Raw genomic sequence first — 72,089 nt, 5'->3', positions numbered from 1 at the left:
GTAACCACAAGTCAAAACCTTAAAAACGTAGCTTGACTTGACTTAACCAAGTTGTTTTAACGTCAATGCTGCATTGAGGTACCAAAAGGGTTCAAATTAGTACCTCAGAGGTGCATATTGGTACCAAATTTATACAAATCTGTACCTAAATGGCCAATCCAGTATCACAAAATTACGTACCTATAGTCACATAAATTTGTGAGTATTTTCCGTGACACTGACACGTTTTTCCGCCTTTTTGCGTGAACATGGCACACATTTCTGTTTACGTGTTACTGTCAAGTATTTGTTACTCAACTGTTTTGTCCTATTTTCTTACCATACACTGTAAAAAAATTCCGTAGAAATTGCAGCTGGGTTGCCGGTAATTTGCCGTAGATTTTAATGCATGTTGTTTACGGGCAAGGGTTTGTTCAATGTTAAATAAGTTTTGAATATTGACAGGTCTTTGTCTTTAAAGAAAATAACTATACAATGACAGCCTCATGCAAAGCATTCTGGGAACCAGAAATCATCATCAACCTTTTTCTGTTTTTTGCTTCAGATTTTGTTTCCCAGAATGTTTTGCTTGATGCTATCTTTTAGTTTTACTCTGTAAAGACAAAGACCTGCAAATGTTTAATGTTCATTTAACTTTGAACAAAATGTTGCCAGTAAATAACATAAATTTAAATCTATTATAAGTTACCGGCAACCCAGCTGCAATAACACTGTAATTTCTACGGAAGTTTTTTACAGTGTAGTCGCTTCGGTTTAGGGTTAGATTTACATAAAAATGACATCCTTACCCCAACCCAACTCAAACCCTAATGCCAGGCGACAATGGTTTAAAAATCAAAAAATATAAAAAATAAATCATAAACCGTGAAAAAAAGGTATAAACCAATACTTAAAGTGACTTCCTAATGCATACACCATATCTAACCCTAAACCGAAGCATCAATGGTTTAAAAATACGACAAACATTTGAGTAAAAAATATGTCACAGTGACACGTAAACAGAAAAGCGCGACATGTTCACGAAAAAAGGCGGAAAAACATGTCCGTGTCACGGAAAAGACTCACAAATTTACGTGACTATAGGTACATTATTTTGTGAAACAGGGTTGAAATGGCACATATCAGGACCTTTTTAAAGGTTATTATTACCCCAGGGACAGCTGAGGTACATATTTTGAAAAAAATTTTGACAGTGTATTGGAACCACTTTCCGACCATTTTTTTTTTCTGGGGATGTATCATTGTGCCACCACATTGTTTGTGCCAACAAAAATATTTATGCCAAATACACAAAGTCTACTCCCAACCTAAACAGACTAAACTGAATTTTACCACATTATCTCCCCAAACAAGGAAAATATTTACAACCGGCCCGTAAAAAGCTCTGTAAGCTATACTGTAAATGTTTTCAGGCTGATGTCTACACAACAAAACCGCAAAGTCATCAACATTATCAGACTCAGGAAAGACTGATAGATCCCCTCCTGGAGCTTTTCCCTGACCGCTCAAAACAACATGACACAGAAAACAGCCTCCGGATGCTTTGATCTCGACGCTCTGTCAGAGGATCGCAGTGTGTGGGGTTAAAACCTGTTCCAGATGTCACTCGGGCTTGTTTACGATGTGAAAACGTGATCTAAAACCACAACAAAAGCATTCTTTCATCGCTACCGACTGTCAGTCAATGTCTACAACACATAAGATAGAAAAATCACAGATCAGATCTCTTTAATATCTCAATTTTTTATCCAAGTTTTCTCTGTCTTTAACAAAACATAAATAAATTAGAGACAGACTTAGCTATATGTATCGTATTATAAACATATACAGCAAACTTCCCTTCTGGAAACAGTCAACTTTTATATTATAATCATAAAATATTTCTTAAAGTCTTTGCCTGTTTAACTAGCATACGAAAAAATTTAAACAAAGTATCTTTAAAGCCTTTGATGGTAAGATCGTGTATTGTCTAGACGTCAAAGTCAATTCTCTATGTAATGCCGCACATAACAGTGCCATAAACCGGCCCATTTCTTACCGTGCTCCTAAGGGAAAATAAACGTTTGGACATATAAAACACAAAGCGTCTAAGAATGTGGTTTTACAAAGCATCTCACACACGTACAGACCATTTTTATATCTCACACATGTCTAGCATCTCAAAATGTGTTTGTGAAACGCTATAATGAGGGTAAGAAAGGGTTTACTGGCTCGCGTCATTCAGAACGAGCAGCGGGAAATCTGTTACTGTAAACCGCAGGAGACTTACGCACCACCAGTGTCCACCATATGTGAGTTATTGTTAATTAAACATCATAACAGATCCACATTGTACTCATTTTATCTAACCACGCTTGTCCATAAATATTAAATAGTGCTTATATAACTTAAGATGTTAAGTGTCATCTCAATGTCAAAAATGTCCCTGTATTTACTATTTAGTTAGGACACATTCCCAGTTTTCCCTTGTGAGAGTGTCGTCCTCCAACAGAAGTTAAAGTGTCAGTGTTTTAATCAAATCAAGGTCTGTTTCTAAACAGTAATTACAGTCATTATGAAAGTTAACTGTTTGAGAGGAATAGGAAGAGGTTTGCTTCACCGCTTTTGCACTTGACTGATTATAAGCCACTTAGAGAGCCAACTGGCAGCCAAATGTTACACAGCGACTCCTGCGCTGTAATTTACCCACTGTCAGTTGTAAACCCACTGTTTCAACCTGAAATACTGTGGGAATTTGTTTAAAGGTGAAGATAATGACTCCTAATAGTGAGACTAATAATAATGTATAATAACAGATTGACATGTTGGTGTCAATGGTTCAGGGTTTAGACCGTTAGAGTTGTTGTAATGATTGATTTTTTTAAAAAAGTTGCACTGATATTTAAATTAGATTTGTAATTGATTTTTACTTTTAAAATATTGTATAAATCCTTTTTACTGTTTTTATTAAGAATTTTTCAAATATTGTACAATTGCCAGACCCTCCAGAAAAATGGGATTATGCGATCACATGATTCAATGCATAACCAGCCAAGGTCTGCATATTTATGCGAGGGCCGCATTTTTTAAATACGCCGCACTTTCGTCACATAAATTGCAGATTTCGGCTCACAAAATATCCGGGCTTGCATGATTTCATAATTTTCGTAGCAAAAATCATATATATCTTTGCAGAAAGTTGAAAAATGTTGCATTTACTTCACACATGCACAGCCATGTCCCCTGTTGTCATGGGAATGTTAGGAAGTGATGTAACTACGCGACGTGAACATTAATGAAAAGCTGCAAAAGCCACAAACAGTTTTTGCAAGTTCCCGCAATTTTGTTGCATAAAATTGCATAAATATCCTGCATATTGCATCCCATTTTTTAAGAAAACGTGCTGCAAGATCAAGGATTTTTGCCCGCAACAATCACAAAAAAGGTCTGAATTGCTGATATTAGCATGTAACCATGTTGCTATTGAGAAGAATATACTTCACAAGTAATATTTAGAGACTGTCCTCCAAAAAAAAACGACCTCATAGTTTGTGCACCACCTTATTTCGAATTATACCACGGGCTATAGAATGCTTTATTCTGATTGGTTGAGAATTGTCATGGGTGTTGATAAATTTTTGTAAACTGCACACCTGACATGTGAAATGTCTTAAAAATAGACACCAGAGCAATGTTTGTGGTAACCGTGGTCAAAGCGGAATAATTGAATCCGGTCCATTGAATTATTCGAAAATAATGCACACCCACGACACAACCAAGTATTTCTTACATAAAGTACCATTTAGCGCCAGTAGCTTATCCAACCTGTGGTTACGTTTTAAGGTTTTTCATTATAAGATTAGATGCATTGATTTTTTTCCGTTTTAAATTTGTAAATGTAGAAACCGTTTCGTAAACATTTATGGTTTTAAAAATATTTTGGAGCATCTAACCCTACCCTTACTCTAAACCCACCATTTCTCAACCATATAAAACGCAACACAAGTAATACAGTCACAGGTATTTATTGCATAATCAACAAAAAACCAACAGCAAAAAAGTATTACAAACAATTTGCATTGCAAACCTTGCGAAATGAAGCCATACAAACACTTAGAAATCCAACAAACACAATCAAGATCTCATTCAAACACAAACCAGAACATTACATTAGAGCATGATGCAATCTGCCACGAGAGCCAATAGGGCTTTACATTCTTAGCTAACATAATAATGCAGACGGTCACAAGACACACAAGAGGCAATAGTATTTCACAATCAACCAAAGATGAACAAGTACACAGGATCTGATATTTACAGTAGATTTTCATCAGTTTTGACTCTTTTCTTTATAGAAATCGAAATGTCTGAATAGTGTAATAAAATACAATTAATTGAAAAGTTTAAATAGTAAATCATATCCCAGTACATGTCATCATTGCAAAATTACACCCCAATATATACACTCCCTGACAAAAGTCTTGTCGCTTCTGTACAAATTGACCTGAAGTGCCGCTAAAATATATTTCTAATCAAGATTTGTTTTCAAGAAATGGCTCATTTTAATCCCAACAGCTTTTGTAATAATGTTTCAGTGCAAAATGCAACTGTCAAAAAGTATTCTAATATTCACAGCTTGGTAAAGCCCATTGAGTCCATTTTTGCAAAGACATAAGTGTTGTCGTCGTTTCATAAGAGCTTCATCTGTGACTTATAGTGGATCAATTGGGTCTCATGTGTGTATAAAAGAACCCCAGTACACTACACCTTAACATCAACTGCAACTAGACCTCTGCAAACATGCCTGAGATTCACCCTGAGACTAAAGTTTTGATTATCAAGAGGCTGAAGACCAGATCCACTGCTGATGTGGCAGACACCTTCAATGTGTCTCAGCATCAAGTACAGAGGATAAAAAAAGATTTGAAGAGACTGGAGATGTTTTTGACAAGGCCAGGTCAGACAGACACTGCAAGACAACTGCTCGAGAGGACCGATTGTTGGCTCGAAAATCCAATGCCAGCCCATTTTCCACTGCAGCAGAGCTCCACGAGACCTGGTCACCTAAAATCCCTGTGTCAACCAGAACAGTTTGTCGGATTTTGTCTCGAAATGACCTCCATGGTCGAATCAGTGCCCAGAAGCCAGCATTAAACAATTAACAATTGAAAAACTGTGTGGCATTTGCCAAGGCCCACAGCCTGCTAAAAGGATGGACGCTGGAAAAGCAGAAGGTGGATTTTTCAGATGAATCTTCTGTTGAACTACACCACAGTCACCTCAAATATTGCAGGAGACCTACTGGTGCCCGAATGGATCCGAGATTCACCCAAAAAACAATGAAGTTTTGTGGCGGAAAAATCTTGGTCTGATTACATCCAGTATGGGGTTGTGCAAGAGATTTGCAGGGTGGAAGGCAACATCAATTGTCTAAAAAAACCAAGAAATCTTAGTTACCTATTATATTCCCAACCATAAAAGAGGCCAAATTCTGCAGCAGGACGCAAACTTCCATCTCCACATCAAAGTTCCTCAAGGCGAAGAAGATCAAGATGCTCCAGGATTGGCCAGCTTAGTCACCAGACATGAACATCATTGAGCATATGTGGGGTAGGATGAAAGAGGAAGCATGGAAGACAAAACCAAAGAATATTGATGAACTCTGGGAGGCATGCAAGACTGCTTTCTTTGCTATTCCTAATGACTTCATCAATAGATTATATGAATCCTTGCCAAACCGCATGGATGCAGTCCTTCAAGCTCATGGAAGTCATACAAGATATTAAATTTGATTCTCACAGCACCACTACTTAATTTGCTGAGATATTTTTGAATTTGCAGTCAATTTGTTTAATTACTGTATAGGCGACAAAACTTTTGTCTTGAGAACATAGCATGAAACATAGCATGAAACAAAATACAAACATGGCAATGACTGATATCAAAATAAAAGACATGAATCTGAAACTTCAAAAGAAAAGACATGAACATAACAATATGGGAACACATGACAAAAACCCTGACAGTCTTATTTGGAAGAAAGGACAAATGACAAAAAAAAATGTATGGGTTGGAGGATAGGTTGAATATTTTACTGATGAAAACAGGCTAAATAAAAGTGAATAAGTTCCTGGAGTATCTAATTTGTCAATGAGATAACATTTGTTCTTGGCTGTGCTATACTTCTGTGTATGGATGCACCGATATGGAAATTTTGGCCGATACCGATATATATATATATATATATATATAGGCCGATAAATATTAATATTATTTTCACAATGAAAAACTCCCAAACCGCGGACATCTTGTCTTTGCGCTAGACTAGCATACTCTTCTAAAGCCCGCAACACGTGTCATCTTCGTGCTATGTCACAGAAAGCACCAATCAAAACTCCACATGGCCAGCAATGAGCAAGTGAAGTGGTTCAACAAAGCAAAATAATCCATCATATATCGGCTTTCATTTATCGGCCTAATTTTGCTATCAGACCGATAACCGACAATATTAAAAATAAGCAGTTATCGGCTGATAACGATATGTCGGCTGATATATCGTGCATCCCTACTTCTGTACATTCAATCTTGCTAGTTTTATTACAAGTCTTTAATTATTTTTCTCTAAAATCCTACAAGCATATAGATAAAGTACTATTATATTACTTATCTGAAAACATATTAACAAAAAATCACTATTACAAAGTACCTTCACCATTGCACTGCTACTTACAATCAACACATTCTCACTTCCCAAGGTGTCAAAATCTGAAGCATGTTCAAACGCCCTCAGCGTCAGCACGAAGACGCGAAGGGTGCCCCTATGCGTCACTATATCGACGAAATGGGAACTCCGTTGCTTTCATGCTAATTCCTCAGCGTCGGATATAGACGAAAGGGAATCCCGGAAGGTGATGCCGTCACGTTATGCAATGATCGGCAGGATCATGCCGCTTCTGGACGGTAACTACTCAATTTTTTTCCAATGTTTAAACCATTGTCGCTTGGGGTTAGACTTGGGGTTTGGATGTCAGTTTGTTTATACTTTTTGTCTTCTGATTTTTAAGCCACTGTTGCTTGGGGTTAGAGTTGGGTTTGGGTTAGGATGTAATTCTATGTAACAGAAAGTAGTTCTAACCCCAACCCCAAGCGACAATGGTAAAAAATTTGGAACAAAAATTGAGTAGTTACCGCGGCATGATCCTGCCGATCGTCGCCTAACGTGACGGCATCACCTTCCGGGATTCCCTTTCGTCTATATCCGACGCTGAGGGATTAGCATGAAAGCAACGGAGTTCCCATTTCGTCGTTATAGTGATGCATAGGGGCACCCTTCGTGTCTTCATACTGACGCTGAAGGTGTTTGAACATGCTTCAGATTTTGATGCCTTGGGGAGTGAGAATACACAAAATAATAAACAAGCAAATTCGGGTTTAAAAAGTGAAGCTATGCTTTCTGCTTTTGTTAGGGTTGTGTGTAGATATGCCACATGTATTATATATAATGATAGAGTAAACATAGGGTTACAATAAGGTAGCAACATAAAAACATAAAACATAGAAAAGCTTCATTTATCAGCTTCATAAGCTTCAGTGTATTTGCATGCTTATCAAGAGCTTATTAGTCTGTTTCTGATGAACCAATGTTTTCTAACACAGTCATATTTTGATCTGGATTGTCCTGTTCTGAATTTCTGCAACAGCATTTATTTTCACATCCACAGTCATGGACACTCACAATAATTACTGATACAGCACAGGAGACAATGAGCAGAATATAACCTCATATCTGGAAGAAAAAAAAAACAATTAACGAATTAATAGCAAATAAGAATTCATATGTGTGACATGATATCCAGAAAGCTATAAGTTTATAAAACCCGTATAATTAATTATAATTGTTTACATAACAATTGTTATTTACCTGAGACAAAACAATGGAAGTTTGAGTGCTATCATGTTTTTGAAGTTCTTCACTTGAGTCTGTGGGTTTACACCATTTAATATGTAGCTTATCATCCAAAACATATGTGCCATTCCAAAATGAAGTAAAACAAGCTAAATGGCTACCATCATGAAGCAAAAGGAAGAACCACACAACAGATGGAATGAAACATTGCGCAAATGGTTTTAGACATTGAGTGTTGTCAGAGCATGCTGTACAACATTTACATTTACAACAACAATGGCACCTAAATGTATATTTACAGGGTCTCAAAATCAGGAACATTAAAAGAAAAGCAAAAAAAGCTGGTGCCATGAAGATTAGACTGGAAAGACCTTGACTCCAATGTTGTATGCATGGACATGGCAATTCCTTATCTATCAATGCATCCAATCCGATTAATAAACAGCTCAGTGGAACAGAGCTAAAAGCTGCAGATGAGGTGAGCACAGTCTTCATGTGCTTCAAAACAACTTGAGCAGAAGTCATTTTCTGATTCACAAATGAAAGAAAGGATGTGGCATTTAACAGGAGAATATTTATAATTCATATCAGCAGATTAATTGATGGCATGATATAAACAACACAAACAGAAAAACAAATAAACAACTTTCAACGTTACCTTTAACTCAGGTGATGCAGTGGAGGCAGCAATTTCCTCTTGTACTGTATTCAGTCTTGTTTGTAGGTCTTCTGTACTTGCTTTTGTCTTGATGATTGTCTGATTGTGATTTTTATACATTTTTACATTCAAATTTTGAATTTGAATTCTCATTTGTGTACACGTTTACAATATTTGATTGCTGGGCATCTTGCATTTTACTTTCAATTCAATTCAATTTTTTATACAGCAATTTCACAATTGTTTAATTGTTTCAAACATCAAAGCTTAACATCAAAAGCAAGAAAAAATACATAACAATCAGGGGACAACGAAAGTATGATAGTACAGCGGCTAAGATTAAACCATACTAGTGAGTAATAATGTAACATATAGAAGAGGTTGCTAAGTTAAAGGATTAGTCCATTTTCTTAAAAGAAAAATCCAGATAATTTACTCACCACCATGTCATCCAAAATGTTGATGTCTTTCTTTGTTTAGTCGAGAAGAAATTATGTTTTTTGAGGTAAACATTGCAGGATTTTTCTCATTTTAATGGACTTTAATAGAGCACAACATTTAATACTTAACTCAACACTTAACAGTTTTTTTCAACGGAGTTTCAAAGGACTATAAACGATCCCAAACGAGGCATAAGGGTCTTATCTAGTAAAACGATTGTCATATTTGACAAGAAAAAAAAAAATACACTTTTAAAGCACAAAGTCTCGTCATGTAGATCCGGTCATGATGCGCCAGCTGACCCCACGCAATACGTCATGACGTCAAGAGGTCACAGAGGACGACCGCGAAACTCCCCCCAGTGTTTACAAGTGTGTTGAAAGAGGACCGTTCTTACGTTGTTGTATGTCAACTAGGGATGTCAAAATATGCAATTTCCCATATTCGATGATCATTTAAATTAACAATCAATCAATCGAATAATCGTTAACAGTAATAGTGCAATAAGCCATTACAGCAGTGACATATAGCCAATGACATAAAAGTGTGCATAAAAATGCCAGCTTCCTCATGCGAATTAAAAGATTTTATTTTGTCTAAATAACATGCTAGTGTGATTGTAAAATGAGTCCATGTAGTTGGTGTTTTGATAAAAATCATCAATTAAATCTCGTAATGAAATATAATGACTAATAGACACAGTAAACTCCGCCTCATAACGGGCACTCCGCACAGTCGGATGAAAGTCCGTGCGTACATGACAAAATAAGTTTTCATTATCATCAAGTGTTATTTTTCTAGTTGTTCACCTTGCTTTCTGAGTCGTTGATACATCGCTTGTTGTAATTATATCCAAGAAGCACACAAAGGGCACTTTTCCCGTCGTCACCTCAGCTTTAGACCTGCGGCGTACTTTCAGCAAAGATGCTTTTATTATGAAGATTTCAACCTTCCATTAGAAAATCCGTTTGGCGTGTAGCACCTCAGCCAGTAATGATGATGATCAATGATGTATGTTGTGGGCGTTCAGAGTGTAACGACAGTCAGTTACAGTTTATATCTAACAGTTTCTTGCTAGAATGTAAGTTTTACATTTTAATCTGTTTATTAAAAACGGCTTCTGGTCTCCTTCCCTGTGTAAAGCAACGTTAGCAGCGTTGCTATGCTAATCTTGCAGGCTTCCCTGAAGAGGGTCTTTGCTTTCAGTATCCTAACTGTGTTTAGATTTTCGGCATCGGAACCTCTCAGATCCACTGGATGCCATTTCGTTGCGTTAGCAGCCAGCCTCGTCTCGAATGAGGTTATAAAGCCCAAGTGAGTGTTTGGCATCAAGCATCGTTGTGATCATGGCCAGTTTAACTTCTTCGCGCTTGTTTAATTTTTTCACTAGCTGTGTATGTGCTTTGCGCAGGCGCCGGACACACGTGCTTGCTTTGTCGACAATCGTTAATTTTTATCGATTTAATTCTTATCGACAATTCATCGAAGATCGATTAATTGTTAACATCCCTAATGTCAACTGATACTAATGAATGTCTTTGTGTCAGTTTATTGTTTAAAATTGTCCGCAAATGTGCGTTTTATATATGTAACACGTGACCTTCCTATGCCACTATGCATTTACGTTAGGTCGCGCTGGACCGATCTAGACGAAAAGTTGTGGTTTAAAAGTGGATATTTTTTATTTTTCTTGTCAAAAATGACAATCGTTTCGCTATAAGACCCTTATGGCTCGTTTGGGATCATTTATAGTCCTTTGAAACTCCGTTGAAAAAAACTGTTAAGTGTTGAGTTAAGTATTAAATGTTGGGCTCTATTAAAGTCCATTAGAATGAGGACTTCCTGCAATGTTTTCCTCAAAAAACATAATTTCTTCTGGACTGAACAAAGAAAGACATCAACATTTTGGATGACATGGTGGTGAGTAAATTATCTGGATTTTTCTTTTAAGAAAATGGAATATACCTTCAAGTCAATGTCAGCTGGCTCGTTAGGGGTTGAAAAAACTCTTGAGAGAGAGAGAGAGAGAGAGAGAGAGAGAGAGAGCAAGCCAGCCAGACCTATCTGATTCTATAGAGAATATACTATATATTAGTTACTATATTTTATGGGAATTAATATATATATAGGCTTTAGGTGATTAGCAATATTTTAAAATATATGCAATATTAAACTGAAAGTCAGTGTAAGGATGCCAAAATTGGGCTTACTTTTGTTTTAAACAAATACACAAATAAACCCAGATTCTCGTTGTGGCCAGGTTTTTTGATAATTTAACAGCCTGTCATCAATTATTCCTTACATATTAAACTATGATGACACACCAATCAACTGAACTAAACTTTGTATTCCTGTGTGATTTATTCCATTGAGCAAAACAACATTAACATATTTGAGTAATTTTTTTTATCTGAACAAAGCAAAGGTTTAGGTTAATGTAAATCTAATAAATAAAAGAGTTACATTCAGATTTTAACACATTGCTCTTAAATTTTTGAACTTTTGACCATGTAGACCTTGTGGAAATATATGGAAATATGTATGAAAAAATATATGGAAAACGTATGGAAATATTTGCTGTTGTATATTTGCTTTCACTTTCAGTTTAACTCTACATTAACGTGCATTAAAAATCAACAAGTGAAGAGTTTCGTTGCAAAACGAGATGACCACCGTTTTTTTAATTGTTCAGAAATCTCGTTTTTTGGTTGTGCATTCCAATTAATTTCAATGCAGCTGCAGTTGGTTTGTTTTGATTTAAACCTTCATAACTTAAAAAATACAGCTAAGTAGCACCATAAAACAAAATAATAACATGATAATAAAATGGATTTATCTCGTTTTGCAACGAAACTCTTCAAGTATTTTATATGTTGACTTTTTCCAGTTAGACGCATTGTATTCAATGCAATTACAAGCCATGTAGGAAGTCAACATACATCGAAATAAAAGAGCACAGCAACAAATCTAGTAACATTAGGATACACCTTAACTTTTATTTAGCAGAGAACTGTTGCCAGCACTGCTCCACGAGGTCCATTTTCCCAGTGCAGATTGCCTTGCTTGATGCCCACATGTATTTAATTTACAGGAAGTGGCAACTAATTTAAATGACCATAAGGCATCTCAATGTCTTACGACCACTTAAAGCCTGGAGTATAGTATTTTTTATGTGTATGTGAGCATATGTGCACGGTCAAACGTGCAAGCCTTGCAAAGCATAGTTAAGTGACAGACAGTTGATGCATGAGCATTGCAACAAATTGCAATGCCTCTCCCGGTCCACATACTACATGCTCCTGTATGTATGACCTACGCATGCAAAGTATGCATAGTCAGTCTTTCGTAAGAACAGGTGCAATGATGTGACTATACTGTACAGTACTTTTAAAAATGAAGGTGCTTAAAAGTTTTTTCACAGCAATGCTATAGAAGAGCCATTTTTGGTTGTTCAAAGAACCATTCAGTTAAAAAGTTCTTTAATAATCTATTTATTTCATACTTTTTTATAATCTGAAGAACCTAAATGTTTGCAAAAAAACTTTTTTGAAACTGAAAGGTTTTTTGGATATTAAAGGGCGACTTTATGGAACTCATGTAGCCAAAAATATTTCTTCTAATCTATGGCATCGATTTGTGAAGCACCTTTATTTTTAAGAGGTTGAGCTGGGTTGATTGTAAAACAGCTACTGTACCTATTTTGCTGTGAATCCTGCCAGTTGATCAGTGTTAAAAAAAAGAAAAAAAGTGAGAGATTACTAATAGAGTGTTTGTCTCCTGCAAAAACACAATTATGTTTCAGAAAAGAAAAAAAACTCTGAAAAAAAACTCTGGCTAACATAACTACTTTTTAATGCTTAACTTTGACAGAAATGTAGTTGAGTATGAAGTACAATAGCTTATTTGCCTTCCAAATGTAAGAACATGTTTCCATAAAAATAATACTCCAGTACATGATTGTATTTAAGAACAGTACTCAAGTAAATGTACTTAGTTTGTCCATCTCTTTTAGTGCATAAAACTATCAAAAATAACATGCTTCACAAGTAATGCTTTGCAAATGAAAACATTCTAAAAAAAACTTAATAAATACAATCTAACTTGTCGATAAGACAAAATTAGTTTGCTGAACTTTTTGCATTGAAGTATTATATTGCTACTTTTTTTCCAAATCTTTTTACTTTTCTGCAAAAAAAAAAAAAAAAACTGATATTGAAGAACATTTCTCCATATTTTTTATTTGAATATTAAAGCTACAAATAAATAGATAAAGCATTAAATACAGTTAGTTCTAAAAGCTTGTTTACAAAATCAGTTCTTATTTTGCCTTCACCACTGCAGTATGTTGAATAAACAAGCAAACTCAAGTTTACAAGTGAATAACAAGTAAATAAAAGAATCCCATTTACGACCACGTACTTAACTATGATAAAATTATTGTGATGCAAAAGACAGCATATCTTCTATTCTAAAATAATCATTTAGCATTATTATTTGTAATGTACTTTGTAATTATTTGTAATAAAAAGCATTTGCAGAGTAACAACACTTGTTTAGTATAGCAATTCACATTGAGCTGCCAATGGAAAAGTAACAAATAAAAAAAATTGTTCCCATACAGTACTTAAACGTATTACTTGTCCTAAGAATCCAAAGTAATCAAAATTATAAACCAAATAAGCAATTTCAACAAGTGGAGCCAAGCATATGACGCAGCCATCCATGTAACAGATGAGCAATGTCAGTGCACGTTAGATGGATTGTTAATTAAACCAATAATGTTAACCATTTTTTTGCACCATCATGCTCCATCAGTGGCTCCATCAGCTCTAGCACATTCATATCTTGATCTGTGGATTTGTTCTTCAGCACATTCATATGTTGATCTGTGGATTTGTTTTCTGGCACATTCGTATCTTGTTCTGTGGATTTGTTCTCTGCCACATTCATATCTTGACCTGTGGATTTGTTTTCTTTATGTGGATCTTCATGTTTGCTTACTTTTCCACATCCCCAGCAGTCATAGAAACCCACCACAATTACTGCTAATCCGCAGAAGACAATGAGCACAATATAACTTATGACCTAAAAATAAAACAATAAATGAATTTATAGCAAAATAACAATTCATGTTATCTTCAGAAATCCAATACTTACAATCATGATATTTTACATGATAATAACAATTATTATTTACCTGAGACACAGCAACAAAATGTTGAGTTTGATCACGCAGATGTTGATCTACACCTGCACTGGGTTTACACCATTTTATTTTTAACTCATCATCGAAAACATATTTGCCGTTCCAATCTGTTTTGTAACAAGCCAAATAGGTACCATCATAAAGTACAAGGAAGAACCACACAAAAGGTGGAACCAGACATTGCACAAACTGTTTTACACAATGATTATTGTCTAAACGTATTCTTTTACACATACACTCAAAGAAGCGATTCTTATAACACCAGTTATGACAGGAAACCTCAGGATAACATAACTCATATTCATATTTAAAGGGCCTTAACAAGAGGAACATTAAAAGAAAAGCAAAACAAGAAGGACCAAAGAGGATTAGCCAGAAAAGAGCTGACTGATAAGTATTATCCTTTCTGCACAGACATGAAAACTCCAAATTAATCAATGCATCCAATCCAATTAACAAACAGCTCAGAGGAACAGAGGTGAAAGCTGCAGATGAGGTGAGCACATTCTTTATGTGCATAAAAAAAACTCTATTAAAAGTCATTTTCTGATTCACGACGCAACTGGTTTGTTCAACAGTGCTTGCAACAGGAAAACTTCTCCAACAGGATGCTCACGAACGGCTTAGTTTAAAAGAAAGAGAGATACCTGCTAATAAACAGGAGAACATGTTTTATTCCAGATATAAACCGCACAACATTAAAACATACAAACACATTTTAGTGCAAAACAATGCATGACATAAATATGATAACTTACATGTCTTATTAAATGAAAATTCATAATCAAATTATTAATATTTTATAATTAATATTAATTTTACAAGAAATTAGGTAGGTAAATTGAGATATACCTACTCAGGCTCAGACGATGCAAAGGCAATCAATTTGTGACTTTCTCTTGTAATTTACTCCCTCTGTACTGTGCTTGCTCTTGTCTTGTTGTGATGGTCTGACTGTGAGTTCTATACATTTTTACATTCAAATTTAGAATTTGAATTCTCATTAGTCCACAATGTTTACATGGGTATCTTGCATTTCACTTTCACTTGTAATCTAATGTTGTGAACACCTAAGGAACATTTTTATATTTTTTAAATATGAAAATATTTAAAATTATACATTTATATTTTTTAAATAATATTACAGTTTTTTACGATTGCTTACACACAAAATCTTTTCGTGTCACACGATTTTTGAAAGCTCTCACTCAAAGTGCAAAACTACATGCCAAATCTTCAAAACCATAAGCTATTTCTCAGTCTTTGACTCAGTTTAAATTGCATAAAACACTTTTTTCAAAACACTACACACAATTCTCTACCTAAAACACAAAGATTTATGAGGAAGTCACTTGCTTTCCTTTTCCAAACACATCCAATCAAAATGCTACACTTATTCACCAGGTCACACAGACACACTCCTCACATGTGCAAACACTAAATGCTTAACTGATCACTAACCAATCACCGCTTTACTTTACAGTAGTATAGATGGGCTTATAAATAGGTCAAAGGTCAGATTACCTGTTTTGGCAATCTGCACCCCCTCCCCCCTACCAATTCCTGGACCGGGTCACCAGACACAATTTACTGTATTTCACTGTAAAGAATATACTTTTGGTTTACATGTTTATAGTTTTGATGTATGCTAATGTATACAACAGTAATGTTTGAAATAATAAATAGTTTCTACATTGCATTGGCGTTTCCAGTGTACTTTTTACCCCTCTCAGCAGATTACTTTCACTGTAGAACATTGTATTGAAATGTGGATATAAGCCTATGAAAGACCACAGAGCTTTAGATTTAGAACAGCAGTGTTTAGATGGTATATTCAAAAATGCATTATTATGAAAGAAGTGTTTGCCATTTGATGCAAATGCTTCATTCTGACATGTGTTTGTGGCATTTTGAATGCAGTGTTGCATTTTGAAGGAGATATGTGCTATTTAGCATTTTGTGTGTGCAGTTTTGAGAATTGTGTGTAGAGTTTTGAAAAAAGGAGACTTAGTTTTGAAAACGTGTGTAAGCAATTGGTAAAAACTGTAAAACAATATAAAAATATTTATATATTTATATATATTTTTTTTTTTGAGTAATACAATTAGTATCAAATACAGCCTGAGAAACAGACGTTTTATTTAAACATTGAAATAAATGCATTTTAGCTCTTATATGCAACTTTTTGGCAAATTAAATTATACTTGATATTAGTTTTGAAGTGAAAACTCTGAGGTAAGCAGGGTGTTACTGTCTCATATGTGCACCTTTAATCATATTTGTCTCTGTAAGGATGACACCAAATACTTTACATTGATTTTAAAGTGTAATGCAACTTAACAAAGTAAAGTTACCTGGTTGCCTTGAAATTTTGAGATAATTCAACTTAAAAATATTAGTTGACACAAAAAATTTCAATTAAGTTGAACCAACAAATTATTTTTTACAGTGTAGTATCAATTAAGCATATCAGATACTTCTGTGCATTCAAGTAATCTTGCTAGTTTTATTACAAATCTTTAATTCTTTTTCTCTAAAATCCTACAAGCATATAGATAAAGTACTATTACATTACTTATCTGAAAACATATCAACAAAAATCACTATTACAAAGTACCTTCACCATTGCACTGCTACTTATAATACGCAAAATAATAAACAAGCAAATTCGACTTTAAAAACATTCGACTTTATGCTTTCTGCTTTTGTTAGGGTTGTGTACACATGTATTATATATAATGATAGAGTAAACACAGAGCCGGCCTTAAGCATCTGGTGGCCCGAAAAGTGTCTGACTGACACTGAACCGAACTTATACATAACGATGGGCTCTGCGTTTTTTCAGCACCGTAGACAGCTCACCTGACGGCAGGCAAAGATTTCATCTGAGCCCTTTTTAGAAATCCACCCTTCTGTGTTTGAGTGCTGAGAATGCCCTGATAAGTTAATCTTTGTCCAGCGATTTTGTCGCCTCGTGCTCAATTAAAATCTGAACGAGAGCTGACGGCATCTCAATAGGCTATTATAAAAACAGTTTACAAACTGTGATGCGGGAGCAAAACAAAAATAGAAGATTTCCAAGCCACAGTAAAAAAAAATAAACTCTCGTTTATCTAAAGTTCTTGGTCATTATGTTTATTTAATGGAACATTGTGTGGATGTTGCGTTAGAGGACAATGCAGTCATGCACAAATATATTAAAGGCAGTCAGTAAATGCACACAGATGTTATACACATACTTTTTAATACAATTAAATACTGCATTAAGGTTAGTATAAAATTCAATCATATTATAAAAAAAAACATTGAAATCATCCCCTAAAAAAAACTGGAATTGCACTTGCACAGCCAAGCCTGAGAGAGAGCATGGTCGAATTCAAAACTGCGTTTTGTGCCCTTGAAGGGGACTTCGGGAAGGGAACGCCGCTTAAACTCACTCCAGATAAAGTGAAAAAGAGGTTGCTTTCATTGCTCTATTCTCCAAGTGTATTTTAGCAGTCACAGTCACGCAATGAGACACAATTATGCAACTCTCTGCACTGTTAGCCCTGAGTTAACTTCTAGTTAAAAAGTTTAATTGCAACATACTTAAATGTTTTAAGATTTAGTGCTGTACTTTAAAAATGTAAGTCTATTCTACTACCCCAGCAGGCATAGTTGAATGTAGTGAAAACTTTAAGTGTAATGTGTTACAAAAAATAAAGATTTCGACTGACCACGCCCCACTTCACCATCGCTGGCGAGTTTGGACGACGCCATTTTGTGGTCGCAGCTACATTAAGTTGTTGGTGAGTATTTTGTCTATTTTGCACAGTTACCAGTGTTTTATAACTCATATGTTAATTATGTTTCGTTTTTATACCCGCGGGTCCTGCTTTAACACCTAAAATGACAGGCTTTTCGCCAGACAGGTGTAGCAGCCGATCCTGTTCCCCTCGGAATGTATGTTCCCTTTCTTGCTTTTTGTACACCCAGCTGTTTTTTCTTAATATTTATTTTATAGTTTAGATTGTTGTGAGCTGTATTAGTCTGTACAAACTCTGTACAAATTTTATAGCATACTAAAACATAAAAATAAATAATAAAAACACGCAGATACGCTTAGGTACCGGCGCATGCGCTGTCCGCAGACACGCTTTTTCGACTGGAGGGGGAACAGAGAAAGAGGCTGCGTTTACATTTTGCATTAACATGCAATCTCGGTGATCCGTTCACGCAGATCCGATCATCCGTATATCAGGACACGGCGCGTTTACATTTGTCACATAAATGTGGCTTCTGTATCTGGATGTGTGATCGGATCCCGTTCAGGGAGACGCGCGCTGGGTGGATAGCTGTCAATCAGATTACAGCTGTCTTTAGCCACATAATTTAGGGTTGTCGCGGTATACGCAATCCAGTATTGTACAGTGTTACTGAGAAGCAAACAGCAGAGAATAACTAGCAAACCCAAAAACAGTGATGTTCACATTTTAAGCTTTATTTTTTTTAGCTTTAAAGGCTTTATCTTTGTTTATCTGCAACGTCCGCGCCAGGATGCACGTTTCAGCCAACGTTACCTGAACTTGACTTTCACCCACATGCTTTTCATCAACAACAAAATCCGTGTGAAACATTAGGGTGACCATCCCGACTTTTAAGTCTGCCTGAAGTTATACGTTTTTGATTTATGATTTAGGAATATGATTTAACTAAAACAGCTAACAATTTCCTAAATTTCCTGTTCATGTCTCCCTCTATAGTGCGTATAGTAATGTAATTTACAAACACATTTACGTAACTTACTTTGTATAAAACCAACATTGAATAAATGTATTTGCGTTTACATTACACTGAGATCCGATCACAAAGCGTCCTCGACTACCTTTGCATCAGGACACACAGATCGGATAACATTCCGAACACAAACGCGTTTACACTTGTCTTTTCAATGTGTATGTGGACAACATCCGGATACAGGTCGCATGTTAATGCCAAGTGTAAACGCAGACATTCCGAGGGGAACGAAATCGGCTGCTACACCTGCATAGCCATGACATCGCCTGCTTATCTGTAATATCCTCTTATCAAACTGGTAATTTAGGGTAAGGCTAGGATATTAATTGATCAAGAACTGTTTTCCGAGCGCACAAAACACGAGTCAGACAGGTGGTATTTTAACGTGCAACTATTTTTAAGCACTTTGGCGAGTAAAGTTACACAGTCTCGTTTAACCCTTGCGAGTTCGACGCGATCTGCGTCTTTCTTGTCTGTGTATTATTGTTGTGACGTCGAAAGGTGTTTTTTGGGTAAAAACATATTTTAACAGATCTCGTATTTTCAGGTGTTACGTTACGTTCGTTGGTTTACTTTTTTTGACTGGCTTGCTACCGACACTGTCCCATTGTACCCATTCGAGTTCGATGTGCATGCTGTGGTCTTGTGGGGCACAGAGCGCGACAGGACATCCATTTTAATCTGGTGAGTTAATTTACGTTAAGTCAATTTATTAAAACTAGTGTCCCAGCTAACAGATAAATGTTCCAAGAATGTTCCCAAAAACGTTCTGCCAGCTTAGAAAGTGTCCAGTTTTCTTGATGTTCCAAGAATGTTTCTGGGTTGTCTGAACGTTAAAGGAATGTTATATTCAAACATTTTTAAACGTTATGTCAATGTCATGTTTTAATGTTCACACATTGTTTAAAACAACTTTTCTATATTGACTTTTTTGCTTGGTATGTAAATGATAGAGACACATTGCATTTTATTATTTTAAAACTGTTAAACATTATTTTTGAATGTTCTCTAAAAAGATTGCTGTAAAAACACAATTCACTTAGTAGGTTTAAATGTTGATGTGTTGTTTCATTTTAAGTCATCATTATGGTGAATTGGGGTCTTTGTTTTATTTGGACTCTTGACACTTGATGTTATGATTGTTTTTTTCCTTGTTGCATTAACTGTGTGTGTGTATAAACACATTTGCTATGTTAATCAAACATTATTGGTGTAATTCTGGTGGTTGGTACATAATGGTTAAGATCATCATCTAATTAATTGATTTACTCACTCATCAAAAGTTTATTTTCTGTCAATAATGTATAAGCTCCAGAACTCACAGCAGTTTGTCATTAATGATTTTTATAAACTGTGGACAAAAATTAATCCCTGTATATTTGGGACACAAAACATCAAGAATCACAGTATGAATCTCAACCATGGTGACAAAGAAAATTGTTAAAAGTTCATTATTTATCCTTATTACACGGCTCTCTGGAATGCTTGATTCTGATTGGTCAGTTGAGACATTTGCAGGTTCGTTCTTTTCGAATAATAACCGCTCCAAAATAATAACGCATAGCCGGTACTACTTTTACGAGTAAAATCGCTCCGCACTAATAAAGATTACTGTTTGTTTGGCGCCATCTTGTGACAAACACTGGACAACCATGACAAGACACAGACAGCTTACTGAGACTGAACTTGACAAAATAGAGCATGACAGCTACGAAGCCAACTGTCAGGGTTTCAGTTCTGTTTAGTTTGTTTTCATTGTTATTCATCATTGCTCTTTGTGTTTGTTACCTTTTATTAGTCTCACCTGTGTTTGTTAATTATCATCATTAGTTACAGCTGTTTGTCATTATCACTCACCCTTTATAGTTTGCCCTCATGTTCCTGTTCTTTGTCTGATCTCGTCTGCATGTACCGTTGTCATCGTGTTTTGCTGTCTATCGTCATTAAAGTCCTGTAAGTTTCTGTAATCCCTGCCTTTGTCATCTTTTAGTTTAGAGAACTGTGACAGAAGATCAGACCAAACGTTTGTGGCGTGTTAGTGTTCCCCTCCGTGTTTCAAGTTAGAGTTTTTTGTTTTCCGAAAAAATCAGTTTCGTTTTTAGCTTTATTTATGGATTTTTCGTTTAAACAATCACTCGGTTTGGAGCAGGGAGACCGTCCGATCACTTCGGACGGTCCAACGGACCATCGCCACCCCCAGAGACCAGACGGATCTTACCCTAACCGGAACTCCTGCCCACCGCAGGTGGAGAACCCGGCAGTGCGACCTGCGAGCCAGAGCTACCCTCGGAGCCCAGCGTCGCCAAAACCCCGGATGTTCCCCCTGACCAGGTTGCGTGACCAGAGTTTCCGGGGTGCCGCCGCGGGAGCTGCTAATGACGTCAGGGAGGACGTCCATCTCCCCGCCGGTGAGGGTGAGCCAATAACGGTCCCTGGGGTTTCTAACATCTGCTCGGATTGTGCTTTGGACATTTCCCACCCCTCATCGTCACCACTGGTTCCGTCCAGCCCGCCCCTCGTAAGTCGCTGTTGGTCAGCGCTGCCGGTCCCGTCCGGTTTCCCTTTTGGATTTCCCACACCAGCCAATCCGAAGCTACGTCAGCGGACACAGCGTCACACCTCTGCTCATCCTCAGCGCGTCACCGGCGCTGGTTCGTCGGAGCCGAGGTGTGCATCTCTGCCCACTGTCTCGGGGGTTTCTCCAGTTCTCCTCCCCCGCTCCCTGAGACCAAGAGGTCGCCTCGGCTCGTCGGACCAGCGGCCTCGCTTCGGGTCTCTCCTCCCTCCTCTCCGTCAGCTCCCGTCCCCACTACGACGTCACCAGGCTTCGGTCACCCCTCTGGTTCCGCCCCTGGTCAGTCGTCGTCCTGCCCTCACCTCCGGGTTTTCCTCGTTTCCCTGTGTGTCTCTCACTCCACCCTTCCGGCTCGTTGGGCTCCTCCTTCCCGAAGACGTCACCACGGGACTCCCTAGCTCTGGCTCCGCCTCATGGCTCCGGAATCCTCCTACATCCCGCCCCGTCCCTCCGGATCCTCGGCTTCCCCCGGGTTCTCCGCTCGCGTGGCCCCGCCCTGGATCCTCCCTTCGTTGTCCACGCTGTCGTCTGTCCCCAGGGTGAGACTAGGACTTCCATCACCCTGGCGCCCTCCGCCAGCGTCTCCACCCTGGGGCTTCGTCTCGTCTGGTCTTTGGGTCCTGCTCTAGACCTTCCCTCACCTTTTCATCACAGTTTTTTGGACACTTTTCTTTTTTGTTGCTCCCTCCCACTCGCCTCTATATGTTGTTCATCTACGGCGCGAGGTCGCGCCTACCGGGAGGGGGCGTACTGTCAGGGTTTCAGTTCTGTTTAGTTTGTTTTCATTGTTATTCATCACTCCTCTTTGTGTTTGTTACCTTTTATTAGTCTCACCTGTGTTTGTTAATTATCATCATTAGTTACAGCTGTTTGTCATTATCACTCACCCTTTATAGTTTGCCCTCATGTTCCTGTTCTTTGTCTGATCTCGTCTGCATGTACCGTTGTCATCGTGTTTTGCTGTCTATCATCATTAAAGTCCTGTAAGTTTCTGTAATCCCTGCCTTTGTCATCTTTTAGTTTAGAGAACTGCACCAACACACAAAAAAATACAGAATGGGCATTAAAACTTCTCAAAGAATGGCTAAAAGAGAAAAAAATGGAGACAGACAAGTATGAAGCAGAGGATCTTAATAAGGTATTACGATCATTTTATGCATCTGTGCAAAGTTTCGCGGAAGGATAAAAATGTTAATTTAAAACAAATATGCCAATAAAATGTTTCAAATTCATATTCATGTCCAGTTTTTTTCTTATGTGACAAGTAGCCGTGTAATAAGCGGGATAATGTAGAGGCAGCCGGTAGTTATCGGGAAATAAGCCCCGACAGTGTGATCAGGACACATAACGCAGTGGATGCTGGCAGTCCTTCATTAGATTTGTACTTTGATACCCAGCAAGTTTATCATTTAATTGTCACTATGGTTGAGATTCATACTCTGATTCATGATGTTTGTATGTCCCAAATATACCGCAGTTCATTTTTGTCCTTAGTTTCTAATACTCCTTAATGACAAACTGTTGTGAAAGTGCTGGATCTCATAAACATTATTGACAGAAATTTTGATCAGTAAAACAATTAATTAGATGATGATTTTTACCATTATGTAGAAACCACTACAGAATTGCACTAACTTTACATTACTTTAACAAACATACAGACATAGTTAATGCAACAAGGGGAAAACTAGCAATTGTAACATCAACGGTCAATAGTCCAACTAAAACAAACACTTATAAGAATAATGGTGACTTAAAATGAAACAAAACATCAACATCTAATTGTGTTTCTACAACAATATTTTAGAGAACATTCAAAAATAATGTTTATGCCAGTTTTAAAAGAATAAAATGCAATGTGTCTCTATCATTTACATAACAAGCAAAACAACTCAATATAGAAAACAGTTGTTTTAAAACATGGTGTACATAAAACATGAGATTGTCGTTTAAAAATGGTAAAATATAACAACCCTTTAACGTTCAGACCACCCAGAAACGTTCTTATATTGGCAGAACGTTTTTGGGGACATTGGGAACTGTCAAGGAATATTTTTTGAGAATGTTCTTTGAGAGAACAAACTTTTCTCTGTTAGCTGGGGAAGACATAAGTGAACATTCTATAACAATACTTCTTTTGTGTTTCAGGTGGCAAGAACAGATGCATTGGAGGTGTAAATACTGTTCTTTTAACTGTGAAAAAAGATCACAGCTATTTAAACATTATAGACTAAAACACGGTAGTTATGCTAGAAATGAGCCATTTCCATGTTTACATCAGGAATGTCAATGCACATTTAAATCATTTAATGCCTTAAAAGTGCACTTATCCGAAATTCACACCAAACTGTCTTGTCAGCTCCCAAGTGATGCACCAGTTAAATTTAGCTGTCTTTCCTGTGGGTTTGCAGAGTATTGTTCTGAGTCTGATTACTTAATTCACCTGTCCACTGCACATTTAAAAGTAAATCATAAAGTCAAGTGCCCTTACAAAGACTGCAATTTTGAAAGCAGTGTGTACTCCACTTTCAGAGCACACAGGAGTAAGTTACACAAGAAACAGAGCTGGAAGAGATTCAAATCAGAAATCATTGGTCATGATTTCACAAGCTCTGACATTGATCTTGCCGAAGAGCAAATGACACATGCTGATGATCTGGAAGAGTTAGAAGAGCTGGGTCAAGAAACTAGTTATGATAACCTTCCTGATTTAGAACATCAGCTTGAGCACAACTTGGCATCTCTTCTGTTAAAGATGCAAAGTGTTTTACACATACCAGAAAGTTCTGTGCAAGAAGTTGTAGAACAGCTTTGTCAAATTCATAAGCTGTCACAGCCACTTTTGCACAACAAAGTCAGGGTTGTGTTAAGTAAATATGCTGACATGGATGAAAAGTTTGTAAAAGAGGTTACAAGTGCTGTGTCAGAAAGTAGCATTATGAATTTCTTGGACAAAGATGGTCCCCTAAGTACTGCTAAAAGAAGAGCAGCCTATGTACGCAGAGAATTTCCACTGGTAAATCCCATTGAATATGTTGTGGAGAAAGGGCAAAAACCACTTGCATATGTTCCTATCCTTTCCATGCTACAGAACTTGCTTAACAAATCTGGGCTGCGTTCCCCGAAACCTTCTTAGCTCTACGTCGTTCTTAAGTTGTACCTTAAGCTGTACCTTATCGTTAATACGTGTTTCCCGAAACGTTCTTAGTTACGTATCACTTCTGTAAGTCGTTCGTTCGGAAGGTTGGTCTGAAGCACTCTTAGCTATACCTTATCCCACTTGACTCCGCTAGGGGCCATCACTGTGATAAAAGCTTGTGTAGATTGCAGTCTAAATAACTAAATATCTGTAAAAAAAATTTGAATTACACTCCGTGTTAAATTAGACATTTTTTTATTTAAAGATTAAAATATTCACATAATTAGACATTATTACACTGATGGTTGTTAGATTTTTTTATATTTTTTCCAAAGGAACATCAGATTCGAACTATTACAGGCTTAAGAAACTATTTAAAAAGAGTTTGGGTGGAGGAGTTGGTGAAACTATGGCAGGGCGAATCTATTTTAGCTGCAATAAAACAAATAAAGTAAAATCGCAGACCCCGGGAGCACATTCATCACGAAATCATAATTGTTGATTTTCCTAAATATTATTATTGATGTTAAGTCGACTTTGCATCGAAGTTTTTTAATGTTTTCTAACTTTGAGGCAGCTGCATGCCAAATTCTTTATAAACACTCAAAAGAAAATGCTCCACTTGATTATTGCTTGTATAAGGTCAACACATTTTCCACATTAAAACTAATCAAAGCTAAAACCTAAAACAATCATATACAACAATTATATATCATATAATATATATTTTATGTTATATTTAAGGTAAACAGACAGGCGCGGCTCCAGAAACGCGTCCATTAAGCGTTATCCGCATTTTAAACGCGCTGCTTGCGCAGTGTCCAAGCACATAAACGCGTGAACTAATGAACAACAATTTGGTTTTTATATATTTTTAGAGTAATGCCTAGCCAGGTGACTTGCACGACCCACCTTATTCCCCTGTGCAACGCATTTATTAACCCCTAATATAAATTATCATTTAAAGTGAAGGAATAATGGATGCATTGGAGCAGTTTATGCATTATACTTTTGGATATGAAGTTGCGAGTTTTGCACGGGTTTGATATAAAATAAAATATACAAGGTTTATATTTAGTTGTTTGCAATTTGAAATATTTTTACCAGATATTCCTAATAAATGTAACTTGAACTATTTCTGAAATGTTTCTTTAATAAATAACACCGCTCTCTGATAACGCAGCGAAGTACCTTTTACATAAAGTGAACAATTGATTGTCGAGCAATCGACATCAACCTATTCAGCACCATCGCCATGGACAGCACCTGGTAACGTCGTACGTAAGAAAGTATACCTTAAGAAACCCGCTAAGGTACAGTTCGGGAAACACGCCTAGAAAAGGTAAACCTGTAGTTAAGGTTTAACTTAAGAGTCTTCGTAGCGCGCTAAGGGAGAACGTTATCGGGAAACGCAGCCCTGATGTGTTAAACAAAGCAATGTCAGAAAGGGTCCATGTGAAGCAGGAATACAGATCATATGTAGATGGGCAGTACTTTAGAGAAAACTCTTTTCTTGCGAGAGATTAATTCACGATTGCTTTGGGCCTTTACATAGATGACTTTGAAATTGCCAATCCACTTGGTACATCAAAGCTCAAACACAAAATGTGTGCTGTGTGCTGTGTCATTGCCAACATACCTGTAAAGTATAGGTCAACCCTCAATTCAATTCAGCTTGCTTTACTATGCAATACATCAACAGTCAAAAAGTGTGGTTATGCAAAAGTTCTGCAACCTCTTCTTTATGATCTAAAGATGTTGGAGCAAAATGGTGTTTACCTGGATAAACTTGGTAAAACTGTGCAAGGAACTGCATTATTTGTTGCTGCTGATTATCTTGGTGCCCACTCGCTTGCAGGATTTCTGGAGAGCTTTTCTGTTGAAAAATTCTGCAGATTCTGTTTGGCAAGCAGTGGTGACGCTCAGCAGAAAGAGGTTAGTTCTGGTTTCTTTAAACTCAGAGACAAAGAGACCCATGATAGGCAGGTGCAGGAAGTGATAGAGCACCCAGAATTGAGTCTAACTTATGGTGTGAAAGGTGCCTGTCCACTAACTGAGAGTCTTGATCACTTTCATGTGGTCAGTGGGTACCCTCCTGACATCATGCATGATGTGTTAGAAGGCATTGTTCCAATTGAGTTGTCCCTCTGTCTTAAAGACCTGATAGGCAAGAAATATTTTACTCTGGATGTATTAAATCATGCCATCAAGTACTTTAATTACACATTTGCTGACAAAACAGACAGACCACAAGGGATTGGAAAGGGTTTTTCCACCAAAGGGACCATTGGTGGAAATGCCCATGAGAACATGTGTCTCATACGACTTCTTCCTTTTCTCATTGGTAGTTATGTACCTGAGGGTGACAACACTTGGGAAATTCTCATGCTTCTGAAAGATATCACTGATCTGGTTTTAGCACCAGAGCATACCGAAGAGACACTGCATTTCCTGAAATGTAAAATAGCAGAGCACAGACAGCTGCTGCAGTTAACATTTCCTACATTTCGTTTAAAGCCCAAACACCATTATTTAGAACATTACCCTGAGCTAATGAGGAAATTTGGGCCCCTATGTGATGTTTGGACAATGCGCTTCGAGGGGAAGCACAAGTTCTTTAAAAGGTCCATTCGCAATGTACAGAATTTCAAAAATGTTGCAATGACACTTGCAACCAAACACCAGAAAGCAGTCAGTTACCATCTTGATTGTAGTTCATTTTTCAAACCATCAGTTGAGATTTCAAAGGTCACCCCAATTTTGCTTGCCTCTTTCCCCATGAATGTTCAGAGTGTAATCACTCAGAACATTCTGGATCAGTCTGGATCTGTTCTTGATGCATCGTCTGTCTGTTTAGATGGAATTAAGTATCATCCAGGCATGATTCTCTGTTCTGGGTCATGCTCAGGTCTCCCTGAATTTGTCCAGATTGATAAGATTGTTCTTGCTAACACAGAAATTTTATTTGTTTGTCACAAAATGACAGCCTGGTACTGTGAGCACTTGAGATCATACCAACTTCTCTGCTGCGATGTGACCTCAATGTGTGTAGTTAGGATTTCAGAGCTGAATGATGTACTCCCATTATCAGCATACAAGGTGCAAGGAGAACTTATGGTGACTCTAAGACGATATGTTAACTGCTAAAAATGTCTTTATTGTTCTCTAGATGAATGTGCAACAGAAGCTAACCATGAGAGTTATTGTGTCTGAGGTAGATATAAGAAAAATGATTATGACACCAAGGCCTGACAGACTTGAAGATTTGATTGAGTGGCTCAGATGCACTCTCCCAGCAAACTACAGCTTCTCTTTACAGTACCAAGATCCTGAATTTAACAATGAACTGTGCAATCTTACTGATCTTTCTGAGCTTCCAGACAAGCCAACCATCAAAATCATTCCAATAATTGAGCTTACAACAGTATCTGCACAAAATGATATTACTGAAACAAGCAGCCAGGCAGACACAGAAATCCTCTCCGTATGTTCTCAGGATAGAAGTTGTCAGTGGCCAGATCCATATAGCATTCCAAAATTTTCAGTGGATGTCGAGTATCGACTCCGTCAAGGCAACCTACTCTATATGAGGGATGAAACAAATCTTAAAGTCCCGAAAGAGATGAAACATGATATTCTGGAGAAACTTGCTGAGAACATATACAAGTTTAACCCTCGTGTGGTGTTCATATTTCTGTTACTTAGACAATGTTTGTGGGTCTAGTGGACCCACTGTATTATTCGTATCTTAAACCAATGCAGTTATACAAATTTATGTATAACTGTTTACAGATGATTACTTTAGCCTTATTGCAAGTAATATAGACATAATTTATGGTTAATATTTGTCATTTACCACTGGTACAGGACTATTTATAGATTAAAGTGCCATTCGTTTTTGTAAAAATATGAAATAAGAGAAGAAAATTCTATTCTCCCACAGATGTTTATATAAAATACGTATTTTCATCACTTTTTCATCTCAAATAAGTTTTTCATCACTTTGATATTTAATTATTTGAACTTAGTTTGAAATTGTAGACATTTGTGTCCGTCTACACAGCACAAGCCTCATCTGAAAAGATGCGGTATTATAACACATGATCTACACTGAACACATAACCTGTTCATGTCAGCCTACACAACACATAAGAAGCATATTTTTACCGTGTAGTTGTGTTGCATATGCATTTCTTGCATTTTATAGACGTATACTGTGTCTTCCTGTCCATCTTATCTCCACACACACTGCAGTACAATGTGTTGCTTTTGGCTACAACCTAAAATTATGAAAATGCTTAGATATGAAATTTTACTTTCTCTATTTCTCACTCTTTCTCACACACTCATACACACACAAACACACACACACACACACACACACACACACACACACACACACACACACACACACACACACACACACACACACACACACACACACACACACACACACACACACACCATAGGTTTTGTGGTAAACTCATGTGTTCAGGCCAGGAATGGTAATCAATACACCAATTTACCATGATTACTACACTTTTACTATAATACAACCATGGTTATTTTTTGTAAGGGATATAATGGTAAAATGTAGAATTGTTCCTTTTAGACAAAAGGTAAAGTTTTTGGGACAGTGGGGGCAGACAAAGTGTTCATGCTTGATATATAATGATGTATCCTTGCGCTGTTACAGCAAGTGCAGAACGACAAAACTCTGACATGCATCCATCACATATGTACAGACATATATACAAACACACTCATGCACTCACAGGAGTCCCAGATAGGAGAAAAACAGAGTAAATTTACATAGCACATTCAATTTTCACTCTCTTATTACCCCCGGGTCCAGTGGACCCGAACACCACATATGTAATATAAATGTGTAGGGGGGTGTACAGTGTACAGTCATTATAAAGTTGTTTATTTTTATGTTCTTTATAGAAAATGAGCCAAGGCCAATGAATCTGAGGTTGAAACAACAATTAATTGCATAATTTTTCTTTTAGTAAACATTAAAAACGGGTCCCACAGACCCGAACACCACACAAGGGTTAAAGCATATCCAACAAAAGAAGAATTTGAAGCTGTCGCCAAAGCCTTGATACAAACCCACCCATGTCTTAAAGAGACAGGCTCATCCTCTGGTTGGGAAGGATGGAAAAATAGCTTAAAATTCAAAATGGGTAATTACAGAAACAAAATGCGCCAGCAGGGTCGAATTGAAGTCACTGTCAACGCTGGTAAAAGGGGAAGGGACACTACAATTGGCAACCCTCCCAACAAAGACATAAAGAAACCAAGGAAAGGGGAAATAAATTTCTTGCCTGAAAATCCAGAAGGAATGGATGACCAAAATCTAGAAGGAGTACGTGAAGTCCTTGTCAATGAAATGAAGAAGGCAAAGCCAAATAGAGTACTTGTCAAGAAACACATGGACACAACATTTGCTCTTCGCAGAAAAGAAGTTGTTAACGACAAGCCTCGCATCAGCCACATGATTATTCGATGGCCAGCTCTTTTTACAGAAAGTCAGGTACGATTGTTTTAGTTTCTTTAAAGTCTAGTTTTGAATACACAACAATGTATACATGACAAACAATATTTAGGACCATTTGGGTTTGGTCAGCACTGTCACCAGTGCCGCTGCTAGCCATTTTGGTGCCCTAAGCATAATTCCTTTATAATGCCCCCCACCCCGACCCTGAGAAAAAAAACGTTTGTTTTTGCCAGTTTAACTTTTTACAAACATATAACTTAAAAGCAGAAAGTAAAATCTTCACAGTTTTAGCCAACACACACTAATTTGAACGTGCAAACTTTTATAGAATAGCAATAGAAAAAAGTTAACAAACTTAAATAGGATAACAAAATAAAAAAATTATAAAAATAATCTAGACATGTTTTTGGTACAATGTCACTTTAAATAAATTACATTAACCACTTAACTGTCACTGTTCCTGTACAGGAACACCTAGGTTTACTTCAATATTTTGGATGTAAATGTATATTAAATCATGACAAACTATATATTTTTGGAAAGGTCTAAGCCTCTAGAATACATATTTCAGCAGTGTTTTATAAAATAAATTATGTAGGCAGAGTAATTGATTACTTTATGAAGAGAGTGTGCTTCAAAACATTTATGTCCTGCTAAATGTCATTGTCCCACTGGTGGGATGCCTACCATTACTTCAGTGTTTTGCATATGAATTCTTATCCAATCATGACAAACTGTATATCAATGGAAAGCTCTAAGAGTGTAGTTTTCATTTGTCATCATCATTTTGGGAAAATATTGACATAGTGTGAGTCATTTTCTAAAAGGTCACGGGCCCTCAAGCGGGCCCACATTGTTTTTACGTATTTATAACACTAATACCCTATCCTAAACCTAAAAATCTTGACAAACTATATATCTTTGGAAAGCTCTAAGAGTGTAGTTTTCATATTTCAAGGTCATCTGATGATAGAAATAATGTAGTGACAGTTTTTAGTTACATGACCCCACCCCCCATAGGAATGCATAATAATTTTATATATTCATAATGCTAATATCATATTATAAATCTTCAAAAATGTTGACAAACTATATATCATTGGAAAGCTCTAAGAATGTAGTTATCATATTTCAAAACGTTTTAGCAGTTATAATAATGCAGTGACAGTATTTTATTAATTTGTGACAAGAGAATGCAGCAAACCGTTGACATCTAGTGGCCGTTGTTGGTAAAACCACTAAAAGTGTTACACAAACCTCATTTTTTGTGATTTTAACTTAAAATTTGGACCACAACTGCTTGAGACATATGGCCTCATGTTTACATCATAACTTTTGTGAAATATTTTCATTTTTATAATTTTATTTATCAAATTAATATGTTATTGCATTATTTTTAATTATTATAATAAATTTAAACGGCTATAACAATTTTTCTGTTAAATATTTTCACCTCCAGAAACATCAGTGAAAACCCTTACATTGTCTTCTTTAAAACAAGACCAATATTATGCCAAAGTTATATTAATTTGAAGCTGCACATCAACTTTTCACCCCCCACTCAAAAGAGTGGAGTGACAGGTAAGTGGTTAAATAAATATCAATAAGTAAACAAGAATACCCAATATTCTTAAATAAAACAAAGATTTAGAGAACTAAGTGTCACGTTTGCTTCATATCATACATACATGATGACATTTTATATTTATATATATTTAACAGTCAGGAATTGTTAGCCTACCATGTGCACTGACTGCTAACGTTAACTTTTACTGAGAAAGTATTAACCACCGTCACATCAAAATAAACCACAAAATAAACTACTGCTCAATATCTAAAGAAACGTAGTAAAGAAAGTAACAGCTGGCATTTGTAAAATGCATATGCATAGGTAATGTTTTACAGTAAAATCTCAATTTAACTTGCACTAAAGTTATAAATTATAACAACATAGTTTGCTAACATTGATGTCAGCACAGCAAGTTCGAGGCGCATTCGAGGCGCATTCCGATTAGCAGCAGCTGCAGCCCATGCACATTTCCCTTATTAGGATTGATTAAACATGATGGACTTACCTGCAAGTGATGCACGCGCATCATCCCGCAGTTTTTTCTTTTTTCCGATCCTGACTCCTGCTGTCTTTTCGGGGCCATTTTTAAAAGTTGCCTACTGACTGGCCGTTTCTCAATCCGAAGGCTGCAGCCTGCGCAAGGTCGCATATGCAGGCTGCATACGTCATCAAGCCTGGTTTATTTCAGTTAACTGAACATTACATTATCAAGTCATAAGCATATTACAACTATTTACGATTAACTAAGAATATTAGTCAGCTTAATAAGCGTTTATATTACGAAATAAGAAAGTTTTGATGACGTATCCAGCCTAGAAATGCGACCTCTGGAGGCTGCAGACTTCGGATTGAGAAACGGCCTCTGTCAAACTTCTTCAGGCGCCCGCGCGATCAACCGTCACGGACCATCAAAGGCTGGGGGGGATACTTTCTATACTAGAGCAATTAAATTATGTCGTTTCCCCCTTTTTTGTAACATATACATGGATAGAAATTGCCTGATAATATTTCTATAGGCTAATGAAATTCTATCAGCATTATAATTTTTTTTCATTAGGCTTATTTTTGGTGCCCTATCAGCACCTGGTGCCCTACACACAGCGCGTGATGCGCGTTATGGCAGCGGCGGGGCTGACTGTCACACTTTTCATTTTGTGTTAACCATGGCCAAATATGTTTTGCCATATTTTTTTTATTTCAGGTTTATGACGAGTTCAGCAGAGTTGTGGGGAAAAATCTCAGAGAGAGCTTCTTTGATGCTCTTGACCGTTTCTCTCCAAAGCTAATGGATATCTTCAGGAAGAAGAAAGGCCTTGCCGGTCAGCTTTTGTCTGAGCTTTTACGCCAAACAAAGGTGAATTTATTTGTCAAAATTAATCTACCCCTTCTCTTAACTGTTGTCATTCCACCCGTTTCTTCTTATTTCTTCTTTGTATCGTTTTCTTGTTCATGCATTTTTTTCTACTTTGTATTTTCCTTTATTTTTCTCTTCTGCATAAAATTCTTAATTTAATATTTTTGTCTATATCCTAACCAAACTGTTTTGAAAAATATCTGCAATATCTTCCAGACCACTGAACCAACAGATGTTAGGTCCCTTTGCCTTCGTGGACTGCCAGTCATTTTAGAGGATGACTCTTCTGCCTTCTTTAAGACCTGTTCTGTAAGTTTTGTAAAATTTTTGTACATGTTGCAGGTACAAAGTACTTTTCTTTTCAAAACCATTTCATGAATATTATCCAGGCTTTCTCTAAGTATTTTTATAATTTTTGAGCATCTGCGTTAATGTTATGAAAGAATGAAAATATTGATTTTTAAAAAAAATTAAATTGGGTTAGGATTTTGTTGAAGATATTGTAATTAATTCTTTAGTAGACACGGATTTAGTGTTTCTGCTTAAAAATGTGGTTAACCATTGGAGACACATGGATTACTTTAAAGGGACAATTGTTTTTTTAATTTGCTCATTTTCCAGCTCTTCTAGGGTTAAACATTTGAGTTTTACCGTTTTGGAATCCATTCTGCCGATCTCCAGGTCTGGCTGTAACACTTTTAGCATAGCTTAGCATAATCCATTAAATATGATTAGATCATTAGCATTGCACTTAAAAATGACCAAAGAGTTTCGATATTGTTCTTATTTAAAACCTGACTCTTTTGTAGATACATCATGTACTAAGAACCACGGAAAATGAAAAGTTGCTACTTTCTAGACAGATATGGCTAGGACTATACTCTCAATCTGCCGTAATAATCAATGACTTTGCTGCTGTATCATGTCTGCAGCAGGCGTGGTGATATTACGCAGCACCCGAAAATACTCCCCTTGGTAACTTTCAATAGCTGAGGACTATTTTTGGGCACTGCGTAATATCATTGCGCCTCCTGCAGTCATTATAGAGCACCAAAGTCCTTGATTATTACGCCAGAATGAGAGTATAGTTCCTAACTACAAGAGAGTTAAGTTTTAAATAGGGAAAATATCAAAACTGTTTGGTTATTTTTTTGCATGATGCTAATGGTCTAATCAGATTCAATGGATTATACTAAGCTATGCTAAAATTGCTAGCACCAGACTTAGAGATCAGCTGAATGATTTTCAAAACTGTAAAACTGAAATGTGTAACTCTAGGGGAGCTGGAAAATGAGCCTATTTTCCAAAAAAGTGGAGTGTCCCTTTAATAATGTATATGTAGTTTAAGTTTAAGTATTGGTTGCAAAACTGGCCTAAATGTGGCCTGCCAGCTAAGGAAAACATTTGTCCTTTTTATGCATGGCTTTATTTAAGGCGGGTAATGATTTTCTTTATGCATTTTCGCTGAGAATATATAATATTGATTATATTGTTGTATATTATATACATTGTAGTGGACAACAAATAATTATTTAACTGGCATGAATTTGTAAATCGGTTTCTGTCTTTTTAGGACTTATACCAACAAACTCCAGTAGGAATCCTCTGCGTTGATGCAGAAAGTGCACAGCTAAACCCATTCAGAGTGTTTATTATTTTGGAGGGGATTTCAGTGATGGAACCGGACAACTTACCTCAGGCCTTCTGTCTTTTGTTTGGACTGATTTATGCCCTGCACTTGGACTATCCGAAGAGTATGAAACATACCTTCTATTTTATCCAGCAGGTATTTCTTAACCTTGGAAAGGTTGAGCTTGCACCCAAAATACAATCCCTGAAAAACATGCTTACCGTGTAGAAGGGTTGTCTCCACAAGACATCTGAATGATGTTTATATTTATGTTTTTTTTGGTAATTTATTTTTGTTTATGCATTTATTCACTCTCCTTTTGTCATTTTGGAAAGAAAAGGCCAGTTCAGATTTTGTTTAATCGGTAAGTGTTTCATAAAGAAATATATGTGGTGCCTTGTATTTTTTGTGGAGGTAAAATGCAGGTTAATGGGACCAAAAACAATTGAAATACCTCAGCAGTTGTGAACTGGAACACCAGGTTTATTTAGAGAATGTCACTATGTTTTATGTAAGCAATGTTGATATTGTTCTTACAAAGTAGTTTTTTTGTGATTAGTAGATCCATTGTTCTGTGTCATAGACTGAGAAACATTGCAGTGCAAATATAAGAAATGTATAACTTTTTTTTTACATTGTGTGGCTTAGTTTTGTAATTGCCATTAGGCAATAAAAGTGAAAAGTTGTCAATAAAAGTAGAAGAAAATAATTTTGTTTACGATTGATTTTTATGCCATTTAATGCAATTAAAAAGAAAAGTGGAATCACTGGAAAGGGATATTAGAGAAAATTAAAACATTTAAGTTTATTCAACTTAAAATTTCTGTTAGAACAGCTTATATGGTTGAGTAATCGTTACTCAGAGTTGTTCATTAATCATTACTCAGAGTTGATCATTGATCATTACTCAGAGTTGTAAATTAATCGTTACTCAGAGTTGTTCATTAATCATTACTCAGAGTTGTTCATTAATCGTTACTCAGAGTTGTTCATTAATCATTACTCAGAGTTCTTCATTAATTGTTACTCAGAGTTGTTCATTAATCATTACTCAGAGTTGTAAATTAATCGTTACTCAGAGTTGTTCATTAATCGTTACTCAGAGTTGTTCATTAATCGTTACTCAGAGTTGTTCATTAATCATTACTCAGAGTTGTTCATTAATCGTTACTCAGAGTTGTTCATTAATCATTACTCAGAGTTGTAAATTAATCGTTACTCAGAGTTGTTCATTAATCGTTACTCAGAGTTGTTCATTAATCGTTACTCAGAGTTGTTCATTAATCATTACTCAGAGTTGTAAATTAATCGTTACTCAGAGTTGTAAATTAATCGTTACTCAGAGTTGTTCATTAATTATTACTCAGAGTTGTTAATTAATCGTTACTCAGAGTTGTAAATTAATCGTTACTCAGAGTTGTTCATTAATCATTACTCAGAGTTGTAAATTAATCGTTACTCATAGTTGTTATTTAATCGTTACTCAGAGTTGTTAATTAATCATTACTCAGAGTTGTAAATTAATCGTTACTCAGAGTTGTAAATTAATCGTTACTCAGAGTTGTTCATTAATCATTACTCAGAGTTGTTCATTAATCATTACTCAAATTTTTTAGGGCAACAAGTTTGCTTCATTTTTCTAAGTAAACTCAACTTATCCGGGCTTACAGTGTGCACCTCTGCACAGCTCTGATCTTCGAAGGGAATAAAAAGGGCATAGGGATGAGTACTTCCAATTGATATTCTCTCCATTTGTGACGGAAAATTAGTCGGAATGAATGCGCACGGAATAACTACGACAGGTAACACAATTAAGAAATGTCGGTTTTCACAAAAAGAAGGCTATTAAGCTCTCGTCTAGTGATCCCGATGCTAAAAAATAATTAAACCTCTAGAATTATCAACATGTGCACGTTTTCTGAGAGTTTTTATGAAGCACTGTGATGCTGCTGTAAACAATCCTACATTGATTTATAAAAATGAAAGAATTGACTTTTAAAAATAATTTAAATGACATATAATAAATAATAATGCAGTTCTACAATTTTTTATAAAATACATTAATTTCATATTAATAATCCGATTTCTATAGGCTAAAGCGCGTATGAAAGTCCGAGAGAAAATAAAGAGCAGAAATTAATTGATTTAAAATGAAAGATATGTGATTGCTTACTGTCTGACACTGTGAGCTCCCCCATGCAGGAATCATAGACCCCGTTCAAACATTCTTGCGCAGGGCTGGGGCCCTCCTTTAGGGCGGGGCCTTTTCAAATGAAACGGTTGAAACATAGCTAAGGCCGCCAATATCAGCAGTTTTAAGAATCTTTTGTGTATAAATCCCTTTTACTGTTTTTATTAAGAATTTTTCAAATATTTTTCAAACTGCTGATATTAGCATGCAACCATGCTGCTATTGGGAAGAATATATTCACATGTAGTATTTTGAGACTGTCCTCCAAAATAACCACCGCATATAGTTTGTGCAAGCATCTTATTACGACTTATACCATGGGTCTGTTGAATGCTTTATTCTGATTGGTTGAGAAATGTTTCATGGGTGTTCATTATTTTTCTGTAAACTGCACACCTGACCTGTGAAATGTCTTTAAAATAGGCATTTATATTAAGTGTTACCTGCAGCTGTTAGAGGCATCAATTTAGTAAATGCATCTTTTGGTTGTGTTTGAGGGAAAGGACAAATGACCAAAAAAATAAATACAAATAAAATAATAATCTTATGGGTTAGAGGATATGTTGATTATTTTACTAATAAAAAACATGCTATATAAAATAAAAGTAAATAAATTATCATTCGTCAATGACATAACATTTGTACCTGGATGTGCTATTATTCTACAATGCAAAAAATAATACGCTGGATTAACTAAAAAAAATAATATATATATATATATATATATATATATATATATATATATATATATATATATATATATATATATATATAGTGCATCATTTTTAAAGCAAGTTTTACATGGAATTTTAAGCAATTTAAGCTTATTCTTTGAGCAGTTGCTTAAAATTCCACGTTACACTTAAGTAGATTATTTTTAACAGACAAGTCCACTGCCTAGTTACTTATATTTACTAAAAAAAAGTAGTTTCCACACAAAATTATTAAGTTAATTTCCTTCTTACAAATTTTACATGATAAAATTAATTATGTGTTCATTTAGAATTAATCACCTTTTTACTTAAGTTTAACATGGAATTGTTGAATATTTTACTAATGAAAACATGCTATATAAAATAAAAGTGAACAAATTATCATTCGTCAATGAGATAACATTTGTTCCTGGATGTCCTGTACACTGCAAAAAAAAAAAAAAAAAAATGCTGGATTTACTAGTGTATATATATATATATATATATATATATATATATATATATATATACAGAGCTGTCATGCCCATTCAAACTGAGGGGGCACGTGCCCCCTTGGTTTTTTTGAGCCAATGGATTTTGCATCCAACCTCAAAATCAAATAAGCGTCCATTAATCTGTTATTTGACTTTTAATCTGTTTAATATGCACAATATTATACATTCTGTGCTGCATCCTTGTCACTTTTCAGAGATTATCGCCGTTTTGATAGTGTTTTGATCATGTTACATTACTTTTATTCTGGCGGCAGCTGGCGCTGCAGTCAGCGCAGTCGCAGACGTCATCAGCATCTGGGCGCACTCAGTTATTCTTTGAGCAGTTGCTTAAAATTCCACGTTACACTTAAGTAGATTATTTTTAACAGACAAGTCCACTGCCTAGTTACTTATATTTACTAAAAAAAAGTAGTTTCAACACAAAATTATTAAGTTAATTTCCTTCTTACAAATTTTACATGATAAAATTAATTATGTGTTCATTTAGAATTAATCACCTTTTTACTTAAGTTAAACATGGAATTGTTGAATATTTTACTAATGAAAACATGCTATATAAAATAAAAGTGAACAAATTATCATTCGTCAATGAGATACCATTTGTTCCTGGATGTCCTGTACACTGCAAAAAAAAAAAAAAAAATGCTGGATTTACTAGTGTATATATATATATAAATATATATATATATACAGAGCTGTCATGCCCATTCAAACTGAGGGGGCACGTGCCCCCTTGGTTTTTTTGAGCCAATGGATTTTGCATCCAACCTCAAAATCAAATAAGCGTCCATTAATCTGTTATTTGACTTTTAATCTGTTTAATATGCACAATATTATACATTCTGTGCTGCATCCTTGTCACTTTTCAGAGATTATCGCCGTTTTGATAGTGTTTTGATCATGTTACATTACTTTTATTCTGGCGGCAGCTGGCGCTGCAGTCAGCGCAGTCGCAGACGTCATCAGCATCTGGGCGCACTCACGAGCTCTCTGCTGTTGCTGGCTTGCTGCTGCATTTGGCTATCTGAGGAATTAAAACGTGTTAGAAACGCTCACAACATTTCCAAATCCCAGTACGGTAATGTGCAGTTAACCTCCTCTGTGTAGAAAATGTATGGTTTTAAATGTGACCGTCTCAACATTATATTAGAAGAGATTCATCTTCTTGGCACAACGCCAAAGTTCGCCAGAATTCACGCGGGCGCGGAATCTCACATGTGGTAAAATTTAATGCAAAAATCCGTTCCTCTAACAATTTTATCTAAACATATTATTTTAACATATTATTGAACATTAAAATCAATCACGTGGCTATAGCTCATGTCATTTTCGTTGTTTATATTCTTTATGGATTTAAAATTACATAAATTTTATATGATGCAGTTGTTGTGCAAAATGCATAATGACGCAATTAAACAAGCCATTAAGACTTAAATAAATAAAACATGCCGTTTCAGATGTAAATATGATGCAAATGTGTCATTATTCCGATTGAATAGTATTTGATATGAAAGTTAGTCATCACTTTTATTTTTGAGGTTTTTGCATGAAAGCAGGGGTTTTCAACCCTTTTTTTCAACCACTTTTTAAAGCAAGTTTTACATGGAATTTTAAGCAATTTAAGCTTGATTTTTTTAAGCAATTGCTTAAAATTCCATGTTAAACTTAAAAGGTGTAGCGGAGGATTTTCTCCAATTTTACAAAAGAACCGCCTTCTCCACTTTTTAAAAAAATGCAATTGCGCAACACTCCTGATTGACAACTAGGAGGACCAATAGTCTTGATGATCCACCCGGAAAAAGAAAATCCTCCGCAGTACCTTCAAGTAAATCCAGCATATTATTTTTAACAGACAAGTCCACTGCCTAGTTAGTTATATTTACTAAAATAAGTAGTTTCAACACAAAATTATTAAGTTAATTTCCTTCTTACAAATTTTACATGATAAAATTTAGTAGAATTTACTTAATTATGTGTTCATTTAGAATTACTCACCTTTTTGTATTTTTTTTATCAAATTTGGTTAAAAAACAAGAATTGTTATTTTTTTTAAATATAATTTACTGATTTTATTTAGTTTAATTTACTAAGCCAGAAAATCATTTTTAAAGTGTATGCATTTAAGTATAATGTAATTGTACTTACTTGCTAGTTTTTTTACAAATCTTTTATTTTTTTCCTCTACAATCCTACATTTTAAAACAAATAGACACAACAAACACAAATGGCTTCTGAATATGATAATATTGAAGTTGAAACTACAGGGTATAAAAAAATATTTATATTTAAATAATATTACATTATAATGTAAAAAATAATATGTTGGATTTACTTAAAAATATAGTGCATCATTTTTGTATCCACTTTTAAGTTTTACTTGATATTTTAAGCAATTGCATAAATTGCTTAAATTCCAAGTAATGCTTACTTAAAAAATGGATGCAAAAATTATGCACTATAGTTAGTAACCATCATGAAGCAAAAGGAAGAACCACACAACAGGTGTAATAAAACATTGCACAAATGGCTTTAGGCATTGAGTGTTGCCAGAACATGTTTTACAACATTTACAACAACAATGGCACTTAAATGTATATAAAATCAGGAACATTAAAAGAAAGGCAAAACAAGCTGGGACAATGAAGATAAGCATCTTTATCCTTATCTATCAATGCATTATCAATTTTTGATTTTCTCTTGTACTGTATGGAGTCTTGATTTTAGGCCTACTTGCTCTTGATGATGGTCTGATTGTGATTTTTATGCATTCTTACATTTAAAATTTGAATTTGAATTCTCATTTGTGTACATGTGCACAATTTTTGATTGCTGGGCATCTTGCATCTTACTTTCGTTTTAAACAAATATCTAAACTCAGCTTCGCGTTGTGGCCACATCACCACCTCAGATGTGCATTGTTTTTGAAAAATTCAAAAGCCTGTTGTCAATTACACCTTACATATTGACCTATGACACACCAATAAACTGAACTAAACCTTGTATTCCTGTGTGATTTATTCAAAACAACATGAAAACATGTGAGTGTTTTTATTATCTGAACAAAACCAAAGTTTAATATGAATTCATTTTAGAAAACAGAAGAGAGATATATTTGGATCTTAACACATTGCTCTTAAATATTTGAACATTTGGCCATGTAGATCTTATGGAAATATGTATGAAAACATAAGGAAAACATATGTAAATATTTGCTTTCACTTTCAGTTTGACTCTTCATTAGCATGCATTAAAAATCAACAAATATGTTGACTTTTTCCAGTTAAACACATTTTATTCAATGCAATTATAAGCCATGTAGAAAGTCATATATTTTACAAACTTTGAGTTGGTTTCACTTTCAGTTTTGTGTCATTCTTGCAGACAAATTTTTGTTTTAGAAATAAAAGCGCACAACAACAAATCTAGTGACATTAGGTTAAACCCTAAGTTTTATTCAGCAGAAAACTGTACTGCTCCACAAGGTCTGTTTTTCCCTGTGCATATTTTTTATGTGCAAATGTGCACTGTCAAATGCGCAAGTCTTGAAAAGCATAGTTAAGTGACTCTGGCATGCGTACACAGACAGTTGATGCATGAGCATTGCAACAAATTGCAATGCCTCTACCGGTCCACATACTGCATGCTCCTATATGCACATGTGTGACCGACGCATACAAAGTAGGCATAGTCAGTCTTTCATAAGAACAGGTGCAATGATGTGACTATATGTACTTTTAAAATAAAGGTGCTTGAAAGGTTTTTCACAGCAATGCTGTAGAAGAGCCATTTTTGATTCCTCAAAGAACAATTCAGTTAAAAAAGTATAAAATACCAAAGCGTTAGCAAATATGACACTAATCAAACATATATACATACAAAAATCATTTGCCTGACCATACTTCATGCTGACATACTCTTTAAGTATGGCCATGAATGTGTGCACTGCACTAGGATCTGTATCTCTATTTTACTGTGAATGTCGCCACTTGATCAGTGTTTAAAAAAATAGCTAAACTTTACGACACATGAGCCTATAAGAGTTATTACTGATAGACTTTTTGTCTGCAAAAACACAATCATGTTTCAGGAACAAAATCTAACATCTAACATAACTACTTTAATGAGTGACCTTGACAGAAATGTAGTGGAGTATGAAGTACAATAGCCTATTTGCCTTCCAAATGTAATGACGTTAAAGTAACAGGTTTCCAGAAAAATTATACTCAAGGCAAGCACATGATCTCAACAAGTTTACTTAAGTACAGTACATAAATAAATGTACTTAGTTACTGTCCACCTCTTTTAGTGCATAACACTATCAAGAATAACATGCTTCACAAGTAATTGTTATGATTTCGGTCTTATTGGCTGCTTTGTCTTTGTTTCACTATGTGTTGTGTTTTTGTTTTGACAGCTCCACACGTGCGCGTCTTCCACCTGGTGATCTCATTACCTCTGACTTCTCTCACCTGCGACCCGCACCTGATTCTCATTATTGTCCAATCCGGTTTGATTTAAATTCCCCTCGTTTCCTTTGTTCTTTGCAAGTTCGTCTTTGTGTGTTCCTGCCCGCTAGCTCTGTCTAGTTCTTGTCGAGTCTAGTTCTTATTGTGTCTTAGTTCTTGCAAGTTTATTTTCACCGTGCTCTCTGCTGCCTTTGCCCCGTTAGATTTCCTGCCCTGCTGTCAGTCTTCCCGATTGGTGTGGCATCTGTCAAGTCGGATACTCCCGGTCAGAGGACACTCCTAGCGATTATCTACTCCTTGCGCTGTCCAGCCGCAGTGCGCTCATGAGCGCGTAATTCTGCTGAAGACGCTGACAGCCGCAGTGCGCTCTAGCGCGTAGTTCTGCTCTACTCCCTGACTACCGCCGTGCGCTGTCCAGTGCGCGCTCTGCTGAAGATTCTGACCTCCTCTCTCTTTCATGGTGCCACCAGGATCTCTCTCTGTGCCCTGTGAAGATAACCTCTAGTGTTTACTGAAAGTGGATGTCCTGCTGTGTTTCCCACTTAGTGTTTTGCCGTTACATACACACACACACACATACATTACATGAAGACAATGAGTGTTTTATTATTATACATACCCACTGATTCTGTGTCTCATTAAAGACCCTCTGCTCTGGGAATCCCGTGTTGTGTTGTCCCTAACAGGACGAACTTGCCAGAATGGATCCCGCGGAGGTTCTGGACTTATCTGCCCGTATGTCGGATCTTTCCTCACGTTTGGACCAGCTCAGTGCCGATGCCACCCAACTCAGCCTGCCATCGCAGACGGAGCCTTTTGTTACAGCCCCACCTCCATACGATGGTAATCCTACCTCCTGTCGGGCTTTTCTTACTCAATGCTCTTTGGTTTTTGCCCTCCAGCCCCGCCGCTATTTCTCAGAGATCGCCCGGGTGGCGTTTGTGATCACCCTGCTGAGTGGCAAGGCGCGCGAGTGGGCTACGACCGTGTGGGAGGCCCGTGATCCTTGCTGTCGGTCGTTTCATGAGTTTCGTGAGGAGATGGAGAAGCTCTTCGACCGTTCGGTGCGTGGGGACGCCGCTGCGGCTCGGTTGGCACATCTGGTTCAGGGAAGATACACAGTCACTGAGTACGCAATTGAGTTTAAGACACTAGCGGCTGCCTGCCAATGGAATGAAGCGGCTCTCCGAGCACAGTTTGTCGAGGGGTTGTCAGATGATCTCCAGGACGAGATCGCTGTCCATGATCTTCCTCCCTCACTTGATGCCATCATTGACCTCGCTCTTCGGATCGAAGCCCGGAGATTGCTTCGCGATCAGCGACGCTCCATTCGCCAGCGAGCGTTTTCGGACAAAACCACCACTTTCCACTCTTCATCATCTTTACCCTCTGCCGTGCCTGAGTCCATGCAGCTGGGACGCATGCGCCTGTCACAGAGAGAGAGAGAGAGACGCTTGCAGAAGGCTTTGTGTTTGTATTGCGGGAGATCCGGACATTTTGCTAAGACCTGCCCGTCTAAAGGCCGCTGTCTATCTGTGAATACGGGAGTCCTGGTGGGCGCCACGTCCTCTAAGCTCTCCTCTGTTTCCAGTACCCAACTCCCCGTCGTGTTGTCCTTCGCTGGGCGTGATCATCCGTCCACCGCCCTTCTCGACTCTGGCGCGGAGGGCAACTTCATTGATGAAGCGTTGGTTCGCGCCTGGGATATCCCGGTTGTCCCTCTCCAATCCCCTTTGGATGTCTGGTCCCTTAAGGGGCAGCAGATGGCGCGGATTACACACTGCACTTCTCCTGTGAGTCTCTCTGTGTCTGGTAATCATCGTGAGGAGATTGTGTTGCATATCCTTCATGCATCTCTATCTCCTATTATTTTAGGGCATGGATGGTTAGCGCAACACAATCCTCACGTTGATTGGCAGCATAGTATTATCTTGTCTTGGTCTCAGTCTTGTCATGTGTCATGTCTTGGTTCTGCTGTTTCTGGTTCTGTTCTTTTTCTTCCTCAGGTTCCGGCAGTCGATTTGACCGGGGTCCCGGTGGAGTATGCGGATATCGCTCAGGTGTTTAGTAAAGCCCGGGCCACCTCCCTTCCTCCTCACCGGCCATATGATTGCGCTATTGATCTCCTCCCCGGCACTTCTCCGCCTAAGGGTAGACTTTATTCTTTGTCAAGTCCTGAGAGAGAGGCTATGGACCAGTATATTAATGATGCCCTGCGTGCCGGTCTAATCCGTCCCTCCACCTCGCCCGCAGGGGCGGGGTTTTTCTTTGTTGAAAAGAAAGACGGCTCCCTGCGTCCTTGTATTGATTATAGGGGATTGAATGACATTACTGTTAAGAATAGGTACCCCCTTCCTTTAATGTCTACTGCGTTTGAGCTTTTGCAGGGAGCGCAGGTCTTTACTAAACTAGATTTACGCAATGCCTATCATTTGGTGCGTATAAGAGAGGGAGATGAGTGGAAGACAGCATTTAATACCCCTACTGGACACTTTGAGTACTGCGTTTTGCCTTTCAGGCTTTGTAACGCTCCCTCAGTCTTCCAAACTCTGGTCAATGATGTGCTGAGAGACATGATTAACAAGTTTGTCTTTGTGTACATAGATGATATTCTCATCTTTTCCCCCTCTATGCAGGAACACTCTCAGCATGTCCGCCGAGTCTTACGCCGGTTGTTAGAGAATAAATTGTATGTTAAGGCGGAGAAGTGCGAATTCCATCGTAAGTCAGTTTCGTTCTTGGGTTTTGTTGTCGCCCCAGGTGAGATCCGTCCTGATCCAGCCAAGATCAAAGCGGTGGCCGAATGGCCAGTCCCCGAGTCCCGTAAGGATTTATTAAGGTTTCTGGGTTTCGCCAATTTTTACCGGCGATTTATCAGAAATTATGGTCAGGTTGCTCAGCCTCTTACTGCTCTCACTTCCACTAAGGAGAGGTTTGTCTGGAATTCTAGTGCTCAGGAGGCCTTTGATAATTTAAAGTCCCGGTTTATCTCTGCTCCTGTTCTCTCTATTCCAGATCCGGCTGCTCAATTTATTGTGGAGGTGGATGCTTCGGATGTCGGGGTAGGCGCCGTTTTGTCTCAGCGGTCTGTTAAGGATGGCAAGGTGCATCCCTGTGCCTTTTTCTCCCATCGGTTAAACCCAGCAGAGCGAAATTATGACATAGGTAATCGGGAGCTGCTGGCGGTCAGACTGGCTTTGGGTGAGTGGCGTCACTGGTTGGAGGGGACCTCGGAGCCCTTCCTGGTCTGGACGGATCATAAGAATCTCGAATACATCCGTTCAGCCAGGAGGTTATCTTCTCGTCAGGCTCGCTGGGCACTCCTCTTTGACAGATTTAACTTCACCCTCTCGTACCGGCCCGGTTCAAAGAATACCAAGCCCGACGCTCTCTCTCGTTTTTTCGAAGTCCCGGTTCTGATGGGGACGAAACCATCCTCCCTGAGGGGCGGGTGGTGGGTGCCCTGCGCTGGGGAATAGAACAGCGGGTGAGACGGGCCGGCCGGGAGGGGGAAGTGCCAGAGGGGTGCCCAGCGGGTCGATTGTGGGTGCCGAATGCGCTTCGCTCCGAGGTCATCCGGTGGGGTCACGAGTCCAAGTTTGTTTGCCATCCGGGGGTTCGGAGAACGTTGGCTACCGTACGTCAGCGTTTCTGGTGGCCCTCTATGGGTCCTGATGTCAGACAGTTTGTGTTAGCCTGTCAGGTTTGTGCCCGCAATAAGGCCTCTCATCAAGCCCCTATTGGTCTGCTTAATCCGTTACCCATCCCCTCTCGTCCTTGGTCACATATCGCCATCGATTTTGTAACCAATTTACCTAGTTCTAAGGGAAACACTGTTGTTTTGACCATTGTGGACCGCTTCTCCAAGGCGGTTCATTTTGTCCCTTTGCCCAAATTACCCACTGCCAAGGAAACTGCCCAGGTAATGATCGAACACGTCTTTCGCTTACATGGTCTGCCCACAGACGTTGTTTCAGATAGGGGTCCTCAGTTTATTTCTCGTTTCTGGCAGGAATTTTGTAGACAAATAGGCTCCACAGCTAGCTTGTCTTCAGGGTATCATCCTCAGACCAATGGGCAATGTGAACGGGCTAACCAAGATTTAGGTAGAGCTCTCCGCTGTCTGACATCGCAATATCCGAGCTCCTGGTGCCAACAGTTACCTTGGGTTGAATACGCTCATAATTCTCTCCCTGTTTCTTCCCTTAACATGTCCCCATTTGAAGCGTCCATGGGGTTTCAGCCCCCTTTATTCCCGTCACAAGAACCTGATGCGGTGGTTCCGTCTGCACTAGCTTTTGTCCGTCGTTGCAAACGCACCTGGAGAAAGGCTAGATTTACGTTACGTCAGGTTTCCAGACGAACCAAAGCCGCGGCCGATCGTCACCGTAGAACCGCGCCCCGCTTTATCTGTGGGCAGAAAGTATGGCTTTCGTCCAAGGATTTACCTCTCCGTGAGCCTTCTCGCAAGCTGGCTCCACGATTCCTTGGGCCATACAGCATTGTTAAGGTCATTAATCCCGTGACGGTCAGGCTCAGATTGCCCCCAGCACTCGGTCGGGTTCACCCAGTTTTTCATGTGTCTAAACTGAAGCCTGTGTATTTTTCCCACCTTAATCCTGTTCCCTCTGCCCCCACCCCTCCCACCCCTCAGCTTATAGATGGTGCCCCTGTGTATTCAGTTAAGTCTTTACTGGATGTGCGTCGCCGGGGTAGGGGATTTCAATATCTCGTAGACTGGGAAGGATATGGTCCGGAGGAGAGGTGTTGGGTACCGGCCCGGGACATTCTGGACCCTGGGCTGATAGAGGATCTCCGCCGGCGACGGGGTGAGCCTCCTCATGGACCGCCCGGTGGCGGTCGTGGGGGGGAGTCCTGTTATGATTTCGGTCTTATTGGCTGCTTTGTCTTTGTTTCACTATGTGTTGTGTTTTTGTTTTGACAGCTCCACACGTGCGCGTCTTCCACCTGGTGATCTCATTACCTCTGACTTCTCTCACCTGCGACCCGCACCTGATTCTCATTATTGTCCAATCCGGTTTGATTTAAATTCCCCTCGTTTCCTTTGTTCTTTGCAAGTTCGTCTTTGTGTGTTCCTGCCCGCTAGCTCTGTCTAGTTCTTGTCGAGTCTAGTTCTTATTGTGTCTTAGTTCTTTCAAGTTTATTTTCACCGTGCTCTCTGCTGCCTTTGCCCCGTTAGATTTCCTGCCCTGCTGTCAGTCTTCCCGATTGGTGTGGCATCTGTCAGGTCGGATACTCCCGGTCAGAGGACACTCCTAGCGATTATCTACTCCTTGCGCTGTCCAGCCGCAGTGCGCTCATGAGCGCGTAATTCTGCTGAAGACGCTGACAGCCGCAGTGCGCTCTAGCGCGTAGTTCTGCTCTACTCCCTGACTACCGCCGTGCGCTGTCCAGTGCGCGCTCTGCTGAAGATTCTGACCTCCTCTCTCTTTCATGGTGCCACCAGGATCTCTCTCTGTGCCCTGCGAAGACAACATTGAGCGTCTACTGAAAGTGGATGCCCTGCTGTGCATCCCACCCAGCGTTCTGACGTTACATACACACACACACACACACATCACATGAAGACATTGAGTGTTTTATTATTATACATACCCACTGATTCTGTGTCTCATTAAAGACCCTCTGCTCTGGGAATCCCGTGTTGTGTTGTCCCTAACAGTAATGCTGTGCAAATGAAAACATGCTAAATAAAATTTAATATATCCAATATTTAACTTGTATATAAGACAAAATTAGTTTGCTGAACTTTTTCATATTGCTTCTTTTTTCCAAATCTTTTTACTTTTCTGCAAAATCTTGTAAAAAAAAACTAATACTGAAGAAAATTTCTCCATATGTTTTATTAGAATATTAAAGCTACAAAGTATAGATAAAGATTTAAATAGAGTTACTTCTCTGAAACCTTCTTTACAAAATCTGTATTTATTTTGCCTTCACCACTGCAATATTTTGAATAAACAAGAAAACTCAAGTTTACAAGTGTATAACAAGTAAATAAAAGAATCCCATTCAAGACCATGTACTTAATTATAATTAAGTAAATATAAATATTAACGTGAATGTAACATAAATATAATTATTGTGATGCGAAAGATAGCTATTCTTCTATTCTAGGATAATCATTTTGCATTATTATTTGTAATGATCAAAAGCATGTGCAGAGTAACAATACAGGATCAAATTAGGCCATTTTGTTTACTATAGCAATTCACATTGAGCTGCCAATGGAAAAGTAACAAATAAAATAAACTAAAAATTGTTTCCATACAGTACTTGAACTTATTACTTGTCCTAAAGAATCCAAAGTAACCAAAATTATAAACCGAATGAGCATTCGTATTATCATTATGCCAAGCCAAGCAGCCAGCCATGTAACAGACAAGCAATTTCAGTGCCCGTTCTACATGGTTTGTGAATTAAACCAATAATGTTAAACATTTTTTGCACAATCATGCTCCATCAGTGATTTCGTTTTGAAAGAGAAAAAAATCATATTTTGCTGGACTCGGCTGAGACAAGTCCAAGTGCAAATACCAATGAGTCCAAGACAAGTCAGAGATAATAGAAAAAATGTCCCCAGATCAAACTCGAGTACTACAGCACTACCACCAGACCATCTGTATGTTAAGCTGTGGAGTTGTTCTCCTCTTGTGAATTTCCATTGCTTGATTTTCCAAATTTCCAGCAGTCATACAAACCCACCAGAGTTACTGCTGCACAGCAGAAGCCAATGAGCAGATAATAACTTATAATCTGAAAAAAAAACAATCAATGAATTTATAGCAAAATAAGAATTCATGTGGTTATAATAATCTCCATAAATCCCTTATACAGTAATTACTTACAGTGATGAGAATGATTTTAAAATCTATAATATATAATAATGTAATATAATATAATATTATAATAACAAATATCATTTACCTTAGACGTGACAAGAAAACCTTGGAATTGATCACGCTGTCGATCGTCATCTGCAATTGGATAATTGGGGTTACACCATTTTTTTTTAAACTCATCATCAAAAACATATTTGCCATTCCAATCTGTTTTGTAACAAGCATAATAGGTACCATCAAAAAGTACAAGGAAGAACCACACAACAGGGGGAACCAGACATTGCACAAACTGTTTTACACAATGATTATTGTTCAACTGTTTTCTATTAATATCATTTCTATCATAACAGCAAATACAACAGCAATTAGGAAAGCGATCACAACACATACATTTGTAGCATTCATAACAGCAATTATAACCCAAATACTCAGGAGAACAAAACTCATATTTATATTTACAGGGCCTTAAAAAAAGGAACATTAAAAGAAAAGCAAAACAAGCAGGAGCAAAGAGGACTAGCAGGAAAAGACTTGACTGTTCACTGTTCGCTTTGCATGGACATGAAAACTCCAGATTAATTAATGCATCCAATCCAACTAACAAACAGCTAAGTGGAAGAGAGGTGAAAGCTGCAGATGAGGTGAGCACATTCTTTATGTGCATAAAAAAAGCTGTATTGAAAGTCATTTTCTGATTCAAGACACGACTGGTTTGTTCAACAGAGCTTGCGATAGGAAAACGTCTCGGTTACTATCGTAACCTCGGTTCCCTGAGAGAACGTGAACGAGACATTGCGTCAGTTAGCTGACGCTATGGGATTGATCCTTCAATCACGATTACCCTGAAGCCTTATTGCACAACGCCAGTGCAGTTGAAACTCGCGCTGGCCAATGACGCTCAAGACGGCAAAGGAGGCGTGGCCTTCTTACTATAATAGCAGCCGTCTTGAGCGAATATCTTCAGTAAAAACGACTGAACGAGCGTACAGCCTACGAAGCCGTGAGCACGGCAGCTAACGCAATGTCTCGTTCACGTTCTCTCAGGGAACCGAGGTTACGATAGTAACCGAGACGTTCCCTGTCGAGAACGTTCTCTCGACATTGCGTCAGTTAGCTGACGCTATGGGAGATTGTATAGAACCGCGCCGTGCATACAGCAAGATAGGCCAAGCATAACGAAGCACACAGCATGCAACAATCTCAATGACCAGCCGATAGCGGCATATCGTACTAAGCACCAGCCAAAAACCATAACAGAGCCAGTCAGCGTACTAGCGTAACACCACATTAAGCGGGTAAGAAGTAAACGCTAAAGAATTAAACAACATACCTAGCGAGCGGACGGCGTCCGGCGCACAAGTTGTAGAAGAGTTTAGATCATTGGACTGGCGGCAGTGAACACAGCACTCTTGCAGTCATATGTTGACTTGTCCAACGGGCGGACGAGATCCGGCGTTGAAGTTTGTAAAATATAATCCACATGCAGTATTCATATGACTCAGCATCCAGGGAGCGGGTGATTCCCGGCGTCAGAAATGCAAGTGATAATCCACAAAAACCAATACATGGTGGAATTCTCGTAGTGAATAAATCGAATACTCAGCGGGCGAGCAGCGCCCGGCGCTAAGGTATTCTCAAGTCGGCGTCGCCGTAGCGCCGCCCCTCACACACGACCTGATAGAAACCATCAGGTATGTCAGGCACTGGAGGTAGAGGGCGTGTTTACCGAAAGCACTTGGGAAGCCAATGAGGAGACATCCAGATTGTAAAACCTAGCAAAGGTGTTCTGAGACGACCAGCCAGCTGCCAAGCATAAATCCTGAATAGATGCGCCTTTATACCAAGCCCATGACGATGCAATAGCTCTCGTAGAATGGGCTTTAATATCCAAAGGGCATCGCACTCCTTGGCTAGAGTATGCCAGTGAAATAGCATCAACCACCCAGTGCGACAGTCTTTGCTTGGAAACTGGGCGTCCTTTGGCGCTGCCTCCAAAACAAACAAACAGCTGTTCCGCTGTCCGGAACGGCGCCGAGCGATCAATATAAGCTTTTAGCGCTCTTACCGGGCAAAGCTCACTCTGGACGATCGTGTTAGTAGTCGCCGCGTCATCCGAGGAGAAGGCGGGGATAGAAATAACCTGCGCTCTAAATGGCGTGGATAGCGATTTAGGCACATAACCCGCTTTGGGTTTTAACGTGACATTACAGTCCCCTGGTCCAAATTGTAAGCATTCAGCGTTCACAGAGAGTGCATGCAGATCTCCTATGCGCTTAGCTGAAGCCAAAGCCAGCAGAAGCACAGTTTTTAGAGAGAGCTCCTTCAAACCTACCGTTAGAATAGGCTCAAACGGAGGAAGAGTTAGTGCTTTCAGGACCAAGGCCAGGTCCCAAGACGGTACGGTGGGTGGGCGAGAAGGTCTGAGGCGCCGTGCACCCCGTAAAAACTTCGCTATGAGCTCGTGTTTGCCCACCGAGCGCCCCCCAATCTCAGCATGAAAAGCTGCGATGGCAGCAACATATACTTTAAGGGTGGAGGGCATGCTTCCCGTATCCATTCTGTGCTGTAAAAAGGATAGAATAGCTGACACGGAGCAGTTCACCGGGTCAAACTCTTTTTCTTTACACCACGCCGTGAATACCGACCACTTAAGGGCATATAACCGTCTTGTAGCGGGGGCACGCGAGTGCATCAGTGTATCGAGCACACTCTGCGGCAGCGCCGCGTCTGTTAGCGGTTCCCACACACCTTCCACGCGTGAAGTTTCCACTTCTCGGGGCTGGGGTGCCAGATTGATCCGTTCGCCTGAGAGAGCAGGTCTCGTCTCAACGGGATCGGCCACGGGGGAGCCGTTGACAGTTCCAACAGGTCGGGAAACCACGGCTGGTTCGGCCAGTACGGGGCGATTAGTGTCACTGATGCTCTTTCCTCTCTGATCTTGTGTAAAACTGACGGCAGCAGTTTTATGGGGGGAAACGCATATTTGCTGGCTCTCGGCCACGGCAACGACAGCGCTTCTCCGCCCAGAGGAGAGCTCGTCAACGAGAAGAACAGCGGGCAGTGTGTGTTTTCCTCGGACGCAAACAGATCCACTTCTGCTTTCCCGAACTGACTCCAGATCAGCTCGATAGATAGGGGGTTCAATCTCCATTCCCCTTGGGGAATGCCGTTCCTCGACAGCATATCCGCTCCGCAGTTCATGCTGCCCGGTACATGCGTCGCTTTTATTGAAAGGAGATGACGATCCGCCCACAACAGTATCGTTTCTGCCTGTCTGAACAGCGGCCTGGAGCGCACTCCTCCCTGGCGATTTATGTATGAAACCACCGTAGTGTTGTCCGTCCGGACAAGAACATGATGGCCCCCGATCAGCGTCGCAAAGCTCTGCAGTGCTAAAAGGACGGCTTTGAGCTCTAGACGGTTTATATGCCATAACCGCTCCGTCTCCGACCAGGAGCCCGAAGCCGGGACGCCATCGCACAGGGCTCCCCAGCCCGTTAACGACGCGTCCGTCGTGACTACTTTCCGTCTCGTAACCAGCCCGAGTGGAGCACCCCCGCTGAACAGGTTGGGATCGAACCAGGGTCTCAGCGCTCGCATACATCCGTTCGTAACTGTAATGCGCGCTCGTCCCGATATCCACGCCCTGTTGGGCACTCTGGATCGTAACCACAGCTGTAACGGGCGCATATACAGCAGACCGAGCGGGCAAACCGGGGAGGCTGCCGCCATCAAGCCTAAAAGTCTCTGAAACCGTTTCAGTGGCACAGTGCATCCGTGGCTGAATACATTCAGAGCAGACGTCAGATCTCGTTTGCGCTCCTCTGATAAGAAAGCCTTCATTGAGACCGAGTCGAGACGTACGCCTAGAAACGCGATCTCCTGCGTTGGAGATAGAGCGCTCTTCTGCAAATTCACACGTAGACCGAGGCTGTCTAAATGCGAAAGTACTGCGTCTCTGTGGCTGATGAGCACCTCTCTGGATTGTGCTAAGATCAGCCAATCGTCCAGATAATTCAGGATGCGAATGCCGTTCGCTCTCAGCGGGGACAGCGCCATGTCTATACATTTCGTGAATGTGCGCGGGGCGAGCGCTAGACCGAACGGGAGGACCGTGAACTGGTATGCAGCATCCTTGAATGCAAATCTCAGAAAGCGCCTGTGGTGCGGGGCGATCTGAATGTGAAAATAAGCATCCTTTAGGTCCACTGAAATAAACCAGTCCCCGGGCCGAATGTGGGCGAGGATCTGTTTCAGTGTAGTCATTTTGAAAGCACGTTTGTGTAATGCTTTGTTGATTAGTCTCAAATCCAAGATCGGTCTGAGACCGCCGTCTTTTTTCGGGACGACAAAGTACCGGCTGTAAAAACCGCTCTCTCTCTCTTGAGTCGGATCTGAATCTATTGCTCTTTTGGCTAGGAGTTTGCTGTTTTCCTGATACAATATCGACTCGTCTTGAGCCCGGACCGTTGACGCTATCACGCCGTTGAAATGGGGAGGTCTGCGTCGAAACTGTAGAGAGTATCCTTTCTGAATAATGTTCAGCATAATGTTCAGATATGTTGGGAATGGCACGCCATGCATCTAAGTGCAGTGATAGCGGTTGAATGACAGAATGATCGGACCGCTCGGTGCCGCCGAGCGTCTTGTGCGTGACGGGTAGCTCGGTTCTCGGGGGCTGCCCGTTGCTCATCGGATCGCTGCTCGGGGGCGAGGGACCCAGCGGGACTACTGGAGACCTCTCCGCTCTGTGCAGCGTGTGTGTTACGGGCACAAGAGAGGATGGCCGGGGGCCGGCTGACACCGCGATAGACAACGGGCTTTTGTGCGGCTCGTTGAGACCATGCATTAACCCTTCCCGTCCCCGCTTTCTCTGCGACCCGCGCGTCGCGGGGGTTCGAAAGCGGGGAGGGTGCGCTGTGCGTGTTTATATGAGGGTGGGAGCTGCCCTGGGGCGAGCGACCCGAAACCGAAACCAGATGAGGAGGAAAACGCTCTTTTTGTGAAAAAGTAACATTTTTTATTGCATTTAACACAAAATCATTTAAAGAAGCAGTCTCTGCGTCGCCCGCAACAGCCAGGGGGACGCTCGACGAGACTTTCGTTCTCTTGGCGGCGGGCTCGCCGCTCGGCGTTCTCTCTCTCACACCACTCACGTCAGGAACGCGGCTTTGCCCCGGACTGCGGTCCCCCTGGACCCGGTTTCTTGCGACGCTTCCTGGTGGATTCGTGCCAGGGGCTCTTATGACGCACCACCGGTTCAGGTCTCACCGTCGGGGGCGGTGCTGCGGGGGGTTGCGCTGCCGGCCGGCGTGGCGCAGACTCGGAGCGGGGTCTCGGCGGCGGCGGTCCCGCCGGCGCATGAGACATAGGGCGGCGAGGAAGAAAGTGACTCAGGGCTTTGGAACTCGTCACCGCCTCCGAGAATCGCTCCGTGATGGTGCCCACGGCGTCACCGAACAAGCCAGATGGGGAAACGGGAGCGTTAAGCAGCGTCTTCCTGTCGGCTTCCTTGAGATCCGTGAGATTTAACCACAGCTGGCGCTGCATCACCCCCATGAAGCCCATGCTGCGTCCGATGGCTTGCGCCGACTTTTTGGTGGCTTTCAGCGCGAAATCCGTTGCCGCCCTCAGATCCCTGAAGGTATTCAGGTCCGTGCTGCCCTCGTCCAGCGCCTTTAGAGCCCTCGCCTGGAAAATCTGGAGGACTGCCATGGTGTGCAGTGAAGACAGAGCCTCTCCTGACGCGGCGTAGGCTTTATCAGCCAGGTGCGCCGTCGTGCGGCATGCCTTAGAGGGTAGTGAAGCCTCACCACCCAAGGAGGAGGACGACGGGCAGAGATGGGCCGCCACGGCTTCCTCGACGGGGGGGATGTGCAGGTATCCACGGGCTTCCGCCCCGTCCACTTTAGAAAATAGCTCAGACCCGCCGGCGCGAGCGCGGACGCCCTGGGGGGTCGCCCACGCTTTGGTGACCTCATCGTGCAGGTCTGGGAGGAAAGGGGCACTTTTCCTCGGAGCGGCGGCGCGGCGGCCCGAGTCAAAGTACCATGAATCGAGTTTGCTCCTTTGGGGTTCTTGTGGGGAACTCCACTCGATCTCTAGATCCTGCACGGCCTTAGAGAGAATGCGCACCAGCTCTTCGTGAAAGGAGGGGGGGTGGGCGTCAGCCTCCGACGCGGCAGGCGGAGATTGGTCCCAATCTCCGTCAGACGCCGTCAGCGACATCTCATCCTCCTCTGCGGGGACCCCAAAGGAGACAGACTCGGCAGCTCCGGGTTCAGGACGCAGGCTCTCGGCGACGAACTGAACCGGAGAGCGACGGGGAGGGGAAGCGCGGCGCTCCGGCACGCGCTCGGTCTCCGTCGGTGGCTGAGCCCCCACCAGCGGCACCTTGGCGGCAGTGGGAGGCTGCAGCGAGGAGCTTTCGAGAGCGATGTTGAGCCGAGTCCTGAGCACCCTCATTGGAAGCTCATCACAATGAGGGCACTCAGACCCAACCAACGCCGTCTCTGCGTGGAGAAGCCCCAGACATATAATACACACTTTGTGCGAATCGGGCGGGTCGATAGGACCTCCGCACCGAGAGCACATTCGCGACATCTGGATCGCTAAGAGGGACGTCCGTCTTATCCGCGTACTCAACAGATATCTTCGTTGCAGGGTAAAACTTGCTCGTGAAGGAGAAAATACTGAAGATATTCGCTCAAGACGGCTGCTATTATAGTAAGAAGGCCACGCCTCCTTTGCCGTCTTGAGCGTCATTGGCCAGCGCGAGTTTCAACTGCACTGGCGTTGTGCAATAAGGCTTCAGGGTAATCGTGATTGAAGGATCAATCCCATAGCGTCAGCTAACTGACGCAATGTCGAGAGAACGTTCTCGACAGGGAACTGACGCAATGTCGAGAGAACGTTCTCGACAGGGAACTTCTCCTACTACAGGATGCTCACGAACAGCTTAGTTTAAAAGAAAGAGAGATACCTGCCAATAAACAGGAAAACAATTATTATTTACATTAGCAATCTAATTGACAGCCTAATATGAATATGAACAACATTAAAACATATAAACAACTTTTAGCGCAATAAAATGTTATGACATAAATATGATAAGTCACATTTCCTATTAAATGAAAATTCATAACCATATTATTCATATTTTATAAATAATATTAATTTTACAAAATATGAGGTAGGTAGCTAAAAATAAAGATATACCCGCTTAGGCTCAGGCGATGCAGTAGAGGTATTCAATTTTTGACTTTCTCTTGTACTCGCTCTGTACTCTCTTTGCTCTTGTGATGTTGTGATGGTCTGAATGTGATTTCTATACATTCTTACATTCAAATTTTTTATTTGAATTCTCATTAGTCCACACCTTAAACGTTTACATAGGTCGGTATCTTGCATTTTACTTTCACTTGCATTTTACTTTTACTAATGTTGTGAACACCTAAGGAACATTTTAATATTTTAATATTAAAATATTTTAAATTATAAAATTATATATTTTTAAATAATATTAAAAATATGAAAACAATATAAAAAAATAAGTAATACAATTAGAATCATTTTTTTTTATAAATGCATTTTAGCTCTTATATGCAACTTTCGGGCAAATTACACTTGATAGTAAGAATCACTGTGCCCTACCCAATTTTGAAGTTAATACTCTTAGGTAAGCAGGTAATACTGTCTCATATGTGCACATTTAATCATTTGTGTCTCTGTGAGGATGACACCAAATACTTTACCTTGATTTCAAAGTGTAATGCAACTTAAAATTTTGAGATAATTCAAATTAAAAATATTAATTGACACAACAATTTTTAAGTTGAATTAACGTAACTTAAAATTAACTCAAAGGCAACCAGGTAACTAACTTTTTAAGTTGAACCAATACATTATTTTTTACAGTGTAATATTAATTAAGCAATTTAGATGAAATTAACCTAATATTGCTTAGCTTGTAAGGACAATCTAAATAAAATAAAATTTGCATTTCTAAAAATATATTTTAATGATACAAAATTATAGTCTAGCTGTATTGCAATCACTCAAAGAGAACAATTTATTATATTTTATTATTAATTATAAAAATGAAATTTGAAATAAAATTTGATTTGATGAAAAATGAAATTTGCTTTTCAAAGAGATAAAAGTATTTTGTATACAATTATTTTAATAATACAAAATATCTAATCTAGTCTAATCAAGTCTAATTATTTCAATCACTCATAAAGAACAATTTATTATTATATTATTATTATATATTAATATTCATTATAATTAAGACAACCAGCATAAAACATGCCATATAGACTCATATAGACTATATAAAGACTCACGATTTTTGTCACAGGTCTGTGTAGTATTTCATGACACCTGTCCGTTGTAATTGTTTCTTGTTGTCTCCCCTACACTCTTAAAACATAAAGGTACTTCAAAAGGTTTGTCAAAGCACCTAGAAACATTTTGGTTTTTAAAAGTACCTGTCATAGGTGTTTAAAATAACCAATTAATTTGTACCTTTTTCACTACAAAGAACGTCAAATGGTTATTCTGTGGAATTGTGTAGCACATTTTAATTTTTATAAGTGCATTTAATTCCCTTGTGTTTGCTGTTCTCTGCTAGATCTTTGTCATTTGTTGTTGCTTTTTCATTACATAGAGTAAACAGAAGCAGAAATGTTCTTTGGATGTTAACGGTTATTTAAACTGAATTTAATTAATTAAAATGACTTGGATTTAAAGCACATGTAATTCGCTTAAAACCTATTAATATATACTAATTAAAATCAAAAACTTAAATAAAATAATTAAAACTAGCTAAATTGAATTATGCTTCATTTAATTGGGGCCATAATCATTTTTTTCAGTGTACTGAAATTTTGTAGCAGACATGTATGTGCATGCTCAGCATGAAATGTTAGTCCAGATGTCACAGTCTACTCTGTTTTTCATTTAAGACCTGGGAATCAGTAGTTTTAAACATTTTAATAATGCTTTTAATGATTCATAACTGTTGTCTGTAAAAGTGTAACCCTTTTTTTTATAATTATTGTGCAATGTGTGAAGTCAGCACTACTGTTTTTGACTTTTGTGCTGTTTTATTGATTCACAAACATTGTGGCCTCTTTCCCTCTGTGTTTTTTTATTTTATATTTTGTGAATGTGCAGTGAGCACTTGTTTTCAACACTTGTAGGTACACACAAAGAAATTGTTATTGAACATGCACTACATTTGCTGACATTAAAAAAAATAACATTAAACTTACCACTTGGTGTATTTGCAAAGCCATTTAAGGGTCATTTTTATATATTGTTTTTAAGGTTAGTGATTGCAAACAATTTCCTTAAAAATGTTGAAAGTCAGTCAATGAAATGTGTTTATTTAAATGTAGCTAAAATAAATTGATTGCAACCACTTACCTTAAAGAGCCACACAGATCCAAAATCGAAACTAACCTTTATTGCAGTGTGTCGTGTAGCTGTCCATCAATGTAAACAACGTGTAAAGTAGTTGAACCAAAAAGTGCACGATTAATAAAGTTATTGGCTTCTAAAGCAGGGAGTCGACTCTGAATCGCTGAAACGAGTCGTTATAGGGAGTGAGTCTTCTTCCTGATATTATCCACGTCACACGAACTTATCCACGTCACATGAGATAGTAATCTCCGCCTACAGCCTTGCCTGCGGGAGAAACAAAAACATTGACCCGCCCACAGCTAGCTAGTGTGTGAGTGTAAACATCAGCTCACGCTGTTTTCAGCTTTTGTTGTTTTCACTACCAAAGGAGACTTTTTCAAGGAGGGATATACTAAACGTGTCTGGCTGTGAAGAAACAGTGGTTAAAATTAATTTTTAACGAAGGGATTTAGACGTTTGGCATTGCAAGATGGTTCAGTACCCACTTTATTTGGAACAACATGCGTCTCCTAACCACAACCTGTAAGTATGATTATAGCTACATACTTGCTTAAATTAGTGTAAAATGTCTATAGTCGTTTTATTGCTTGGATTAATGATGAATGATATCGTTGTTTAAACTCTAACTTATATACTGTCAGAGCCACGATAGCAAGCAGTTTTGCTATGACCCAGTTAGTTTAGATAAATGCTTAAATGAGTGTAAAATTGTTAGTTTCAATCATCGTTTGTATTGTTTGGATTAATGATGAATGATGTTGTGTGTTTAAACTGTTAATTTACTGTCAGAGAGTCACGTTAGCAAACGGCTAAGGCATGCTTATTTACGGTCTATGACCCGGTTAGTTTAGATAAATGCTTAAATGAGTGTAAAATTGTTAGTTTCTATCGTCGTTTTTATTGTTTGGATTAATGATGAATCATGTTGTGTGTTTAAACTGTTAATTTACTGTCAGAGAGTCACGTTAGCAAACGGCTAACGCATGCTTATTTACGGTTTTGCTATGACCTGGTTAGTTTAAATGCTTAAATGAGTGTAAAATGTTAGTTTCAATCGTCGTTTTTATTGCTTGGATTAATGATGAATGATGTGTATTGATGTTGACAATGTCTTCTCAGTAAATCATGTTAGCACGAGGTCAATACATGTTGCACTGTTGTTGGTCTGTGCCACTGATCTGTGGTCTGTGAGACTGATCTGTGATCTGTGCATTGTGTGCAAAGACACTCTGTCAGTTGACCAATCAGAGCAGAGTAGGCTACTGAAAGGTGGGGTTTAGGCAGGCTGAGTCGTTGACCGGCTTCACACAAATCGTTTGGGGATCTCTGAGAAATGGGGTAATTTTAAATTTATATTTTGAGAAAATTACAGTGTTTTTTGACCATGCATGCATTTAAATCTGTTGTCCGGGACTTATAAATAGTGATAGGATGCTTAAAATTGTCATCTTACTGGCTCTTTAAAAAAAATTAGTAAATTCAATTAATAATTTTTCATCAGTCATAAATAAATAATATACGAGAATGTAGCATAATTAAATTGGGCTGGAATTACTAAGCTTTTTTATACTAGGGTAACTAAATAAAATTGATTAAGTTCAACAAATTTTTTTTTGTTTAAATGTAGCTTAAATAAATTATTATTATTATTATTATTACCGTTATGGGAGGGGCTTCTGCGACTGTGCTGAGACTCCGCTCACTTCCTATAATCACATCACTACCACAGCAAGGTCCTGATTGGTTAATGTGGCGCGGAAATCTGTCAAAGTTCAGATTTTTCAACTCGGGCGTTTCCCGCGGAAACGCTCACGTACCGCACGTCTTTGCATTGACTTAACATGTAAATGACCTACACTTGCCGCCTCTACTGCGGCTGGTGTAAACACAGCACCAGAGGGTGATGGATAGAATCTGTGGTTGTGAGGTTACGCACACACACACAACTGAGGGACTTCATGTGGCGCTACGCAGGGCAATGAATCGTATGAAATCAAAGTACTGCGAGATCGAATCAAATGCATATGGAGAAGTCTGGTCTCGCAGTACTTTGATGTCAAACGCTGAACGACTTCCGTTGAGCCACCATAGTGCAAAATATAAAACAGGGGCAGAGGTAAAAATTTACTCTGCGAGACATCAGCTTGCTGCGCATGTCATAAACTGAAACTGAAGATCCATTTAAATTTATAAATGGGGATTTTTGGAAGAGGTCAACAAAACAAAGCAAAAACAAACATAAAATTATAATTAGTATTTCCCTTAAAATACACAATGTAATATTAAAAGTAAAATGCAAGACATTTTAAAACTGTAAATAAAACAAACTTGTATGAAATTTGGATTTCAGGATCCTCGAAAAGCTTTTTTAAGAGAAATTAAACTCAGTATATACATGTGTGTGAAACATCTTAATTTATTAAGCACATTACTTTAATGATACAAATCATCATATGCCTTTGATTAAATAGTTTAGGGAATTTCTTTTATTTATTTACTTACCTCTTAAAATAAATGACAAAGCCTCATCTCAGTCATTATTAAATTGCATGAGAGATTTAAAAATTTTGCTGGATCAGAACTTTCTTTGTTTAAATGAAAATAAGACTGAGATTGTTGTGAATTTTTAAGTCATTACTTAAGACACACCTGTATTCCTTGGCTTTTGTTTCGTGCTAAGCAGAGACATTTATTATGTTTTTATATTTTGATGTTTTTACTGTATTTGTCTTATTTGTGTATGACATTGTTAAGCACTTTGGTCAACCATGGTTGTTTTTAAACGTGCTATATAAATAAATTGAACTGAACTGAACTATTTAGGTATATTCCACAAAAAAATGAATCTTACAAACTACTCAGAAATAATACATGTAATGTTGTACAAACTACTCAAAAAAAAAAAAACACTATTATAAATACTCAAAAATAATATGTGTAATATTGCTACCTTAATTTTTTTAAGTAAGCATGTAAATTTTTTTACAAAGTGGAAGGCTGCTTAAATACACTTAGGAAAATATTAACAGGAACACGTGGTCAGTTTCCACCCCTATGTTTAAAACTTAATTGTATACATAATTGTAACAACTGTATACATAATGTGTTAAAAGCTTAACACAAAAAGATTACAAAAATTAATACATATTTTCTATGAGTCCAGTTTGTTCTGAATTGTCCATTTGTGTAGCTTCAGATCTTGGTGAATTTTCAGATTTATTGCAGTCATAGACACACACAGCACTTAAAACTGCTGCACATAAAAGAATGAGCAAAACATAACTTAAAATCTGGAATAGAAAAAAAGAAACAAGTATGATTAGGTCCAAAAAGCTTTTAGACAGTAATAATAAAATAGTAATAATTACTATTCTGTACCTCAGACAGAGCAAGTAAAGCTTGAGTTTGATTAAGTAGTTGAAGTTCTTCTTCACTTGAGTTATAGGGTTTACACCATTTGGTTTTTATCTCATCATCAAAAACATACCTGCCATTCCAGTATGTAAAGGTACAAACAACATAATCACCATCATGTAGCACAAGGAAGAACCACACAACCGGTGGAACCAGACATTGAACAAATGGTCTACAACAATGAGCTTGGTCACACCATGGTACAATACATTTACTGCCCACAAAACCAATAAATTTAGTATAACAATATTTCACAAACTTACACTTTATGTTACAATCACTTTTCACACTATCACACTTATTTTCATAATTGCGCTTATATGCACATGGCCTAAACAACAGAAACATTAAAACAAAAGAAACACAAGCAGGAGCAATTAGGATTAGACTGGAAAGAACTTGATTCAACATGGTTCTACATGGACATGAAAACTCCATATTAATGAAAGCTTCCAGTACAATTAACAAACAGGTAAGTGGGAGAGAGCTCAAAACTGCAGCTGAGTTGAACAGTTTGCTCAATGTGTTTTTTGCTGAAATCATCTTCTGATTCACCACACGACTGTTATGTTTAATGCTGGTTTTGACTGTCAGGTAAACTGCTTGTCCAGCAAGATGCACATAAACCAGATTGTTCAAATGCAGACAGGCACCTGTTAAAATTACATTATTTTAATTATTTATATCAGCACCTAGAAATTATTACTTCAGTAACTTGCTTTGATTAATTGTGGGTGAATGTATGTCAATGAACATCTCAGTCCCATCAAATTGATAAGGCTTTGTGTCACTGTTCAATATAAAAAACAGTTCCTACTCTTATAAATGTCAGTATTTCCTGATGTAAATCACGACTACAGTTTTATTAACAACCATAAAAAAATGCACAAGGCTGCCTTTTATTCTGTACATTTTAATTTCAACAGTATAAACTTACACATTTGTAAATTATAGTATGTCACCAATTACAGTATGTAAATCTGATTTGTTTGTTTTCTGCGTATACCATTAACCTTTTGTTTACTATTCCCAGGTTAGGTTAAGTAAATTGTGTCCAACCTAAATTATAAGCATTTAAAATACTCACCATTTAATCAGAAGACTCTTTGTTTCTCAGCTGGTGAGTTTCTAAATGCTGGGGGATTAGATCTCAGAATCCTGATTAGCTCCTCTGTCTATTATACCTGTGGTTTGACCACACCTCAAGGTTGTTCCATGCTGGCATTTTCCTGGCCAGATTCTTTTAATTTAAGATCACTGAACTCATCTTTCAAAAGCACATGCACGCTTTTTTTCTTTTACTGTGGAAAATATAGTAATGTATTATGTATAAATATTAATTTTGCACATTCAGTACCATGCAGTTTTGACTAGTTTGACTTTATATTATCAGGCATTAGTAATCAACAGGTATTGTTGTTGATATTTTCCAGATTCACTGTATTGCATTACAAACCATTTAGTAAGTCAAAATGAATTTGTCTGTAAAAATATATTATTAAAAGCGTTAGTTAGTTTCACTTTCGGTTTTGTCTCAAAACTGCAAGCATGTGTCCTAAGTTTCAATTTTGCAATGGATTTTTTAATTTTTTAATGCAAGTAACATTGCACAACTAAACAACAACAAACAAATGATAACAAATACGTGATTATTATAGTAAAATAATTAACACTAAATAAGCTTATGTCGTATGCTTGTTTCTGTGCTATAAATATGTAATTAAACAAATTGCAATACCGTAAGCTTCAAACCATTTTAATCCAATATCAAAACATAAGGTGAATCTACAGGAGGGCTATATGTCTGTTTGAATAAGAAGTATCTATTGTTCCCTTTCAGCCGGTCACTACCAGGTCGCGTCGTGCCCGACGAACTGGGAACTCGCTTAGAGAGACCAATCTACTTCGAGTAACTACTAAAACTCCAATGAACTTGGCATGCAGGTATTTGCATAATGCTGGTGCCACCCCGCCAGGTGCGTATATAAGCAGCAGGTGCAGAATACTAAATCAGCTTTTTCGCTTCGAAAGCCAGCAGTATTTGCTATTGAGAAGCTACTTATCTGCTCTTCTGGGAACAGTTGCTGAAGTTGGTTGGAGAAGCAGTACTGTACCACAGCGGTTGCTCGCAGTTTCCACTGCCCTTCTTTATTGTTTTGAGATCCAGTGTGTGCGTTGCCTCTCCCTGTGCGCATCATCAACTGAGCACCTATAAGAGTGATTTTCCCTGAAAGAGTGATACGGGGAACTTTGTGTCTTGTTAAAGACAGCCACTCTCTGGTATATCCGGAGATCAGCGTCCTTTTCAGGATGGCTTTTCGTCCGTGTGAGCGTGGATGTGGAAAGTACATGGGTCTTAAGGGTGGTCACGAGCGCTGTCTTTCGCGTTTGGCATCAAGCATGTGGAGGAAGCTTTTGTGGGGGCTCGCGGCCGTGCTCGCTCGAGCGGCGGAGGCAGTAGGGCTGGAGTGGGTTAACCCCCCTCCTCCAGAACCGTCCTGTCTGGATGATTGGTACTTCGGAGACTCTCAGCCCACACCTCCCATGGTGCACGAAGAGCTGACTCGAACGTGGAAATTGCCATTCTCAAGCCGTTTACGACCGTTTCAGCCTTCCCCCTCACCTCCCTCACCGATGGAGCCGCTAAGGGTTACGTCACGAGGGAGGCCACGACTCTCCTGCCTCTCGGAGCTCCAAGCTGCCACTGATCTGGCTCTCCGGGGGAGCAAGGTTACAGCGCAGACAGTCGGTCATGCGATATCCACCATGGTGGTCCAAGAATGCCACCTCTGGCTGTGCTTCGTATCTTTAGTATCGGTTGGACGGTAGGCTGTCACCCTCCACCATTAAAGCTGATATTGCTGCGATATCCGCTCATCATACCCCGATAAACGGTAGATGGGGGGTCAGCACGACCTGGTTATTAGGTTTTTAAGAAGAGCCCGAAGGCTGTATCCTTCGCGCCCTCTCTCTATTCCTCCCTGTCAGGGTAAGAAACACAAACAGGGATCCAAATGCAGATTAGTTTTATTAATCACAAAAACAAGGAGAGAGAGAGGAGAATGCTGATAGAAGACAGGAAGAGATCCACTGCTTGGTGACAGGGTGAGAGTTCCGCAGTGCAAAACAGGATGAGATTCCCGCTGCTTAGACGAATAGTCTAGACGAGGTATCTGCTGTACGTAGACAGGATGAAGATTCCGCGGTGGGATGACTGGGCGTGACCTCCGCTGGGTGATGACAGAGAGAAAATCTGCTGTACGAAGACAGGGTGATGAATCTGCGGTACGAAGACAGGGTGATGAATCTGCTGTACGAAGACAGGGTGATGAATCCGCTGTACGAAGACAGCGTGCGATGATGACAGCAATGTAGGCTGTAGAGTTCTGTAACATGGAGCGGATAGAGGTCAGCTTGCACCGCTGGACAGCGACAGTACTGAAGAGGCGGAGAGAATGTCAGAAGCAGAGAGAGCCCGTGGCGAAATAATCCTGTGGACAGAGAAACCACACAGAGCACTCCAGGCAGCACAGAGCGAGACAGCAGAGCGCACAGGTGACAAAATAAACTAAGAAAAGGAAAACTTGATTAACTAGAAAATGCACTTCCGGAGGAACCGCAAAAGTGTGCTTGCTCTGGTGCGGTCACTAACGTGTATTGTGAAATGTAAAATTTTAGAATGTTTTTTTATCTTGTGCATCCTCGCATTGGAGTCCCAAGTTCATGTACAAAGTTTGGTTTCAATACATGAAAGCATTCCTGAGACACACACACACACAGAAATTTATACAGGCTTGTAACCAGGGGTGTTTCCAGCATTGAAGGACATCCGGGGCTTAGCCCAGACTAGGGCTGATTCATCGAGTTACTCGATTTATTCGATTACAAAAATTCCTCGAGGCAAAAATTCTGCCTCAAAGTCTCGTTAAATTCCTATGACCCGCACAATATGCGCAGGAATCTGATTCACACGGACCGTTGTTCAATGTTCAGGAAGCTCACCATAGCGCGTGATACATTTTGAATTTATTGGGCGCGATGGCGGAGAGTAAAGATGTCCATAAACGGCAGAGAGAGAATGTCTAAAGTTTGGTATCATTACATTCTTATCATTACATTACATTCAGCATCTGAACTGAAAACATCCACTGCTGTTTCACCAAAGCGTCGCTGAAACAAGGTAACATAGCCTAAGCCTATACTTTGATGTTCGCTGATTTTAATCCCATACTGTATTTGCAGCGATGCCATGATGTTTTTAAGTAGTAAACGTATTCACGTTCAACCCCTTCACACGCACGCACCCTCGTCTCTCTCTCAAGCGCCATTCAGATCAATCGCGGCAATGCATCACATATGCTTAAACTTTTAAGTAGCCACGCAACAATAATTTCAGCATGCATTCACTGTATACACCGGGACGTGATGTTGTGATGTGATTTTGTTGAACAGATGCTTCACCTAAAATGCACCACAATGCAAGTGATGCAAGCCAAATCCAGCGTTCTATTGAAAATGAATGTATGTATTTCTGCCATACCAAACTGCAATTAAGCAACTGGTCTGACTGGGGTGTCACTCTTCCTCACACACACACACGCACGCACACACGCACGCACACACAAACACACAAACACACGCACACACACACACACACACACACACACACACACACACACACACACACACACACACACACACACACACACACACACACACACACACACACATTCTGGTTTCCACGTTTTGTGGGGACATTCCATAGACGTAATGCATTTTATACTGTACAAACTGTATATTCTATTCCCTTACCTACCCCATTCCCTAACCCCAACCATCACAGAAACCATTCTGCTACTTCACATTTTCAATAAACATCATTCTGTTTGATTCATAGGCTTGTTTCCTCATGGGGACATCAAAATGTCCCCACAAGGTCACAAAAACACTGGTATTCCTATCTTATACGTGATAATTACCAGGTACACACACACACACAGGTTGCTAGGTTAACATAGCAAATAGGCTCACTCCAGTAATTATATATTATTTGTTAGGAGCCTAAAGGTAAATGCTGCAGGTGTAGAAATCTACATAAAACAGATATTTACTTTGATGTCAGGGCTAGATTACAGTATGAAACCTGTTATGCATATTAATAAATTAAATTGCTTAATTGTTGGCACTGGCATAAACAGTAAATGGGTAAAAATAGCAATAAATAGGCTTAGTTCCCTTTCAGTCGGTCACTATGACGTCACGACGTGACCGACGAATTCGCTTCGAAAGACGGCATTATCTGCTACTGAGAAGCTACTTGCTCTTCTGGGAACGGTTGCTGAAGTTGATTGACAAGCAGTACTAACACAGCGGACGCTTGCAGTATTCCACTGCTCTGCATATTTTTTGTTTTGAGTTTAGTGTGTGCGTTGCCTCTCCCTGTGCGCATCATCAGCTGAGCACCTAAAGAGTGATTTCCCTAAAAGAGTGATACGTGAGAGCTCTGTGTCTTTTTAAAGACAGCCACTCTCTCGTATATTCGGAGATCAGCGTCCTTTTCAGGATAGCTTTTCGTCCATGCAATCTTGGATGCGAGAAGTATAAGGGCTCCAGTGACGGTCACGAGCGCTGTCATCGTGCTTGGGCATCGAGCACTACGAGGCTTCGTTCGTGGAGAGTTTTTGTTTTCTCTGTGAGAGCATAACCCTCTTGGATTGTGGAGACAACTGTCGTTTGTACGGGAACGATGTCCGCGCCTTTGCAGTGCTGACGCCGCCATAGTGACATACATGAAAGCGTCCAAAGCACATGTACTGCGTGCAAAAGTGGATGTCCTGCTGGCGAAGGACATATCGAGTCGGTCCTTCTTACCGAGATGATGATATGGTTTTCCAGCCTTTATCTCATAGTACTCAAAATACGCGGCGGATTACGACCGATTTTGATTTACGCACCAGCTCTACAAATGAGATCCTTCAGGATGATCACGTCGAGGCACGTATTTCAATGTTTGCAGCCTTAGACCTGTAAGACGTGTTCTTCATGTGTCCATCTCCCCCTCGCCTCAGACCGTTTCTTCGCTCTGCGTTCGTGGGGACGGCATATCAATACTTAGTACAACCATTCGAGCTGTCTCTCTCTCCCCATGTCTCCATAAAAGTGCTAGTCATGGCATTAAAACCTCCGAGAGAGAGCGTTGTTCGCATTCTGCTTATATATACGTTGACTTTATGGCACCCGCACCCCGACCTGTGGGATCTCCATGTATGGTCGTTGAGCGTGCGCAAGGTTTAGGTGATTTATCGCAAGTGGTATTTAACACCATCGCCACAGCACAAGCACCGTCCACAAGACGGGCTTACGCGCTTAAATGGAACCTTTTCGTCACCTGGTGCTCTTTGCAACGCGAGGACCCCCGAGAATGCCCCATTAATATCATGCTTTCATATCTTCAACACTGTTTGGAGCGTAGGCTGTCACCCTCCACCATTAAAGTTGATATCGCCGCTATATCTGCTCATCACTCGCTTATCAACGGCAGATCGGTCGGCCAGCACGACTTAGTTAATAGGTTTTTAAGAGGCGCTCGTAGGCTGAACCCTTCGCGCCCTCCCTCAATTCCTCCCAGAGACCTGTCCATGGTGCTGAAAGCCCTGCAGGGACCCCCGTTCGAGCCTTTGCAGTCTGTGAGTCTTAAATTTTTATCAATGAAAACTCTGACCTTGCTAGCATTGGCCTCCGTGAAGAGAGTAGGGGACCTACATGCATTCTCCGTTGACGATTCGTGCCTTCAGTTTGGTCCTGCTGTCTCAGGCGTAACACTCAGACCCAGACCAGGCTACGTGCCCAAAGTTCCCACCACTCCCTTCAGAGATCAGGTGGTGAGCTTGCAAGTGCTGCCCTCGGAGGAGGCAGACCCAACCATGGCTTTGTTGTGCCCCGTACGCGCACTGTGACTCTACGTGGTTTGCACGCAAAGCCTCAGGACCTCAGACCAGCTCTTTGTCTGTTATGGTGGTCAGCAGAAAGGGAAAGCTGTCACTAAGCAGAGGATGTCTCATTGGATAGTTGATACTATCGCCCTGGCTTATAATCTGCAGGGTATTCCTTGCCCATTTAATTTGAGAAAGTGCACTCCACACGGAGTGTTGCGTCATCTTGGGCTCTCGCTCGTGGTTCTTCGCTAACAGACATCTGCAGAGCTGCTGGTTGGGCGACACCTAATACGTTCATTAGATTTTACAGTGTTCGTATCGAGCCTGTATGCTCTCGTGTTTTTTCCTCACCAGGGAGAGCACAGAGAGCAGACTCGCAAGTCGGCTTGCAGCCTCCGACTGATGCTCCATAGCAGTGTCAGTATGGAAGGCCTTCAGAGCAAAAATGCGTAATGGTTTGAATTGTTCTTCCTCCACTGCCTTGGCAGCCTATGTTGCGGAGCATTGGCTGTCAGACTCTCACTAGCTGTATCCTCGCAAACCTACGTGTTTGGCTCGGGCTCCACATTGTGTCCCACCGGGTTCCTTTGTGAGTATTCTTCCGTGGGGCCAATCCTACCAGCCCACGTTTCCCTTAGCCGAGCACTTCTTTGCTTACATTGCCACGGCTGTCCTTACATAGACACTGGAAGAGGTCAGCCCCTAGTGGCGTTTTGGTAGGGATTCCCAATTCGTCGGTCACGACGTGACGTCGTAGTGACCGACTGAAAGAGAACATCTCGGTTACATCCGTAACCGAGACGTTTTCCATCACATTCATATCTTGATCTGCGTTGTCCTCCTCTGAACGTCTATTATCTTCAGTAATTTTACATTCACAGAAGTCATAAAGTCCCACCACAATAAATGTAAAAGCACAGAATGCAATGAGCAGTTCATAACTATAAATCAAGCAAAATCAATTAAATAATTACAAAATAAAATAAATTAATAAATAAAATAATGTATATGTTGCGATGAGCTCCAAAAAGTAACAAGCTTTTAAATGTGTTTAATCATTTATATTAACAATATGAGAATGTATTTTTAAAAATGTAATAATTAGTAAAGTATAATTTACCTCAGACTGAGCAAGTAGAGTTTGAGTGAAATTACGTCGATCAGCTTCCCGACCTGTAGTGGGTTTACACCATTTTTTTTTAAACTCATCATCAAAAACATATTTGCCATTCCAGTCTGTATAGCCACAAGCATAATAGTCACCTTCATGAAGCACAAGAAACCACCATACAACCGATGGAACCAGACATTGCACAAATGGTCTTAGACAATGAAAAACACATACACAAACGTTTTTCGGTATTGGAGGCCTTTCCATATGCGTACTGCATTTACAGGGCCTTTTAAACAAAAACATCAAAATAAAGGCAAAACAAGCCGGAGCACTTAAGATTAGCCTGTAAAGTCTATATTTCCAGTCAGCACTGCAAGGACATAAAATTCCATATCGATCAAAGCATCCAATCCGATTAACAAACAACTCAGTGTAAAAATTCTTGAAAGCTCCAGTTGAGGTAAGGAAAGACTTTAACTGATTCAGCAAAAGTTTTGGTTAAGGCATCTTCTGATTCACCACACAACTTGTGTGTTCAGCAACAGATTTGATTGTCAGGAAAACTGCTTGTCCAGCAAGATGCATGTGAACTTGAAATGAAAATGCCTGTTCAAGTACAGAATACTAATGATTATTTAATTCATTTATTTAAATTACTTTATATTTTTAAAACTAAAGTACACTGTAAAAAAACATAAGAAAACAAGCAAATGCATGGCAGCAGAGGGTGCCACACATTTGCCATTAATGAACTGAAGTAACATATTTACACAGCAACATGAAAAATGGTAGATTTACTATGTAATCTGAAATGAATAACTGACATTTTAAATATCATGTTTAATAAGCAGGCTAAAGCATGCACATCAATTTAAATTGGGTGCTCGACCAAAAAAACGTAGTAGTATAGTAATGCAAAGTCGGCAACACCAAAGCTCCAAAAGTATCAAAAATATTTATTGTTTAAAAACAGTGCATGGCATCAGGTTACGTTTCGAGCACGCTGGCTCTTCATCAGATGTAGTAACACGTTTAACCAGTTAAAGCAGGGATGGGCAACTTCGGTCCTGGACGGCCGGTGTCCTGCAGAGTTTAGCTCCAACTTGCCTCAGCACACCTGCCTAAAAGTTTCTAGTATGCCTAGTAAGACCTTAATTGGCTGCTTCAGGTGTGTTTAATTATGGTTGGAGCTAAACTCTTGTAGGACGGGTGGACAAGTTTTGTTTTTGGAGCTGGACCATAAAACAATAAAAACCACATTCTGTGTCTATTTTTGAGAGACCTGTTGTCTCTCTCCACAGGGGTCACAGATACCCAGGAACTGATCTGTATTTCACCCCCTCTCTCTTCTCCTTTAAGGGTTTGGTTACTGGAAATATACTAAACACATGTAACATTGGGTATATCATATGTTGTGATGCTACAAAGGTTTCATCTTCATGTTTGGTGTTGTTTTAAAGGTCATGGTGCGATGGTTAAAAAGGTCTAATTTCTATAATGCTAAGAGAAAGGATATCAAAGTTTAAAACTTAAGACATAATCTGTATTCCTGTGATGGGTGTCAACTCATGAGGAGATCTAGATTACAGATGGTTAACAGTCCCATTTGGTGCTCCTCTTCAGGTCATGAGAACCGACCAACCAAATCCTGATTTGAGATGTTACTATTCTTTGTCTCATTCTGTGTATATAAGGTGGCTTGGCAAGAGACTCTGGGAAGTATTCTCTAGCAA

At 39.2% G+C, this 72,089-nt stretch overlaps 1 protein-coding gene across 3 annotated transcripts; it reads left to right on the top strand.

The window, feature by feature from the left end:
- Positions 1-17,898: 17,898 nt before the first annotated feature.
- Positions 17,899-33,713, top strand: LOC129426669 (uncharacterized). 3 transcript variants are annotated; one of them, XM_073861952.1, is made up of 7 exons: positions 17,899-17,978; positions 19,514-19,650; positions 23,690-23,713; positions 27,850-28,346; positions 29,736-30,219; positions 32,955-33,107; positions 33,324-33,707. In XM_073861952.1, exons 4-7 carry the CDS (start codon positions 27,850-27,852, stop codon positions 33,483-33,485), a joined length of 1,296 nt encoding a protein of 431 aa, XP_073718053.1. In that variant the 5' UTR covers positions 17,899-17,978; positions 19,514-19,650; positions 23,690-23,713; the 3' UTR covers positions 33,486-33,707. The 3 variants fall into 3 exon arrangements, 2 of the variants coding, with proteins under 2 accessions (XP_073718053.1, XP_073718054.1); XM_073861953.1 differs by lacking the exon at positions 23,690-23,713; XR_012365919.1 differs by lacking the exons at positions 17,899-17,978; positions 19,514-19,650; positions 23,690-23,713 and having other exon boundaries at positions 26,104-28,346; positions 33,324-33,713.
- The last annotated feature ends 38,376 nt before the right edge of the window (positions 33,714-72,089 follow it).

This window comes from Misgurnus anguillicaudatus, chromosome 23 (assembly GCF_027580225.2).
Source record: "Misgurnus anguillicaudatus chromosome 23, ASM2758022v2, whole genome shotgun sequence".
Classification (NCBI taxonomy): Eukaryota; Metazoa; Chordata; class Actinopteri; order Cypriniformes; family Cobitidae; genus Misgurnus; species Misgurnus anguillicaudatus.
This window is presented reverse-complemented; position numbering and strand designations above follow the sequence as displayed.

Bases quoted from the DNA above. Each gene is read 5' to 3' on its own strand.
- LOC129426669 (XM_073861953.1), top strand. From the start codon at position 27,850: ATGAATGTGCAACAGAAGCTAACCATGAGAGTTATTGTGTCTGAGGTA. The intron at 30,220-32,954 runs GTACGATTGTTT...TTTTTATTTCAG, and splicing joins CTCTTTTTACAGAAAGTCAG to GTTTATGACGAGTTCAGCAG. The intron at 33,108-33,323 runs GTGAATTTATTT...AATATCTTCCAG, and splicing joins AGCTTTTACGCCAAACAAAG to ACCACTGAACCAACAGATGT.